At 34.6% G+C, this 72,089-nt stretch overlaps 1 protein-coding gene across 2 annotated transcripts; it reads right to left on the reverse strand.

Moving 5' to 3' along the window:
- Positions 1-4,301: 4,301 nt before the first annotated feature.
- On the reverse strand, positions 4,302-47,564 carry CASD1 (CAS1 domain containing 1). Of its 2 annotated transcripts, XM_079150540.1 has the most exons (18): positions 46,833-47,562; positions 40,215-40,311; positions 39,345-39,465; positions 32,746-32,790; positions 31,547-31,609; positions 28,056-28,100; positions 27,549-27,672; positions 26,187-26,401; positions 24,075-24,497; positions 22,799-22,888; positions 18,913-19,032; positions 17,780-17,936; positions 16,794-16,873; positions 14,442-14,543; positions 9,631-9,771; positions 9,093-9,170; positions 6,622-6,714; positions 4,302-5,737 (listed from the first exon to the last, which is right to left on the reverse strand). In XM_079150540.1, exons 1-18 carry the CDS (start codon positions 47,434-47,436, stop codon positions 5,471-5,473), a joined length of 2,865 nt encoding a protein of 954 aa, XP_079006666.1. In that variant the 5' UTR covers positions 47,437-47,562; the 3' UTR covers positions 4,302-5,470. The 2 variants fall into 2 exon arrangements, with proteins under 2 accessions (XP_079006666.1, XP_079006667.1); XM_079150541.1 differs by lacking the exons at positions 4,302-5,737; positions 6,622-6,714 and adding an exon at positions 6,773-7,783 and having other exon boundaries at positions 46,833-47,564.
- Between the last annotated feature and the right edge of the window lie 24,525 nt (positions 47,565-72,089).

Here is a 72,089-nt window from a genome sequence, read left to right on the forward strand (position 1 = left end):
GGAGACGGAAAATTAAAAATCAAACTAAGTGATAGGTATGTCAGACTATGGACATTAATCCAGGAAACAACAGTTGATGCTGTTTTGGAACAAAACAAATCACATGGGAGGTGATGAAAAGCAGCTGAATATGGATATACTGTGAAGGGGAAACTGAAGAGCCTTATTAGACTATGACATGGGGTGTGTGAAATAGACATTAAAGTGACCCTTTGATTTTTTATGTAAACAATGCAGTTGCTATTTGCTAAGATGGGGAAGATCGTGGGAGATTTTATCTGTCTGTGTGTGGCCAGTCATAGGAATGTTAGGGGTTTGGATTTAGACTTCTTGCATGAGATGTCCTATCGATATTCAGGATGGGCTAAAGTAGGCAGGTGGATGTGAGGCTGAATTTTAGGGAAGAGGTTCAGGTTGTATAAATTTGGTAATCATAAGCACAGAGATGATATTTAAAGTTACATGATTAGTTGGCATCACTTAAGGAGTGGGTATAGGTAGAAATCTGAGGACTGAGCTTACAGAAATGGGGATGGCATGGCAGCATGTGTTAAAGGCTGCTCATGGGTCAAGTAGGACAACAACTAGAAACGGTTGTTAAGATTTAGCAATACAGAGGTTCTCATTGTTCTTGAAAAGAGCATTGCTTTGGGGCAAAGAGGAATTTTGTTAAGATGGGAGAAATGAGTTCAGAACTTCTTAATTGATTGTCAGGGCTTCCTATATCTACTTTGTGCACAGCACCTTACTGTGCCTGTAAGATACCATCTTTACCCTGAAGTTGCAATCTTACTTAAGGAATGGAAGATACGACAAAATAATGGGACCAGATGATTAATGTTAAAATAATTTAAAAGAAGATAATTAAAGTATTTGGTTTCAGAGAGAAGATGAAGTTCGTTATGGTTTAGATGCGAGATCTCCCCTAAAAGCTCACGTGAGACAATGCAAGAAGGTTCAGAGAAGAAATGATTGCGTTACGACAGCCTTAACCCAATCGGTGAATTAATTACCTGATGGGATTACCTGAGTGGTAACTGGAGGCAAGTGGGGTGTGGCTAGAGGTGAGTCGCTGGAGGGTGTGACTTTGGGGTATATATTTGTATCTGGCAAATGGAGATCTGTCTGCTTCCTGATCATCACCTGAGCCAATTCCCTCTACCACACTCTTCTTTCATGATGTTCTGCCTCACCTGGAGTCCTCAGGAATGGAGATGGCTGTCTATGGATTGATACCTCTGAAATCGTGAGGCTCAAACAAACTTTTCTTCCTCTACAATTGTGCTGGTCAGATCTTTTAGTCACAGCAGCAAAAAAGCTAAGTTTAAATTCAGCATTTAAAAATGTTAGATTTAGGCAGATGAAAAGAATGGGAAGAAGGAAGGGAAAAGAGCAGCATGGTATATGGTGAGCAGAAATTTTTATTAAGAAGAATAGGTGATAATATGGAGAATGTTAGCCATTAGCTAAGAACTGTTTTTAATATTTTGTCAATGGAGATTAAAATAGTTACCAACCTCTTATAGCTCTAGAATTAAAAAAAAAAAAAAAAACCCAGTATTTTTGTGAGAACATTTTTTTTTAGCAATTTGAATTATTAGAAAATTCTTTCAAATGTGTTCTAAATAGTTACCACTAGATACCAGTGATATAAAAGCTAATACAAACAGCTGAATTTTAAAAAATTTTATTTTTCTTTACGCATGGGGATTTTGCACTGCAAAAGAATGAAACAACTTCTGGGTAACTAATACCATTTAAAATGTTGCTCTAGTTCATTTTTATTCTCTAGAATTATATTTTAAAATTATATTAGAAGTAGGATTTAAATAAATTATTTCTAATCTGCTGTTTTATAGCTTATGATACTCTCAACTTTTGAAAAAACCTTTTAAGAAAATTTTCTATTTCTATTCCTATAAGACACTAGAAGGAATTTTGTTAAAAGACAAATATTTAAGTGTTTCACAAAAAATGAATGTTGTTTTTTGTCAATCTTCAAAACTATACTAAATATGACCAGTATATATAATTTATGTAAATTATATATATAATTTATAATATAATTACAGTATATATAATTTACAATATAAATATATTGTAAATATAATATTTACAATATTTGGGATGATTGTTAATACCAATTCTTCAGATAATGAATCAAGTTTCTTTTCTTCCTTTATTTATTTATTTTTTTCAAAGAGAAGATATTATGTTGGAACATATGAAACTTTCTATTATGGGTTAGATCTTAGGTGTTCCCCAAAAGCTCCTGTGTGAAACAATGTATGAAAATTTAGGGGCGAAATGATTGGGTTATGAGAACGTTAATCTAATTGGTGAATTAATCCCAATAGGATCAACTGGATGGTAACTATAGGCAGGCAGGGTGTGGCTGGAGGAGGTGGGTCAATGGGGGCATGCCCATAGGCTTTATATTTTGTCAGCGGTGAGGGGAGTTCTTTCTCTGCTTCCTGGTGTGATGTCCTGAGTCACTTTTTTCTGCCACCCTCTTTCACCATGATGTTCTGCCTTACCTTGGGCCCAGAGCTATGAGGTCGACCATCTGTGGATTGAGATCTCTGAAACCATTAGACCCAAAATAAACTTTTCCTTCTCTAAATTGTTCTGTCAGGTCTTTTGGTGATGGCAACAAAAAAGATGACTAAAACACTCTCATTTTTGTAGGTAGAAAATGACAGCATATTAGCAATTTAATATTGTTCAGTATAGAAATTCTTAACTTGGTTGCTCCAAGATTTGCTAGATGGATAAAAGTACAAATTTAAGAAGGGCATTATCCTAGAAACTGCAAACATTCTTAGATACACTGACTTTCATTTAGTGTCTATGATATGAAGGCCCTGCCCTCTGTCCTATGGTATCCATCCATCCATCCATCCTTAGGGTTTATAATTTGGTTAAAAAAAATTTAAAACTGCAGATATGCTGAAGAGCTTCCTATGCTGACACCTGAGATAATATAGACTTTATGGAGAAAGAAATTCACCCATTTTAAGAATTTTATTTTTACTTTATCTTACAACAGACTAGTAAGATGTCAACATTATTTTAATATCAGCACCTAAAGCAAATAATATGATCTAACTCAGAGGTACAATAAATGACTTTAGGTGTAGGCTGACTTTTCAATGCTGTTAGCTCTCCACAAAATGGGAATATATAGCACAAGAGGGAAAGATCCAGGTAGAACTGAGTCAGGCAAGTTCCTTCTGGAGCCAGATGGCTGATTTCTGAATATTATTTCTATTACAGAAAGCCTAAGTTTAGAGAACTTTTGTGGTTTTATCTCAATTTTAGCATATCTAAATATTCTGTTAAACATCTTATTCTAAAAATCATATGACCAAGTAAAGAAACTGGTCAGTACATGAAGCAATGTAGGGAAAAAAATAAAGACATTTGCCATACACAGATGCTACCATTGTGCCCACTTCCACAATAACCTCTTACTCATAAAAACACATAAAAAATAATGGCTTTTAAGTATAAATATATTTTAATTATTAAATAGTTATAACTAAAAAATGAATTTTATATATTAAATAAGAACATGTGATGAAGAAATAGAGCTTACTTGTTAAGTTTTAGGCCTGAGTTTAAATAGGAGAGAAAAGCTTATATAATCACTTGGCAATTACTACTGAAAGATGTAAGTTACTGGTCATCTTTCTTTTTCAATTGTTTCATCAGGAAGAATCTTTTTCAGGTGATAAAACTTACAAGCTAAATTAAAATGCACTCTACTCATTGGCAAGCTACATGAGCAAGAATAATGTGATCACAGTACTTGGAAGTTTTGATTTATAACTGTACTATTCTCTACTTATAAGACTGCAGTCTAGGAGGCAGAGCAATGAATCATTACAATTGTCTATCTGGGAAATGTCAAAAGATTAAGTAAGGGCAGAAGAAGAGAAAAAGGAAAAAACATACATTTCTGTCCAAGAAATATTCCTCAATTAGTGGGAACCATATCAGCAGTACATAAACCCAGTGCTTACAGAAACGATAATTAAATTTAAAAATCTTCAAGTAAAACTACAAATCCCCCATGATGCTTAAACTTTCTGGGTAGAAGAGATATTATCCTCAAAAGCACTAACAACTAAATTATTCCTTATTCACTATAACTGAGTGATCTATCCCTGTACATTGAGTTTGAAAAAGCACACTGAAATTAAGGAAATGAATTAGAAACCTGAACCAATCATTAATGGATCCACCTTTTTAAAAAAATGAACATAAGTAGTTTAATTGATCCTTTGCCAATACAAAAATAAGCATCCACAGAATGTTTATTTACTGTTTAAATTACTCCATATTTTTACATACCGTGAACAGAAAATATATATTTTACCTCACACATAGTAAAAGCAAGTAAGTGCAATCTTTCAAACATTAAAAATCATAATCAAATCTGTACAACAGATAAATAAGCATATACCTCTAACAGCTTATAAAAAAAACAAACAAACAGAAACATTTATTGCCCAAGTCACCAGTTTACTTAAAATTCTACTATGGTCATACATCTCAATCATAACAACTTGAATCTTTACTACACTGCACATGTTTAGATTGATAAATATTTTTTTAAATGGGAGGGGATAACAGGAAATACCAAAATGGTTATAAAGAACTTTCCAAACATTGGAAATAATATACAAAAATTAATTAGGGAAGGGAAAACATTAAATGGATCCACAGGGTAACAAGGAAAAAAAAAATGGGTGAATGTTTGCACTGAAAGGAAAATTTGGCCTTTTTATAAAAAGAAACAATGACAACATCAACAATGTAGAACCCTGTCATGGAGCCTTAGAACAACTTTGAGAGACGAAGACTACAAAGATTTAGACTTGTATACCTGAAAACCACAGTCAGGACAAAAATCATGTCACCAAACATGAACAACCAGAACATGAATACATATAAATTAAAGGCATACTGTTCATCATTCCATGTCACTGCACATAAGAACACAACACTGCAAGTCATTCTGGAGTAAAAAGTTTTCAATGAAGTAGGAAGTTCCACACTGAAAACAGGCACAGACAATCTTATTACCACAAGTTTAGTAAATATCAAAACAGTGGTGTCACAGGCTAATTAAATTATCTATACTTTGTACTGGAAAGCTAATCATTTCCCTGACTTCATATGTTAACTTAAAATCATTTATAAATGGAAATATAGATCCAGTAGAAAAGACTTTTCACATGCAATCCTATGTCGCATTCTGGTTCATCAATTTTTTCTTAGTATTTCACATCAGATATGTACATTGCCAATATATACAACCACACTGTTCAACAGACATCACTACACTGTCCTTTTGCCACGTTTATATTTACAGAGACATTTATATTTCCAGATAGATCCTTTTCTTCTCCAGGCAGACACAAAGTAAGCCTGAAGAGTTTAAGTTTTTTGGGATTTTAGGAACCTAATGTCTTGATTTATCTTGGATGGACGATAAGATGAGTAGTCCACAAAAAAATGCAGCTATACATGCCAACCTTTTCAAGAGAGATGAGTTATCTTTAGGAATAATAATATGTGCAAGATCATTAGTGATCTGAGAAATTTCATGTGCCACACAAACGAAGATGAAAGTGCTGACAATGATGTTGAGCATAGGGTTTCCGGGTATGAGTACCAAAATACCCCTTGTGTCAGCTGCCAGCCATATGTGATACTGACAAATAAACAGCTAGGAGAAAAAAAAAATTAAAGTTAGACATGTACAGAGGTCCATGAATAAATCACAAGTTTTCTTAATTTAAATATTTGATAATACAATGACATTAGGTTTTTTAAAAATCACTTGAGTTTGTCTCAATATTGGCCCTGAAAAGTCCGCTGCCATTTACACTCCAGAACTTGTACCTCTATGTGGTCTTTCTCACAAGAGAAGATGACCAAAGATGGAAAAAAAAAAAAAAAAAAAAAAAAAAAGTATCTCATTACAATATAAATTCTACTATTTTAAAACATTCTGTTTCAAATAATAAAACTCAGACTATGCCCTGTGTACTTCGAGACCTACTGCTCAAGCTGATTTCATAGGTAATTTTATATTGTGCATCTTGCAAAAATTGTAATGAATTTGAATATTTTCCCACAATATCCAGTCATAAAAAAGGTGAATTTTATTATGCTACGCATCAATAATCTGAATTCCAGAAACATGTCTAATTATGGAGATGAACAATAAAATCAAAATTCTACCAGCTTGATTTCATTTATATCTGGGCAAGTATTTTTCTCTTCTGATCTCAGCATCTTGTTTGTGCTCAAAAGCTTAAGACATTATAAAGAATGTTTTGAAAGTCATCTTCACCTAGTCATTTTAAAACAAGGCTGTAAAAACATTCTAAAGTACTTGGCTATTTTTAAAAGTTCTGAGAGTTTTCCCATAATTTTATAAATAACATAGTTTTGGTTTAAAAAAGGGTCTGTAAGGTCTACCCACCCACATATATATAGGTATACATATACACAAACACACACACACGTACACACACACACACACACACACACACACACACAAAACACCTGGTTGTGAAAGATAAAGCAAAATATGAATGTACCAACCTCTAATGAAATTTTTCCAAACCAAGCAAAAAATGAACTGTAAACTGAACGGGCATATCCAGGGATATTCCTTATTAGGATGAAGGCTAAAATCTAAGGGAAAACCACAAAGGTAAATTTCATTAACATATGTATTGAAAAGTATTTTGCACAAACCTTTCCTTTAAGTAAAAACTTTGTTCTTTATGTTCTTAAATTTGATACATATACATATAACTTTGAAAGGCTGATGTAAATAAACGTTTAGTGAGAAAATATATATGAGGTATTTATTATAGCATACATTGTAAGTCCTTTAAAGAAACATTAGGTAATTAATAGTACAGGTATATGTAAGTGGTAAACAGAAATCATGAGAGACATAAGTAGAATCCTCAAACATAAAACTACTTAATAGTCTATTCTAATTAAAAATATTACATAAGTTGTAATATAAAATACTAGAAAGACTGATATATATATCTATATATATATATAGATATAAATCATTGGCCTGAGTGACAGAAAATGTGGAGATAGTCCTAAGCAAGTCTCTTTCTTTCTGTCTGTAATCTATTGTTTCCCAAGGTGTACTTCATTTCTTTAGTACATTCACGTCTTTCATTTTGTCACATTCTTAGGAATGTGATTGGGGGAAAAACTCAAAGAAACTCATGGAGAACAAAGGTGAGGTCTGGGAAATTATTCTTATTAGTTTGACACAAACAAAATTATAATGTTTAAAACTTGAACAGCATTTATCACTTGCTGGGTACTGTGCTAAGTATTTTGCATACATTATTTATGGTTAATCACCTATTATACAGGTAAGCCATTTCTGAAATTTCTATCCAGACTGATAGGCATACCCAAAAGGTATATATATCTTACATATACATCCTTACATAAATCACAATGTCCTATGATATACAAATACACACATACACACCCACACAAATACATACATCTCTTCACAGCTAAAAGTAAGAGTGAAATATGGTTAGGAAAAGAATGTAACCTAGAGTATTTGAAGCTACTTGGATGCTCTTGACTTTTACAATGTGGGACACATTTTCTTGAAAAGAAGTGGCAGTCAATAAAACTTGTCCTTGCTTCAATGTATGTTTTCAGTTCATTCTTTTAGTCTGCAATGGAGAAGTTAAGGCCCTCACAAAAATGGTAACTGTAGGAATACGTGGAGGATGGTGACTGAGAGGACAAGTGGTAAGTCTTAGGAGTGCTTCCATAGTGTCATTCTATGTGCTGCCACCCTCTTCCTTCGCTTTCCTTACGTTCTTCTGTATGGGTGCACTATAATGCTAATGTCCCCTCCCATCCTGTGAGTCACAGGGCTGATATCTGATATACAAAGCATTACTGGCAAGCACTACTACTGTCTACAGAACTCCTGAAAATGTTATATAAATATAGTATGAAGTTTAAAATTTCATTATCAATTGAATTTGGAAAACTCTATCACCTGCTTGGTGCCACTTAGTATACAAAAGTTTAAAAGAAACAAAATAGTCTTTGCATGGAAAAGAAGACCTACAGAAGATTCTCCAGAAATTCTCCCTGCTCCTCTAGGTTGGACTACTCATCTTTCAGACTTCAACTTGGGCACTATTTCCTTTAAGAACCCTGCTCTGATATCAAGATAAGTTAAGAAGAACTTCTAAATGTTTCAAAAGTAATCTGTACTTAATCATCCCCATAATAATTACAATGCACCTATGACTAGAGGTACTATACCTCTGCAAAATGTCAACCTGCTTTTAGTTGTCCCTACCTGTCAGTCCTTATTGCACACTTTTCTGGATCTTTGCTCTCTGAGTTCCAACTCCACTGCCCTTCTTTAAATTCCTTGAATGTACCATGCTCCCTTCCACTACCAGGCCCAAGTTTCTGCTTCCCACTGTGCCTTCATCCCTCCATTCTTAGTTTAATTTTCCCAGGAAAATCATCCTTGGCTCCTGAGCACCTTCCCTTCAACTCCAACTAGGTCACATACCCTTATGATGTTCTCTTATAGCATTATGTACTTCTGCTCATACTTAGGTGGTTATTATATGATTAAATATCTGTATGAGAAGAATATAGTCACCATGAAGATAAAAACCATGCCTGCTTTGGATACCACTACGTCCCTGGTATAATATCTAACATATAGTATTAAAAAATTGTTAAATAAATTTTAAAAAGTGTTACATATTAATTGATCCACATGTCTACTAGGGTACAATTTTCTTGAGGACAGAAGTTGTATATGAGAAGGGAATTAACATTTTCTAAGTGACGAATAATGAGTTAGATGGTTTTCAAATGTTTAATACAACAACAGATTTTAATATCTCTGTTATTACAGAGGAAGGCAGGGCTAGATTAAGTTACTTCCCTACATTTTCTGGAGTTTGAATTGGAATCTCTATCTCTAAAGACTATGTTGTTATAAAAAATTAAGAGGTAAATTTTCCCCATATCAAGATAATTACCTGTACCACAGAAACAGATGGGTGGAGCTCGTTGCACTCTGCTTTGTTTTTACAACTGCTAGCCCAGATGGAATAGGTCTACAACAAAAACGTACCCAAAAGTTCACAAAAACAGGTAAGCCTTGAACAGGAAATTCTCACAATTTTTAAATAGTTTTCTTCATGAAAACATTATAGTTCCAACTATCTGTAGGTGTATTCATTGATTTTCTAACTTTATTGTCCACACAAGAAAATGGGAAAGGGACTTATGCTTTTTTGGAAACAATGATTATAAAGCAGTGATGGCTCTTCACGTCAAATACCTTACAATATATTTTTTTCTCAAACTTATTATAACTTTTGAAACTCCTATTTCACTGAACTCTCAATTATTCTCTTTTTAGAATTTATGTAACACTTGGAAAATACAAGGTTAAAAAAAGAATTTAAAAATTATATATCTACCTATTAAAAACAACTGATTATGTTCCTATATCTTAATTTTCTATACTAGTTAAGATTTTGGTAAATGAGAAGACTACATCTTAAAACTTACCAAGAAAGAAACTACTGAAATAAACAATAGAATGTTTGAAATTTTGTTTGAAAAAAGAGGTTCACCCTTTCCTTCAGAAAGTACTTGACGCTTCTGTAAAGCCAAATAAATGAAAGCAAATAGCATTCCATGGAAGACTACCTGAAAAAGAAAATCTGTTTTTAATAGATACTTTTCAAAAACTAGTAAATATATTTGGTTAACGAGGACTATATTAATAACAGTAAGTAGGTTAAAAGCTTAAAAATTTGGAATTCTATCAAGAAGCTAAACTTCAAAAGTAAAACTTCAAACAATGAAATAAAGTCAATGATAATTAAGAAACCACCAGCAACATACAAGCAAACATGTCTAGCAAAACTATGACATAAGCTGGTTTGTTTTCAGCAGTCCCAGCATGCTACATGCGTGCTCTTCTACTGATGTATACCTATAGCCCTGAAAATTTAGAATAAGAAACTCTCCTAAAGACATAATAAAATTTAAATATACCCAACAATGATAAAATATTTTTTATTGATCCTTTTAGTCAAATAAAACAAAGAACAATACCATGACATCATACTTTTAAAAAGCAATATATGCACATAAGAATGAAAAAAAAATTGCTGGAGCAGAAAGCACATGAACTTTTTTTGTGTATGCCTCTCTTAAAGACATATATACATACACAAAGACTTAAGGTGAATTATTACTGCTTGGATCAAATATTTATGTACCCCCCCACACACCAAATTCAAATGTTGAAATACAATCCACAATGTCACTGCTTTGGAGGAGGAACCCTTGGGAAGTGATAAGGTCATGAGAATGGAGCCTTTATGGAAGAGATTAATGCCCTTATAAAAGAGATTCTATAGGGTCCTTTTGCCCTTTCCACATGTGAAGACATAGCAAGAAGAGAGCAGTGTATGGACCAGAAAGTAGGCCCTCAACAGACACCAAATCTGCCAGCACCTTATCTTGAACTTCCCAAGAGAAATAAATATTTTTGTTGTGTATGAGCCACTCAGTCTATAGTATGTGAAGGTAACCCAAATAGACTTAAGATAGGCATATCATGAAGTACTCTAATGAGACTTTAGCACAGATTTTTTTTTATTTATATGCAGTTTAGAAATGCAGTGAAGTAAAATGGAAAGTGCATAGGTATTGGAAATCAGGAATGTCACAGAATACACACTAAGAAAACATTTGTTAAAAGAAAAGTGATGAGTCAAAAATGTAAAAGAAATTGACAAAATAAATAGTTGGTTCTTTGAAAAAATAAACAAAATTGATAAATCTTTAGCCACACTAACAAAGAGAAGACGAGAGAAAACCCAAATCACTAAAATTCGGAATGAACAAGGAAATATCACAACAGACAGGATGGAAATACAAAACATAATTAGAAGCTATTTTGAAAATCTATACTCCAACAAAATAGAAAATTTCGAAGACATCAATAGGTTTCTAGAGACATATGAATTGCCTAAACTGAACGAGGAGGACATACACAATTTAAATAGACCAATTTCAAGTACTGAAATAGAAGAAGTCATCAAAAGCCTACCAACAAAGAAAAGTCCGGGACCAGATGGGTTCTCAGCCGAGTTCTACAAAACCTTTAAAGAAGAGCTCATTCCAATACTTCTCAAAGTATTCCATAAAATAGAAGAGGAGGGAACCCTCCCAAACTCATTCTATGAAGCCAATATCACACTGATACCTAAACCAGACAGAGACTCATCAAGGAAAGAAAATTTCAGACCAATATCCTTAATGAACATCGACGCAAAAATTCTCAACAAAATTTTAGCAAATTGCATACAAAAACATATTAAAAAGATAGTGCACCATGATCAAGTGGGTTTCATCCCAGGGATGCAAGGTTGGTTCAACATCAGGAAATCAATAAATGTCATTCACCATATCAATAGACTTAAAGTCAAGAATCACATGATTATTTCAATAGATGCAGAAAAAGCATTTGATAAAATACAGCACCCCTTCATGCTCAAAACACTAGAAAAAATAGGGATAGTGGGAACATTCCTTAACATTGTAAAGGCCATTTATGCTAAGCCCATGGCTAATATCATTCTAAATGGTGAAAAACTGAAAGCGTTCCCCCTAAAAACTGGAACAAGGCAGGGATGCCCTCTTTCACCACTTCTATTCAACATCGTTCTTGAGACTCTGGCCAGAGCAATTAGACAAACCAAAGAAATTAAAGGGATACGAATTGGAAAAGAAGAACTCAAACTATCCCTGTTCGCTGATGACATGATTATATATTTAGAGGAACCTGGAAATTCCACCAGAAAACTCTTAGAACTCATAAGTGAATTCAGTAAAGTAGCAGGTTACAAGATCAATGCTCATAAATCCAATGCATTTTTATACATAAGTGATGAATCTTCAGAAAGAGAAATTAGGAAAACTACCCCATTCACAATAGCCTCGAAAAAAATAAAATACTTGGGAATCAATCTCACAAAAGAGGTGAAAGACCTCTACAATGAGAACTATACAACACTAAAGAAAGAAATTAAAGAACACCTTAGAAGATGGAAAGATCTTCCATGTTCTTGGATAGGAAGAATTAATATTGTCAAAATGGCCATACTACCTAAAGTGCTATACAAATTCAATGCAATTCCAATTAAAATCCCAATGACGTACCTTACAGAAATAGAGCAAGCAATTATGAAATTCATCTGGAAGAATAAGAAACCCAGAATAGCTAAAGCAATCCTTAGCAGGAAGAGTGAAACGGGGTATTGCAATACCAGATCTTCAACTCTATTACAAAGCAACAGTAACCAAAACGGCATGGTATTGGTACCAAAATAGAAAGGTAGATCAATGGTACAGAATAGAGGACACGGACACAAACCCAAATAAATACAATTTTCTCATACTAGACAAAGGGGCCAAAAGTATGCAATGGAGAAAAGATAGCCTCTTCAACAAATGGTGCTGGGAGAATTGGAAATCCATATGCAACAGAATGAAACTAAACCCATATCTCTCACCATGCACGAAACTAAACTCAAAATGGATTAAGGACCTCGGAATCAGACCAGAGACCCTGCAGATTATAGAAGAAAAAGTAGGTCCAGATCTTCAACATGTCGGCTTAGGACCAGACTTCCTTAACAGGACTCCCATAGCACAAGAAATAAAAGCAAGAATCAATAACTGGGATAGAGTCAAACTAAAAAGCTTTCTCTCAACAAAGGAAACTATCAGCAATGCGAAGAAAGAGCCTACAGAGTGGGAGAATATCTTTGCCAATCATACTTCAGTTGCAGCACTAATTTCCAGAATCTATAAAGAACTCAAAACACTCTACTCCAAGAATTCAAATAATCCAGTCGACAAATGGGCTAAGGAAATGAACAGACACTTCACAGAAGAAGATCTACAAGTAATCAACAAACATATGGAAAAATATCCAACATCTCTAGTAATAAGAGAAATGCAAATCAAAACCACCCTAAGATTCCATCTCACCCCAATTAGAATGGCGATTATCAAGAATACGAGCAACAACAGGTGTTGGCGAGGATGTGGGGAGAAAGGTACACTCATACATTGCTGGTGGGGCTGCAAATTAGTGCAGCCACTCTGGAAAGCAGTGTGGAGATTCCTTAGAAAACTTGGAATGGACCCTCCATTTGACCCAGCTATCCCACTCCTTGGCCTATACCCAAAGGACTTAAAATCAGCATACTACGGAGATACAGCCACATCAATGTTCATAGCTGCTCAATTTACAATAGCCAGACTGTGGAACCAACCTAGATGCCCTTCAGTTGATGAGTGGATAAAGAAACTGTGGTACATATATACAATGGAATATTACTCAGCCATAAAGAATGATAAAATTATGGCATTTGCAGGCAAATGGATGAAATTGGAGAATATCATGCTAAGTGAGATAAGCCAATCTCAAAAAGCCAAAGGAAGAATGATATTGCTAATAAGTGGATGATGACACATAAGGTGGGGAGGGAAGGGTTAGTGTTAGGGTTAGAGTTAGGGTTAGGAAGGGGGGCAAGTATGGAGGAAGGAAGCACTGTATAGAGGGAAAAGAGGGGTGGGAGGGGTGGGGGGAAGGGAAAAAATAACAATGAATCAAACAACATTACTCTATGTAAATTTATGAATACACAAATGGTATGCCTTTACGCCATGTACAGAGAAACAACATGTATCCCATTTGTTTACAATAAAATAAAATAAATAAAGAAAAAAAATGTAAAAGAAAATAGGAGTGAAATATTTATTTAGTGTCTATTATTTTTCAATGCTGTACTACATTTTCTTCATTTTCTCAGCCCATTGAATCTTAACCATCTCTCAAGATTAAATTCATGGAATAATCCAACTCATTGTTTTTCTTCTTAGCATACTTCTACCACAAAACCCATACTGCATAGTTTAGTACCCAAGTATAAATACTAATAGTGGAATTTAAACTACATTAATTAAGGCTTAGAAGCTCAGTGGTACATCTTTCTCTAATATATACATCATGACTCTAACACCTAGGATGCGTACTGAAGCTTAGTAAATGTGTGTGTGTGTATGAATCACCTATAAGTTAAAATTATAACCAGACAAAGGTCACTTTATAGACAACAGTTTTACATTTTCCTGCTGATAAATACACCCATGCATGGGTGGGGGTAAACTGTTTTAACTTACCAAATCAATATGTTTCTTTAATCTAAAATTAATCAAAACTAGGTAGAAAATCTCCAAATCATTTTCTAACAGTATAATTTGAAAAGGCGAAATATCACAAAGTAAATACATACATAACGGTCTAACTGCCATCTGAACCACCATTCATATACATTCCCTTTCAGTTCAAAACACTTGGACAATGGCCAAAGAGAAAAGATCTTCTCAAATGCACCCTGAGAAAATAATAACAAAAAAAAAGTATTAAGCTAAAATGATATATGTCAATACTTGCTTTGTAAGTCTATTGTAAAATTTAGTTTCTGAAGTTAGGATCAATAGGGTTCATTCACAATTTTTAAATTCTATTCATGTGCAAATATAACTTCATTTGAAATTCATTTTAAAATAAATTTACCCATGGCTAATAAAAATGACTTAAAACTTTTCAACTGATTTTCATTTCACATAAAAGCTACTGACACTGCAAATTTAAAACCCTAGTAATTGGAAAATTATTGTATTCAAATTTTTCAATCTAGCATACAAAACAACTAATATTTACTAATCTAACAGAAAAATACAAAAAAAATTCAGCTAATATGTTATCAGCTAATATGTAATATGTTATGTTCCAAAGAATGATTGTTAAGGTTAAAATATAGTTTTTCTTCCTCTAAATGTCCTTAGAGATCTATAGTTTAACTACTGGAGTTAAAAGAGTGCTCTGAATTAGTTACCTTACCCAAAATGCCATTACTAGTCTTTGAAACAGTTTATATTTTTACTTTAGTCAAGTTAGTGAATAGTACCCTCTTAGTAATCTGACAGCCTGGAAAATCTGGGAATGAAGGGGCAGAAGTCTTGGGTACATTCCTGCACATTAATGAAGTCTTTCAAAAAAGAGAACAAAAACCTCAATTTCCAAGCTAAGGAATGACGACAAACTCTATTAAGGAAAGCTCCACTTTTATTCCTAATGCCAAAGCAAATGGCTTCAAAAAAGTTATTAAAAATCAAGGAAATACATGAAAATAATAATATATTTTAGATAATGCTGGATTCTTAGGTCCTAAGAACTTTATTACTTTTAAGAAAATGCAATAATCTTCACTTAAGCATAGAATTAAGATACGCACATAGCATATTAAAAATAGGTTGTATTAAAATCTACAGCTCAGAAAATTAAGGATGATTTTTAGAGTTGCAACCTGAAGTATACTGAAATATAGATATGTTATATAGATCTATATTAAATATAGATATATGTATTTTATAGATCATATATGTGCAGTGTATCTATGACAATATATGATGCATTTATAATCTAAACTTTTATTTCTAATTAAAAATTTACTTCTTATGTGATCAATAAAGTATTTATTGAGCATTCATTTTTTTAAAAAGACAGTGGGCTACAGTAGACTATGTACCTTTTTTTGTTGCCCAATGGTCAACACTGACCTAAAGCTGGGGAAACCTTTTTATAGCCTCTACTGAATCTCTGGTCAGCTTTCTTTTATTTCCCTTAGAAGTGCTCACAGAGTGTTGGGAATTTTAATGAATAAATATCAAGTAGTTGTTCCTGTTACCTATTTTTTTTTTAATATAATTGCCTGTTGTTTCCTTTTTATTTTATCTCCTATAAAAGATCCTGGGTGTCACACAGAATAGAAATGTTTTAAGTACTTTCAAGAAACAAAATAAGTACAAAATCCTCTCCTTCCACCCCCCCCCAAATATTTGCAGAATTACACATATATACAATATGTCTATAGTGCATTTATATCTGACATAAATAGTGTTGGAGGTGTGAGTAAACTGTAGAATATGTCAAAACTATAGACATTAGACATTCAAATTAAAATATTTTGTTATAAATATCATGCTGCCCAAATAGCATGCCTGTCTGATAGATTTAACCAGCAGTTAGCAGACTGTCACCCTGATGAAATAACAGAAAATCTCAAGCATCAGAATAGGGGGATATAAGGTCAGAGCTAGGAAGATGACCAAAAATTTTAGTAAATTAAACATATGACATATACAAACTCCTCTGCACCTAAGTTGGTTTTACTAACTGCCAAAATTTTACTTTATGCAGTTACAGAAAAATCAAGTAACAGTTTGATGCAATGAATAATGCACAAACTAAGTTACAAATTGTGTCAAGAGAATTTTGATTTCCACTTAGAGTAGTGTCTTATAAGAGGCATTCAATAAACGTTTGATTGATCAAAGTCAAGTAAAATGGATCTTGAACAATTGCCAGAGGAAGAGCTTTAAATTGCTCTTACAACAAAAACAGTGGTAACAAAAGTAGATAGGTCTCAAAAGAACTATACTGAGTAGTCAACTACAGAGTGACACTTTTATTACAGTCATTAAAAAATGAAGCTTAAAAAAAGCTGATTCTTCTCACATACTTTAATAGACTTGAACTTTAAAATAAATTACAAAATATAAACTGAAAAGACTGTACAAACCTGAGAATATGCCAAAAAACATATGCATAACAGTAAAAAGGCTAGTTTCAACAGCAAGCCAAAATGCCAGAAACAATTTCCTAAGAGAGAAAATATTTAATTTACTAAAAAATAGAAATTTATATTAGAAAGCATATTAAATATTCTTAATTTAACATTTTTATGCCCTGAATAGTTCTTAAAATTGTTTAAGGTTGCTTACAGGGATATGCAAAATATATCTAGATAGTATAAATGAGAGGTAGAGTAAAAGGAAAAAAAGGTGGAGGATTCTTGTGATGAATAAGGCTACAGCATATAACTGATACCCTGTGTACTTGCTGTTCATGTACCTCTTTCCTGAAAAGTTCTTCGTTATTAAAATGGAAGCCAATGGAAAAATATTTTTGATATACAACATTTGGTTGAAAGTTAGATATATTTGTAAAAATAAAAGTCTTTATTTTTCCAAAAAGAGGAAGATTTCATTTTAAAGACATAATCTTGAAAGAAAAAAAAAACACTAAGATAAATGACTATGGCCTTACTTTAACACGATCAATAAAGGGGTATGGAAAATCTGAAAATAACAACCCTTGCAGTACCTGGGCTACTTATATGTAAAATAGGTTGATAATAACTGTACAAATGGTTTAGCTTTCCCTTTTCTATTCCAGCTGGTTCTACTCTGGTTCTATACAAGGCAGTATGAAAACTGTTGTTTTAGTTAACATGTGAAATTGTTTTAAAAAATTTACATTTAAAAAGGGAACAAACATAACAAATGTAAATTAGTATTCTGGAGTATTACAGTACATAATATTATATTCTGCAGAAATTATATCCTACGTTTCTACATATTTTGGAAACAATTTTTAAATTTCAAAAAATATCAGAACTACACATAAACTATCTACAGTTCTCTTAATAAAAATAATAGCCTTTAGTGACTAAAGAGAAATTTAATACACTGAAAGAAATTAACATTAATAAGAAAGGATATTTACCGTTTGCTCTCTTTTGGATTATTTGTGGCCACAGTGCTAAAGTAACATATATGACCATGAACCATACAGTGACCAAGGGAACAAAGTAATAGAATTGATAAGGTCGATCCATTACTATACATAATACCACTACTAGGAAATTGAGACGAAATAAGACCTATTAAAAAGGAGAAGAAAATGGTTTTTATTCCAGGTATACGTGAAAAGCAAAGACAGATTTTCTCTGACAGAGTATAAAAGGTCAAATGACAGTACATTTTACTAATCCCTAAAGTTACATTTTTTTTTTATAATCATTGTAAAGAGCTGATGCATCATTATATTTACTACATCCCAGCAAAGTCCTAGCCTATGCTGTCTAGCTACAAGTGCCATCTTGTTAAACGTAGGGGGAAAAAACTGTAACCCTCCTTCCTTGGGTTACAGGTTATAAGCAGAGATTAAGATGACCTCAAGAAAAGGATGCCCATTTCACCTCTTGTTTGATGTTAATTTGTCCCATTTAGGATTAAAATTGAGTTTTGTTTTAAGTATAAAGAAATATTACTCAAATGAAAAAATGTCCTTGGGGCTTTTGTGATAGTCATTTCAGATACCTGTTTGAAATTACTCAAAGAACAAAATTTGAGCAGATTTAAATTAGTGCTATCCCACTTATTATGTGACTTTGGGTAATTATTTAATCTCTCTGAGCCTCAGTTTCCTCATTTTAAACATGAAGATGACTCAGGGTTGCAAGAGAGGATAAATAAAATAATGGCTAGAAACTACTTAGCATGAGGCAGAAAACAGAAATCCTCAGAGAGGAAAAAAAAAAAAAAGAATATAATAGTAATTCCAGGTAACTCTGTATATCTCTACAAAACTAAAGTAAATCAATAATGTTTTCCCTGGTGTATCAGTGGTTTTTTTTTAAATATTCATAAATATTCTCTAAATTACATTTTCCTTCTATCCATAATAAATTATTTACCTTAAATTACTAAATCTAGAATACAGAAATGCAACTTTGAAGTGCTATTTCATAAACCTAATTAATCATGTTCTTAAAATGACATATTTTTATTTCCCTAACAGTTAGGCACAAAAGCATGTTGAATTAAGGGGGGAAAAAAAAAAGAATGCATTCCTACCTGACATACTCTGTGGATTCCAAAGTCTCCTTTGATCCAAAAGTATGAGAAATGCCCATACCCTGTCTGAAACAGATATGCAGCAACCAGAACTCGAATATGCATGTACACAGGCAAAAACTGTTGACAAAAATAGATAAAATATGAGATGGAATAAAAACTACACCTTGAATTGTCATAATAAGTACATTTAATAAAGATAATAAAATGTCATTTTCATTTGGTATTAGGTCAATGAAAAGTTTATTCTCAAAAGTTTAGGGATTATAGGGAGAATTACAACAATGTAGATTTTGGAATCAGATAGATGTAGATCCAAAGCCTAGTTCTGTCACTTTTTAGCTGTATGATTATGAATTTTCTAATCTGCAGAATAGCTCAAAATCTTCAAAATATTATCATTTTAACATGTAAGAAGATATTTTACATTTTTTTTTTATATGAAGTTTTTGACCTTAGCATGAATTTATTATAATTAATCATACTGAATCTGGGACGTATTTCACATGTATAGCACATCTCAATTTTGACTAGCTACACTTCAAGCACTCAATATGGTAGAGCTACCACAATGGAGAATCAAACTCTAGAGCCATATGCCTGGGTTAAATCACTTACATCTGATGGCTCTATGAGTACTTGAAAACAAATGTCAAACACATGTTAACCAATTCCAGTGACTTCGACCATTCTCCCTAAAACAAGTTTTAAAATCCCTTTAAGACTGGGTCTGGGCTGGGATTGTGGCTCAGTGGTAGCGTGCTCACCTAGCATGTATGAAGTCCTGGTGGTTTGATTCTCAGCACCACATTAAAATAAAATAAAGGTATTGTGTCTACCTACAATCAAAAAAATTAAAAAAAAAAAAAGGAGTGATGGGGTGGGCTACTGCTTAAACAAAAAAGAGATTGGGGCTGGAACTGCAAAATTGGGCAGTATATACAACTAACTTAAACTGAATTAAATATTATCACAACAATTTTCTAGATTCCTACCAATGCTGGCCTATTATGAATTTCATGTAGTATTTTTCCCAACTTTTTAAGATACTTATGCCAACAGAAAATATCTAAGTATATAGAACATGTGACAGCACTCCTAATTATTTCACCATGTTATCTCCTAAGAAGAAAAGATAGCTTCTCACATGACTACATTATTGTGATCATATCCAAGAAATTTATATAAATATAATTTTATCTACTATATAATCTATACTTAATTTCTGATTATTATAGTAATATTCTTTATGGTTAATAAAATGTTCTGAAATATAGGACCCTCAAATCAAGGATCATTTGCATTTAGTTGTCATACCTCTTCAGTATCTTTTAATCCACACTATTTTTCTTTTTGTCTTTCATGAGTCCAATGTTACTTCTAACAAAATTTTAGTATTAAAAAATATATTATATATGGAATTCTAAATTCATTAGATTTAATAGGTTGACATCTGGTTCTATTCTTTTACTAGTACCGCCAGTATCCCCACACAAACTTCAGGTCTCCTCATGCAACTTTCAAGGAAAAACAAGCATCACCACACACACACACACACACACACACACAAGACAAGACATAATGGAACACAAAATCATCTACTGTATACACATACATACGTAAATATTTATACACAAATATATTTGTTTGTGTGTTGGGGGGGTTCTAGGGATTGAACTCAGGAGGGCTGTCTACCCCTGACCTATACCCCAAACCCTTTTTTCTTCATTTTAAGACAGGGTTTCACTAAGTTGCTGAGGCTTGTCTTGAACTTTCGATCCTCCAGGCTCAGCTTCCTGAGTCACTGGGAAGGCATGTGCCACTATGCCCTGATACACATTACATTTTTAAAGCATGTTTATACTAACAATTATAATGTGCCAGACCATCTGGTTAATTTAATAATTCTCTTAAAGTTTTGAGTTTCTCTTTTAGCATAAAAACAGTACAATTAGAAGTTTGACATATTTTACTCAAAATATTAAGATTAGGTAATGAAATAATGATGGCAGTTAAACAGTTTTTAGTGAGGTTAATGTCTCAACTATCCAAGAATCAAGTCCCAAAAATATCTATAGTAACAAGGTTTTGCTAATGTACAGATAAGTAATTTTTAACCACAAAATCTTATCTAACACAACATGGATATATTAATTAATCATTATAAATGATCTGTTAAAGAAAAGTATGTCCTTCTGGTCTTGTTTTTTTTTTTTTTAGTTGTATATTAGAATGTATTAGGATGTAGCCTAAGAAGATATATTAGAATGATTAAAAGAGAATCCAAATTGCCTTCATTCTTTTATGACTTAAATCCTTTCTGGAATCACTGAACTGAAGCACTTAATCTGCCATTAATTTTTTCCACCTAATTTTTTTTTTATAGTAGTATATCACCCTTTAATATGTCAGCAATTAATTATGTCTCTAAATGGCATTTTCAAACAAAACACTTTTTTCCACCCAAATTAATTCAGTCTTTATTCCTATGCCAGATATTTCTAGGATTCCATATTCATCACTACTTCATTCTTAGAGAACCTTTGGATTTATCCTATTAATTCTGAGCTGGGTTTACAAACTAAGTCTTACCATCTCCATCTTTCTTGGTCTTGGATCTTTTACTTTCCTGGCTCAACCACAGTTACTTAAATCTACTATCCCCCTTTCAGCTGGAGTAATCACAGAATTTTCACTGCTGCCACAAATATACATATCATAGCCAGATGATTTTAGTTAAAATTATATTTCATTCCTTTGCCTTCTACCCTTCAAAATAAAACATCCACAAAATCACCAACAGTTTTTGGAACTAATAGAGAAAATGAAGTATAATATTGTTTTCAAAATTTTAAAGTCATCTGAAAATACCCCAGTATAAATATGTTACCTTCTTAATTGCTGCTATTGAATTTTTAGAATGTTCTGGGCACTCCCCTCTTATCTCAATTTATTATTGATTCAAATAATGTGTACAGCACACAAATAATGTGTGCTTTATATAAACACACAAATATATAAAAGCACAAATAATGTGTGCTTTATATAAACAAATAAAGCAATAATACAGTTTAGTTGTTCCCAAATTGAGATTCTTAAATTTTTAAAACATTATTTTATAGAAGTCTATTAGCAGTGTGAAAAGAGGTTGTTAGACTCACCTTCAAAAGTGTGTTTTAACTGTAATTTAGCTGGAATGTTACAACCCAGAATGATCATCTTTATCTAACCCTACCATATCCAAGGTAGCCACAGATCATTAAAATATTAAGTCTTTTCAGACATCTAAGAATAGCAAAAGGATTTTGCCTAGGTACAGAAGGATCCTCCACAGCTCCAAGGAAGAAATGCTTAGAAAGTATGGTACACTCTACATGGTCTACAGTGGCAGTCCATCTGTATCGGGATGCTCTAAACTCTGAGGCAAGAGGGTTCTAAGTTTTTCAAACTTTAAAAATGTAAAAATAATTGATAAACTTCGTAAAATATAGTGAAGGATAAAATATAAATATAATAACCTAATTTGATTTACTTTGATAGTAACCTGCCTATTCTATAAATTGTGTTTCTTGAAAATTTTGCATTGGCTATTCAACAAGATGATATCAAATAATACCCTGAGATACCAGCTGCTTCTATTTCATTAAGGTCAAGTTAATACAAATCAAATATTGCTTTTCTTTTTAAATTCATTTGCTTTTAAACTAATGGATTCTCAGAGTCAGAAGAATAAGAAGACAGAAAGATTGAGAAATAAGAAGGGTCTCTAACCTATAGAGAAAATTAACAAAACAAGACAAAACAAACAAAAATCCCAGTGTCCCTGCAAAAATGTTAAAGTGACATTATTTCCTGTATTTTCTGAACTTAAATTTAAAATACTTACAGTACTTGCTCCAGAGATATGATAAATCAAAATCACAAGTTGCATCCAGCCCTTCCATTCATCTGTTTGTTCTCTATTTAATACTTTAGTCTGCATAAAGGAATCATAATCTGTTTTAAAATCTATCAGGAAGTAATTATTTGAACAGTATATATCAAGTATGCTAAAATTTTTCTTACAGTATATAAGCTAATACTTTTGTTAAAAGAATCTTGATTATGTGAGTGGGGGAGACAGTTACAAATTATCATTTTAAAAGATCTAATAAACTATTTTAAAATTGGAAAAAACTATAAACTAAAAAGGTTTTGATTATTTAAGCTGATTCTTGTGATCTTATATTAGATGACAGATGTATTTATAAATCTAAAAATGGCATTTAACAATTTTATCAAAATTTTAGAATTTCAGAGTTAAAAAAAGATCTTTCAGTTCTCTTACATTTTACTGACAGGTAAAGTTCTATTATTATAAATTATTTTCCGTATACACTCATTGGAGATGAAGTGATTAATCATCCTCATTTGAGCTTTTTTTTTTAATAATAGAATTAATTTAAGTAACTCATGCCTTGAAAAGAAATTACACAAATATTCTGAGGAATGACAGCAATTCTAAATTAGGAAATTCAGCATATTGGGAATAGTGGCCACATCACCTTGTAAGTTTTAATTTGTGTGTATATATATATATGTGTACACACATACACATGTATAGTATATATATGCATATAGGCATTTGTTAATACAATTTTTTAAATAAAAGAAAATAAACAGTAGATCCTGTGTAAGCCCTAGATGAGGCTTAAAGGCCATTACAAAATCAGGAGTGCTTCTACTTTCTCCATCCCCAAGCAGGCAAAATAACACTAAGCCCATGATTTCTTTTTCACAGGTCATACTTTTCCAACTTTTCAACAATCTTCACTCAACCCTTTGAACTTCCTCCAAATGATTTCAAAAAATCAAGTTAAGAATCCACTAATTAGGGAAAGGAAGGAAGAGAGGGAAAGGAGAGGTACTGAAGAATGAAAGTGGTCAAATTATGTCATGTGCATGTATAAATGTCATAAAGTGTTCCACTATTATGTATAATTATAATGTAGCAATAAAATAAATTAATTTAAAAAAAGAATCCACTAAGTAGAAGCACAAAATTCCTTTATCCTCATCTGTATACATGTTTGTATATTTTGGCACAATAAATGATATTATTTCTTAATCTAAATTTTGTAATGAGATAAGAAGGACAATATAAACTTAAAAATGATTCTTACCTCTTTAGTATTTTCATTGTAAAATACTCCCAAAACCAAGATGTAGATAATTGGAATAAAGAAAGATGAATGTGTGTAAAACTTGTTTTCCTTCATAAACAGATTTGCACGGTCGCACATATAGAAATAAGCCATAATCAGACCAAGTTTGCAGAAAGACTGCAAAAGTATTTCTAATGGAGATGCAGAGTTATTGATAATATTTTTCTTTTCCTCTCCACTTTCCAAATCGGTACATGGCTTATTCTTCCGATGAGCGTTACGATGAATTATATAAAATATTAAATATCCAATAATAGATAAGGTGAAAAAACAAGCAGCTAGTTTCTGTATGAGAGTAAGAGGAGGCTGAGGTTGACAACAGGACCCATCTACAGGCTTCAAAATCTTATTGCAGTACACGTTCATAAGAATCATTGCACTCTGTGAACAAATCAAGTTATTTGGTTATTATCTTGTCAGTGATATATTTCACATTTGATTTTTCTCCTGTGAATATTGCTGAGTTTTCAACACTGAAACCAAAATGGACTGTATGTTTTGTAACCATTTCCCACTCATGCAAATAATGGTATTCCACCAATCTGCAATGAGTAGCTCAGGGTGCTTCAAACTTCTGAGGCTATGACCCATGAGAAGAAATTCACTCTCTAATGTGACCCAGGAAATAAAACCTATTTTTATTACTCGGAATACACTCTGATATGGTACTATCCTTCAAGAAAAAAATATGGATTTCATGGCTGCCAATGGATCAAAACCTTTGGTTAAAAAAATACAATGTCAAGGACCAAAGAATTTTAATTGGCAGACTTTCAAAACAAAAGATACCAGAATACTTCAGCATTCCAATCTTTCAAGGTTAAAAAAAAAAAAAAGTAAAATAACTGATGTCACAAAATTAATTCTTAGCTAATTATTAATTCTTGACCTTTTAGTTTATAACTTGTAGACAATATAGGACTTTGTAGTTTTAAGAGTTCTAATGTTAAATAAAATGTGGAATCTTCAACATGGTTTAATTAGAATAAAAATTATTCTAGGTAAGCTATCAAGATTCTATTTGAAGATTCAAACTCCAGTTCTATGAAAACTTTAGTTTAGACATCTGTGAAACTCTATGAGATCAATTATTTAAGCTTAGCCATTCAAATACTCAATCAAGAAAAATGTCATCCTTTTAGCCCTGAGACTTCAGGAAGTTCTATGCCTGGTATTTTTGTAGATCCTAGCCTATAAATTCCATAACAAATTTCTTAAATCATCTTTGAAGGAGTCCACAATGTCCTTTAAAGTATGGAGAATTATGTATGTTTGCTCTCTACAGGAGAGAAACAGAACCACTGTTTTTTGCTAGATACCCAAAGGGCTTATATGACCTTCAAAAAGGTTAAACACCATTGCTTTACAAAAAAACAAACACAAAAACACGACTGTAAATAATTTGTTACTACTATGTGTGAAAATTTGTAATTATGCAGTTCTCTTTCACATTTAATGTAAATCCCTTTCCATCAGTCAACCTGAATTTGTTATTGTCTACTCTGTACGTTGAATAATGCTTAAAGTATAAGAGTTATAGGGAAATAAAGATTATTTTATATATCAAAAACTGTGCTCTTCGCTGAAGCTTAAGAGTTACAGTGAGAAAATAGAGCAGTGGTTTTCAAACATGAGTGGGCTAAGAACTTATATCCTTCTTAGATTTATATACTTTTTGTCGGAGGGTACCAGAGATTGAACTCAGGAACACGAGACCACTGAGCCACATTCCCAGTTCTATTTTGTATTTCATTTAGAAACAGGGTCTCACTAAGTTGCTTAGTGCCTCACTTTTGCTGAGGTTGGCTTTGAACTATCAATCTTTCGGTCTCAGTCTCAGTTTCATTTCCTTCCTTCCATAACTTCTTTTTCTTTTAGAGTATACTAAAATTCTCATTTATATGTTCAGTGAGATGAATCAATGCAAAATTATTTCCAGATGTACCTTTAATTAGAAAAACTATGAATGATTAAGATTGTAATAAAATATTTACAATCATGTTGTGAGACTTACGGCTATAACCAACTGATATTATCATCTCCATTACTGAAAAATATAAGAATTCTTACAGTTTCTCTGCTTGATTCAGGAAGATGTAAGCCATCCAAAGATTCCATGATGGTTTCTTGAGCAATTAATTTGGAAACACTGAACATCTTAACGTTTGACTTAGAATTTCTGGTGCTACTATTCAAAATACTGACTGCAGCTTCATTGTAGGCATCTATCTTCTCATTAGTGATCATTTTCCTATTTTCACTTAATAGATCTTCGTAAACTGGATCTGTATATGAAACACATTTTCTTTTTAAAACAAATTTTAAAAATCCCTACTGGTAGAAATTGTGATCATGCAAGTTAGTAGATCCATACACCATTTTTTGTTCTTAATGTCTAGTTGATAAGAGGCACCAAATAATTATTATTACATAGGTTGACCAAGGTTTGCAATAAATTCCCTATCTTACATTTAAATTTTGTGTCAGTCAATAGCTCCTGCAAATTGAAAAAGACATTTATTCCTTTCCAGGACACAGCTTTGAGGAAAAAGTATGTCTTGAGAGTTTAAATTTTTTTGATATTGGTAAGAGAAGTTAAAACTGGATTATGGAAGATTGCATAATAAAGAATAGCAGTTAATTATTTTTCTCTTGTCACCTAAACTTTATTCACACAATTCAAAAGTAATAATTGAGGACTGAGGTCTATTTTCTTGTCACTTATTATAAATAAATTAATTTATTTTCATTTTAGTAAGAGAAAAGCTATGAGTCTATGAGTAAATAGGAACTATGGAACAGATTATCATCACCCTTTCTTATTCTTTTCACCTTGACATTCAACTACGAAATAATCATAGGAGTTTCTGACAAACAAGATGAGTGGTTAAAATATCCAAAGCATCTCATATTGTGTTAGGCATTAAGTAATGGACATTCAATAAATTCCCGAAATGAGTTGACCTAATATCTACTTTCTCTTTAAGAATTTTATTGCCATGTATAAGGTAGGTGTGTGAATTTAAATATTCTGTCAGTTTGAAAGCATTTATTTCCAATGATTGTAATGTCAGAAAACACTTATTAATAGTTTTCTCTGAATTTTACTATAACAGTAAGTATATTTTGTAAAGAAGAACCAGAGGCAAACAATTTATTTCTTTTGGATTTATCTCTGTTACATTCTATAGCCATTCTGCCTATTGAGGTTCTTTGGAGAATATTTTTAACTTATTTATTTTTATTTATTATATTTATTAATCTGTTTCTTAAAGAAAGCAAGCAAATAACTCAAGTTTATTCTAATCTTGCAAACCTTATTTCAAAGTTTATTCTCATAAAGCAGTAATTTTGTTTCTTTAAGCAGGACATAATAAAACTCATGCCTTAAAATATATATAAAATGACAGTTTTTCATTACTCATTCCTTACCTTGTAAGACCCAATAAACATCACTAGTCTTTGCCAATTTTTCTAAAAGCGGTGCTATAGAGGTAATGTTCATTTTATATTGAGATAGTGCTTCATTGCTACCATTGTGAATCTTGATGGACCACTAAGAAGTAAAAATTAGCATTTTTTAGTATTTATCACAGAAAAATTAAAATACATAATTTACTTATTATAAGTCCCCATTTTATTTAATATTAGAATATAATTTGGTCAAATTATTTCATGAAATATATGAAAACAGTTCAAAAAGCCATTATAAAATTAACTTTCAATGTATAACATTTAAAAGGAATGAAATTATAGATATAAAATACTGAGATTTAACACCAAGCTTACTGTTTGCTCAGATCTTTCTATTAAAATTAATCTGATTTATTATAATACAAATAAGAAATTAAAAATAAATACAACCAAGAATTAACTTTTTCTTAGCATGACCTTAAGTCTGAAACAAAAATCATTATGTAGAATACAACAAGTACTTACTGTGGCAGCTCCTGCTACAATCACATGGGGTTTTGCAACAGAATCCTAAAGGAAGAAAAATCATTATAATTATGCTACATCCAGTACAGAGACTGAATACAAGTAACATCATTTACCTTTTCCCTTAAAATTTAAGTTCTTCTTCCTCCTAAATGCATTTTAAGTTTCTAGAATTTCTTTCTGAATTCTTGTTATAACAAGATATATATGGGATGCCAAAAATCTTACATGGCTGTATGGGTATATAGAACGGCATGACACTCTTATAGTTAATTCTTTGGTGTTCTTAGAAAAAACAAAAAAACTACTGAAATCTAATATGACCTAATATTATTCTGAACTCTGAATAAATTGCTTAGAGTAAAGCTCTAGGGTATTATGTCAGTCAATTAAAAGGTATTCATGGAAGCCTACAGGGTACACAGTATAAGTGTTAAATAAAATACAAGATCAGTGACCTAGGGAAACAATCTTTTGGGAAAGCTGAATCCAAAATGTATTTAGCAAAATAAACTGATCATTATTAAAGGTTATGTGCAAAAATAAAGGAGATATCTCTAGAAATGCTTAACAACTGTAAATTGTATTATTTATAATATGCAGTTATGCTATAAAATATATAGTGATATATATGGCACTTATGTTACTATATAGCACTATATATAACAATTATATAATACTTAGTAGTTTTACTATTTTCCCTTAAATTATCTCATTTTAATGTAGGTTCTTACTACCCTGTGAAGTAGGCACAAAGATATAAAACATACTTATGAAACAAGGATACAGACTCAGAATAATTACTAGAGTTATTGCTAGTACCTGCTAGAAACAGTCAGAACTTCACTTTTCCAACTCTTTTGAATTTATGCACTTTCCACCACATGAACAACCCAATATTACAATAATGTACACAAGAAACAAATTAAATAAGCAAGAAATTTAGTAAGATTTTTATGTGACCCATATAAAAAAATAAAATGATAGCTGTTACCTTCCCATTATCAAGATAAAAAATGTTCAGTATATTATTCTAAGAAAACAGAAAAATATAACAAAATGAACCATTTTTCTTTAGAGATAGGCCCATTTCCAGTCTAGCTTGCTTCATTTTACGCCATTACAGAATTTAATGAAAAATTTTTCTCATTGATGAGATTCATTAATTTTTGCTAATGAAGAAAAAAAAAACTTTATCCTCATCCCTGGGTAGTTTCCTTTCTCATTCTTTAGGAAGTAATCCCAAATCTTAAATTTCTCAGATAGGTTTTATCTGTCCTATTCTTCAGCATAAAGTCTAATTCTCAAACTTCATGAAGAAATAGAATTCATCCAATACATGAGCTCTTGCCTTCTTGACTCTACTCTTACAACTTCAACTACTAACAAAAGAGTAAAGAAATGCATCCTGTTCCCAACAGTTCATTCCTTACTGTGTCTAGATCCCTCCCTTTTCATTTCTAGAGTTATGATCCATGGATTATCTCCTCTAACTTTCAAAATATCAGTTTTGTCTTTTTCTTCCACTCTTCTTCCTTCCCTCAACCTAAAAATGTTCAATCATTTATCCTCAAAATGTTTCCTTTAATGCTGTCTATTCTCAGTCTTCTGCATCACATGCCTCACCCACAAATTACCTGAAAGAGTATTCTGTCCTTAGCATGTCAATTTCTTTCTCTCAGTCATCACCTCAGTTTACCAATTATGCCTCAATTTATCATGTTTTGAGTTGTACTTCACCATCCACTTAAACTGTCATTACAGCCTATGAACAAACTCTGGTATTGCCAAATCCTGGAGCTTCATTCTATCTTACCTAGTTTGGCACGTGACACTACAGACTATCCACCTTCTATTCCCTCCTCCCTGTATGTGATATCACAGTCATTTCTATTTTGCTTTTCTTTCTACCCCTTCTCAGAAGCTTTTTGATAATTCCATTCCCCACAAATTCTTCTCTTCAATGTCTAAATCCTCTACTTATGCAATTTATTCCAAACAACTTCAAGCATTACCTTAGTCTGAACCAAGACTTCCTAAGTCCATCTTAATAGCTCTGATTTATTAATGACTTTCATTCACCTAAAGCATTAAATCTAGATTGCCATTTTCTTCACAATTTAGCCTAAGTTTCTCCCACTTCTCCATTATATCTCACCATTCTTCTGTTTAAAACTTTCAATGGTTCTCTACTACCTTCAAAAAAGATTTGTCCCAATGTCCTTATTTTAATAACTTGAAGAATTTAGAATAAATAATAATCTAGTATCTGCCTACTTCATTGCTTATCAACTCTTCCCAAAATGAAGTACATAAAAAAAACACCAAAACCAAACATAAATAAATACTCTGTATGTTAGTTCTAGCCACACTAAAATTGCCAATGATTCCTTGAATAGGGTATATCCTATCTTACCTGTTTTCTGTCTTTGTATTTTGGAAACCTGAATAGATTTTTTCAAAGAAATAAAATTATATATGGTGGTTAGGTTCCCACGTGATCCTACAAAGCCTATTATTATATGATGTGCTTCAGTGCTAAATATTTACTGGGAAAAGGGAAACACAAACAAAAAACAAAAAATCAAAACAAACTAAAAACTCAAAGCCAAACCAAAAGAAAAAACTGTTGCAAACAAGTAAGCAAAATAAGGTCAACAAAACTGAATATTGTTTTATCCATACGAAAAGCAAATATATCTCTAGAAAAAAGTACAGGTTTAGTTAAAAGACTAAACAGGAGCTTTTTTTTTTTATTGTAAACAAATGGGATACATGTTTGTCTGTTTGTACATGGGTTAAAGGCATACCATTTGTATAATCATAAATTTACATATGGTAATGTTGTTTGATTCATTCTATTATTTTTCCCCTTCCCCCCCACCGCTCCCACCCTTCTTTTCCCTCTAAACAGTCCTTTCTTCCTTAAACAGGAGCTTTATGGAGACTACATAGGTTGTAAAGTGAATTTATGAGAACTTAGAGATTTTTTTGAGGTGTTAAGCACACTTGCCCTGATGTCCAATTTATCTTCAAAAATTATGAGCTAAAATATACTTGTCCTATCTGCTGGGTCTTCCCTTTAAAAGGGAAGAAAGTCTACACAACTAAAAAAGTTTTCTCAAATATCTGGATGTGAGTTTGAAGGACAGTGTGGAAAAATGCTCAAGAAAACATGTATTGTGCAGAAAAGATGACTCTGGTTTGAATTAGCTGAGCTATCTCAGTAACAGAAAAATTTCCATCTGGAAAATCTGGTGTAAGCATCATTGGCAGGTTGGAATGGTGATAACAGGGCAAAGATACAGGAGCTACACTTGCTGTTCTCAGTGAAGTGTCAGCATCAGTCTGGCACAGCTTAGTAGCTCTCAAGAAGGTGGGAGAAGTACAGGAGAGTGGGACAGGTGAGTAAAAGGAAGAAAAACAATGGTTGCTCATGGGTTTTTGAAATTTGGTTGCTCATAAAAAAGCCTATATTTGCAAATACAGACCTCAGTCCACACTTTGATACACTGTTTCATGGAACCATTAACTTCTGGATGCCACAGAAAATCCTAAAAGAAAAATATTAGAAGCAAAGAAAAAGTAAAAAATACTATTAATTCTACCATTCAAAAGAAACACTGAAAACATTCTCTTATAGAATGCTTAAAACATCTTAATCTACCTCAATTTAGCAAGAGTCTCAAGTTACATCTCCTCATATGCACTTTTGCCCTCTTCTACTCTCTAGACTTACACCAGAGAAGTTTTGAAGAAATTTAAATCTGATCTTGCCACATTCCTGCTTAAATATTCAGGGATTTTCAATTGCTCTGGTAAAATCCAAAAATCTTTAAAATTGCTAAGAAGGTAGAGAATGTGGCCTCCAACTGTCCCTTTTAACTTCTCTCCTGCTTCCTTTTCCTAGGTGTTACAGTTTGGATATAAAATGTCCCCTCCTGGCCAGGTACTAAAGGATTGGTCTTTAGCTAACAATGGATTGGATTGAAATCTCTGGAACCTACACCAAAATAAATCTTTCTTTTATCATCATTTCTTTTCCCAGTTATTATGTCATAGTGCCATAAGCGGACAAACACACTCTCTCAGTACCCTTTTGGTTCTCTTTCAGCTCCTTCAGTGCTCCCTCCATGTGCTCCTTTGTCTCTAGAGTTTTCCACATACTGCTACTTCTGCATGTAATGTTTTTAATGTTTGTGGACTCTTCTACAAAGTTTGACCAATCCTACTTATCCTCTAGGCCTTGTTAAAACATCACTTCCTCAAGGAGGAAAACTGCTTTCAATTCTTTGCTCTGTACATTCCTACTTCTCCACTTTTTCTTTTCTGCTATGCTTATCCCACCTGTATTTGCATGCAGGAAACTATAATGACCTACAAGCTCCACAGGTAAAGGACATTTACATATACTCTTTTCTCGACATTGATCCTGTATACAAATTACCATATAAGATTGTTTTCAAATTACCATATAAGATTATTTTCTTCTGGATAAAAATTTAATAAACAGTAAATGTTTATTACATGAAACAACTTACATGAACATTTATTCCAATTACTGTATCAATTCTCAAGAATACATTGAGATCTATTTAGCATGTACAAAGCACTAGTTGATCTATAAACAGACTCATCAATGAATATGGCTTCCACATTACATACTTAGCTTACTAGTACATGAACTTACCACTTTAACTGAAGCAATCTTGTCTTCAAAAGGAATGTTTTCATGCTATTTAAAAAGGAGAAACAGGGAAATTTTTTGTATAGGTTAAACTTGTGTAAATAATCTCCTTTTAGCTGCTTTTGTTGATTTATTTTTATATACCAATTCTCATTTATCTATATATTCAACTTGAAAGGACCAAAAAAAAAAAAAAAAAAAAAAAAGGAAAAGAAAAGAAACAATTTACATAGCATACCAAAATAGCAGGGGGCAGAGGCACAGATCAGTGGTGTAGCACATGTTTACCATGTGCAAGGCCCTAGGTTCAATCCCCAGTATCAAACAAACAAACAAAACCCCCAAAAACAAAACAAAATGAAACCAGTTGTTTACGTGTAATATTCAACATCTAAGATGTAGATAAAAGATAAAACTTGAGCCCAAAACAAGTAGATACATGAACATACCTATATAAATTATCTTTCTGCCAAACCTGTCATGATTTCTATTGAGTCCTAGTATTAATATCTGTAGCAGAGACAGACTGCTTTCCTACATTGCCTGAGATCCTGCCAGTTAGGCAAGGCCATGACTAGTTCTGACTAATGTAATATGACCAGATGTGATGTGGGTCATTTCCAGGCTGAATTTCCCAAAACAGAAGGTAATTCCTTATTTAGTTCTATGTATACTGCCTGGGCTGGCAAGAGGCTTTGCTCTACACAAGTCATTCGGGGATTCCTGCCACTGGAATTCTTATCATCTTCTAGTGTACTCTGGAACTAGCTCACTTGACTTCAGAACTGAGGAGGCTGAATGCTCCAGAGTGTACTAGTTGGTAAAAATTCAGAAATTCCTAAATGACTGTAGAACAAAGCCTCTTGCCAACCCATGAAGAACATGCAGCACTAGGTGAGGAAGTACCTTGCATTTTGTTCAGATTGCAGAGTGGTCTGTGGCTGAAGCAACATTTCAGCCTATTCTCACTGGCATATTAGTATGGGCCCTCACTGAACAGGAATGGACGTACATGACTCTACGTTATAGTAGCTTTTACTTTGAAAAATATTCACTGGTAGAAAAAATTAAAATTTGTAGACTGCAACTTCTTGTAACCAGGCATTCCACACAAAAGAATGGAAATCCTACCAGAGTTAAAAATTCTGGGGTGGGGTGAGAGTAGGGTGGTCAATAAGAAGCAAATTCTGTTTCTAAAAGCAAGGTTGAAATATTTTTATTAATTTAATCAGACAAATAATAGTTATATTTATTTTCTTTGTAAAATAAAGTTTGTTTTTATCAACTGACTTTTAAGATTCTTATTGATTCGTCTACAGCTTCATTTCCCCAAAGAAATCTTGGAACCATTAAGTTAATAAAAGGGTAAATATTTCTTGACAAAATAAATATGACATATCTGACCCAAACAATATCACATTCTTTGTTCCAATCCACTATCCCATCCACTATCTTTTAAAAAAACTTCCCTTCAGAGTAGTGTGTCAATTTTCCTCCTTTTACATAGCTTGATTAATTCAACTCAATCTCTTTCTTCCTTTCCTTTATTATTTTAACATAACATCTAAGATATTTTTTTAAAAAAATCACACACATGAAAGTCATAAAGTAAAGTAAAAAGCAAACACTCATGAATCCATGACATAAAACAGGGCATTACTAACACACCAACTTGCTTGTGTAGTACTCTCCCTATTTTAATTCCAGGCTTTGTCAAAAACACTCCACTATGTTGAATTCTGTGTTATACTTTGCTTGTTATATTGCTTTTATCATTATATATGCATCTCTAAACAATACATTGTTTAGTGCTGTTGTCTTTCCAACTTTTAATTTTGAAAAATTTTAAAGTTACAGCAAAATAATGAACACCTAAAACCCTTGGCCAATGGTTAACATTTCTTATGCCAGTTTCATTTCTCTCTATATACACACATAGTTATTCTCTTTTCCTGAACTATATGAAAATATATTGTAGACATCGTAACTCCACATTATTGGCATATAAATACATGATTAATTTTTCTATTGACTTTATTTATTGGTACTAGGGATTGAACCCGGGGCCCTGTGCATGCTAGGCAAATGTTCCACCACTGAACTACACATCCGGCCCGTGCAACTGATTTTCAACAGTTTTATTGAAGCATTACAGCTAATGTTTGTATGTTTATCTTATAATAAGCTACCTTAAAATCTTCATTACTTCTAGTAAATTTTCCATATATTCTTTGAATTTTTCTATGTAGATAATTGTTTCATATGGACTCCTGGATTTTATTCTTTCTAATGCTTATGTATTTATCTTTCTTCAGTTAGATCTTCTAATACAATATTGAATAGAAGCAGAAATAATGAACATCATTGTCTTTTCCTGATGTTAATGGAAGCATGTTCAACATGTTACATTAAAAACATTTACTGTAGGCTTACAGAATTTTTATCAGATTAAGTGTGAATATAAAATAAATTACATAAGAAAGAAAGAATAGTACCAATTTTCTGATACTATTGAAACATGCTTAATGGTATTATATGTGGTCAAAGTGTTTCTTGTGTGCTTTGAAAAAATACACTTTCATCTTAGAGTATATTCTACGAGTTATTAAGCCATAAACTTGTAAAATCAAACATGTTAATAGTCTACTAAATGTTTCTCTTAATTTTAAGGCTAATTTATTAGATGTTTGTCTTCCCAGTCATTACAAACTTTCTGTATCCCTGATAATGTTTTGCCATAAAGTCCATTTTGTCTTGTATTCATATGGCTTACCTTTCTTTAGCAGTTGGTCAATCTTTATTCATTTTTAATTAAAACCTTTCTATGTCCTTTGAAGTATGTTTTTAAGCAGCAGAAAGTTTTTAAATTTTTTTTCAAAAGCAAACTGAAATGTGTTTAGCTCAAAAGTTTAGCTCCTTGAATTTGTTATTATTAATTTTTGGAACTGGGGACTGAACCCAGGGACACTTAACCATTGAGCCACATCTCCAGCCCTATTTTGCATTTTATTTAGAGACAGGGTCTCACTGAGTTGCTTAGCACCTTGCTGTTGCTGATGCTGGCTTTGAATTTGTGATCCTCCTGCCTCAGCCTCCTGAGTCACTGGGATTATAGGCGTGTGCCACCATGTCCAACTCCTTGCATTTATTTTGATTCTACTTACCATCTTACTTTTTGATTTCTATTCCCCTACACACAGTTTGTTCATATACATATATTAAAAAATAGCTTTTTATATATACATATAAATGTGTTTTTATATCTACCCGTGTTTTACATGGGTATATATGTGTCTGCATCCATGTATAAATACATGTTTGACACTAGATTAATTTTTGTTTTGTTTTGTTTCTTCTTCTGGTTTGGAATTTACAACCTCATTCTATTATTCTAGTCTTTACCCTTGAAGTTTTGCTGCATATCTTTACCTTAAGTTTTAAAGAAAGATAATATATTAGTATAGAATACATTAGAGCACTTAATTGGACAGTTCTTTAGTTACCTTTTTACTAAGTGCAAAATACAATATTATTTTATACAGATAGGTTTAGACTTATAGTGTTCACTATTTTCTACAATCATTGATTTTCATATTTCAGATAATTTTTTCTGAATATTTCCCTTTTTATGTAAGTTTGTCCTTCAGAAACTCCTTTTAGTATAAATCTGGTAGTAAATCCTCATAGTTTTTGGATATCTGAAAATGCCCTATATTTCAAGAACAATAAAGAAATTTTTATCCTAGGTATACAATTCTAAGTTGAAACTTAATGCTATAGCTTGGATCTAAAATGACTTCTGAAGGCCCATGCATTGAAGGCGAGGCCCCTGGTTTGGCACTATTGGGAAGTGCTGAAAACTTTAAGAGTTGAGGCCTAGTGAGAGGTCTTTAAGTCTCTGAGGGCATGCCCTGAAAAGGGATCATAGTACTCTATTCTTCCACTTCCTGGTCATAAGGTGAGCAGTTTTGTTTCACCATACACTTCCACCATGATGTGCTGTCTCGCCACAAGCCCAAAGCAAATGGGACCAATCCATCATGGACTGCAATCTTCAAACTTATGTGACAGAAAAATAATAACACATTTTCCTCTGAAGTTCAAAGATATTATTCTATTGGCCTCTAGCTTCCAATATCACTACTGAGAAATATGCTGGTTCAAAGTTTAGTGTTTTACATAAGGGGAATTATAGCTATTGGCACCTATCTTCAGGGCTACTCGATCCTCTACTACTTGCCTACCATCATTGCTCATCTCTGGTTTTGCCTCATACTTTGCTTCTTTTGAGGAGTATTTCCCATTTTCTCAAAGTCTAGAAATACATCTATAATATATATTTTTTTTAATTTAGGCTCTAGTTGGTTTGAAATAGAAGTGGCCCCCAGAGTATCTAGGCTGTGCTATGGCTGGAAGCAACATAAAAAGGGGTTTCTTTACTGCAAGACTTCTCAGGTTTTTAATATCCTAACCTAAATTAAATCATCTAAGATGGAGATATGAGATCCAGCTCTGCCCAAATTTGTTTGATCAGGATTTCTCACAGATCTAGTCTTAAGGAAAACATAATTTGAAAAACATTGCTATCAAGTCTTTTTAAAAAATTTTTACCTCAATACAAAAAGAAACCAAATTAAAGTAAATTATCTGTAATACTTCTATTCCACTAAAACATACCCATCCTCAGGCTTAAAAAAGAAAAAAATTAATGCACTTTTACAATACACCATACTATGCTATGGAACAAGAAACAAATTTAAAACAAAAAAACAAAAATAAACAAAAAACAATTATGATGATAGAAAATCTCTACCCTTGAGGTATGCAGAGACAAGAGAATATGTAACCTATAATTTGGCAAATGCTCTATTAGCAGTTTGAATGAAATATTTTCATAACTGTCCCTTTAAGACTGAGACACACTGTCTTTACTCATTTCTTTTTTAAAAGCATACAGATCAAAATGTATCTTTTTTTGTTAACTTTGGGATAATGAGGCATCTCTAGAAAATAAAAACTGGAAACCTAAGTGTTATTATTAGGAGTCCAAAACAATGTACCATACTGTATCTACTTTGGCCAGAAGCTAGATAGCTTTATAGCTATCAACTATTGTCTAATGCATTACTCTAATTTTTGAAAAGTCACATGATTCTGAGCCCAGATTTATTAAAGACTATGAAATCAGAAATTTACTTTCTAAAAATTTACAGCAGTTTTTACTTTAAATTGTGATAATTCCCATGTCCTTAAATTGCTCTAACTCTTCTGTATATTTTTTCTGTGTATAAATAATAATAAAAGATACATTTGTAGATAACAAAAACAAAAGGTTTATTGTTTCCCATTATTCTTATAAGAAATAAGTTCCTAAGGACTCAGGAACCACTTTCATCATCATTATGGTATAGTTACTTGCTGTGGAGCCCTTAATTTTTCAGCTCCTTACCACAGGGCAAGTTGATGTAGAGGCAGATTTTCATCATCAATTCATGAACTATTACTCTTACAATTATGAATTTTTTTGTATTCCACTTTTTGCCCCCTGCCATTCCCCACATCTAATATTATGCTATCTTTAAAGCCAGAGACAAGAAGATGGATCACTTAAAAGTGTATAAAAAGGAGAATATGATAAGTAAACCAAAAACTAATTAACTAATCAAATGTGGAAAGATATTAATCCTTGTTAGTTTTCAAAGAAAGATATATTTTTATTCTTATTTTGCTAAGATTGGAGAATAAACCTAGGTCCTTACATATGCTAGGTAAGTGCTTTACCACTGAGCTACATCCCCTGCTAAAATATATTTTTAAAACAAGAAATTTTCCATCAAAATAGCAGAAATTTATCACACTGTTGTTTAATTGGTAGCATGATCACCCACTGTCTCAAAGGTTGCAGAAAACTGTGTGCCAACATATGATGCTAATTAGATGACAAAGTGAAGCAATTTAGCAATACAATTAATAATATTTGAATTTATATTCTTTAATACAATATTTTGCACTGTAGAAATTCTATTCTAAGGAAATTTTAGAAGGCAAAATTTTCAAAGAGGTAGACATGTCATTTTCAATTGAAAAAAACAGAAAACTAAAAAAAAAAAAGATGATATAAAATCACATTATATCCTCTCAATAATATGTGGCCATTAAGAAGATACTTAAGTTGATTATATAATAATATGGTATTATGATAAGTGGTGGGGGGGAAAGCAATACATAAAACTGTGCATGCTAAAAGACTACAAATATATTAAAACAGAGAGACTGAAAAGAAATATGGTGAGATATTAACAGGAAGACAAGGGATATTTCTCTTCTAAGAAATTTTTAGAAATTTTTCCATGGTAAGGATTTATTATTCCTGAAAACTAAATGTTTAAAGTAATAAAAAGCTGGCAATACCTTAGGCTCTACTTATTTTCCTTATATTCCTCATTTGCAGCAAATCATCCCTCTTTTTCCCTCAATTTTCCCCAAATAAAAGTAAAACATTGAGTTTTTAATGTTAATATGCAAACCCACGTTTATTCTATAATTATTCAATTAGTTAACGTCTAAAATGATACCTGTGAGAAGGGAATAAAAACTTTTACCTTATTTCCTTCTTCTTTGAACTGAGGGTTAATTATTTTTACAAAAGAATAAAACAATTGACGAATTCTGGAATCTCCAATAAATGCAATATGTTTATCTACAAGGCAATTCTTTGCTTCACTGAAATTAAAGAAAACATTAATTAAAATATGTATCAACATATTGGCATTTCGAATCACATGGTTTATGACAAAAGCTGTACAGGACTGTTACACATTCAGTCATGTTGCTTTAGAAGTATGTGGCCAGGTTTAACTTACCAATCCATGTACTTACTATGAACTAATTCATTAAGTATTTAAGAAGTACTCTAGCTATATTAAGCGTCTTATATTCATTATCTCAGAATAAGGTAGATATCCAAAGTGAAGAGCAGCAATGGTCCTTTGCTCAAGCATTAAGACTCAGACTTGGTCAACTTTTACATGAGTAAAGCAGCTTGACTCAAACCCTTTCACAAAAGCTTTAGGACAAAACCTTTATCTGGAATGAAATTTTACCCTCAATCAGGAAGTCTCTACCCCATACAGAGAAGAAAAAATGGTACTCTATACTTAACCACCATCCCTCCAATAGATATTAGGACCTATGCAAGGAAGCAGTGATGTAGGTCTGTAATTGCAGCCACTATAGAGGCTGAGACAGGAGGATTACCCAGCCTGGGCAATTTGGTGAAACCCAATCTCAAAAAAAAAAAATAAGAAAAAGGGCTGAGGATACAGATCAGTGGTAAAATGCTTGCCTAGCATACATGGGGCCTTGAGTTTAATCAGGGCCCAATGACAGACACAGACACACACACACACACACACACACACACACACAAAGACTCATGATAAAGAAAGAAAACCAACAAAATAAAATCTAACCTGATTTTATATTTATGCATCATACAACTGTGAGGTTGCCAAACTTTTTCTCCAAGAAATCTGCCACTTGAGAGAAGGTATTCACATGAATCATTGCCTATAACAGTAAAATACAAGTGTTACAAACATTAGCTAATTTTTTATGTATTTGGGTTTTCTTGATACCATTTAGGTTCCTTGAGATCAGATAGTACACAGTTTTCTATGCTTATCTATATTTTCCAGATGCATATAAATCATTCATGAAAAGCATGACAAATATTAATACATTAATATTCAAGAGGATGAGTCACTTTGGTTTACACTTTACCCTGTAAGAGACTCCTAACTCCTAAATGCTATGATCACTGCTCTGGTAGAGGCTTGTACTTCAAGTTTTCTTTCTAGGAACATCATTCCAGCCTCAAACTAGCCATATACTGTTTATCCCTCCTACTTCAGAGAGAAAAGTTTAAGGGACAAAAGAGAAGACTTCATAAATGACTTCCTATTAAGCTATGATAATGCATAATGTGCATGAGCATATCTGGAAACCTGGTTTTAAACAGAAAGAGTTCATAGCTAGAAAACCCCTCTGCCCTCTACGAACTGGGATAAAGTCTTTCTACATCCTTCAGTGGTTTTACCATACCTTAGTCAAATCCACATGACCAAAGAGGTGAAAAATGGATATGGAGGCACTAAGCTCAGATATGTCAAATGGAAAAAGGAAAAATGAGATGTTTAGATTAACTGTGAGGTCATAGTTAAATGCATATTTAATTTAATCTCTGAGATAATTCCTTATTAACAGTCAAAAGCAAGCTAAATTTCTTTTATAATTACTTTGGGTCAGGCTAAGGAGTCTGATAAAAGAAACGCTACAGAATAAAATGGTATTGACACACTCAGGAAGGAGACAGGGGAGACTCAAAGATATTTAAAGCAGAACAACACATCTCTTTTCTCAATCCCGTTATTCATTTATTTGGCCAAAATACAAAGAAAAGGTAATACAAATCTAAGACAGGTATGCAAAAATACTGAAGGTGTTGTTGCTTCAGTGTCCTAAATTCCAAATACAACAGGAAGGAAGAGTGAATATTGTATTGTGTTGTTGGTGGAAAACTGTATAAAGAAAGGAGGTAGTCAATGATTAAGTTTTGTAGTTATATATGTAGTCTGAGCAGGTTCTTTTTTTATTTCAAAGATTTTTAATAAGAGGTCTCTAAATGAAGTTCTTAATTCTTTCCAATTATTAAAAACTAATTGTAGTTCTAAAAAAACAAAATTAAGCTAAATAAATAACTAGGAATGAGTAAAGAAAAGGACTGTAGGAACACACAATTAAGTTATTTTCCTAAGAACAGCACTACTGCATCATTCTTTTATAATGGCCATATAGTAGAAGTCTATTTAAAATCTAGTAAATGTTTAAAATCAGGATAATTAAAAAATTATAACTTTTCAACCTCTTTTGACACATTTATTAAACCAAGTTAATAGCACATCTATTTTTAAAACAAGTATGAGTTGCAAAAACTAGGCAATAATTCATGGCATTTTTCTTCCTTTTCTTTCTCTTTTCTCTTGCTCTCTGTTATTTGATTTTTGTTTCTTAATAAAAGCCTATATAGAAACACTCATTGATCAATGCTGTGTCGGGATTATGCTGTTATGCATTCATGGGTTACCAATATGATTCTGTGGAGATGGAAGTGCCATCCCAACATCTTAAAATAACCACAAGAAAATGTGTTTAAAATGCAAAGTTCTTTATCAGTACTACTGGTTTCTCAAGAGTTCAGCTAGCAGAGAACAACAACTCTAATCTGAGGAATCCATATTAGAAAAATTCTGTACCAAAACAGATTTTAAGATGTCACTAACCAAAAGGCACTAGACACTGATGTTTCAGAGATCACTGATCCTTCAAGGGAAGAAAATCTTAATTTATTAGTAAATGCTAGTTAAGGATCATTGTTCTTAATATATATCATAATGCTAAGGATTTTTTCAAGCCTTTCATCTGAAATTAATAGAATCTATCAGAAGACAGAGATGACACCAATTATTCAACAAAGATAATCTAATATAAAGAATTGTTAGAAAAGTAAAAGAACTGCTTACTAGACAGTGTAAAGGTTTTTTTTATATTTGTCAACAAAATAAAAAATACTAGTAATAAGTACTATTGTAATCTGATTAAAAAGAAACCTGATATAGAAAAGCCCATAAAATTCTTTACTCTAAAACAAATTCTTTTTGATTAGGAAGGAAATATTTTTCAGATTAAATCACTAAATATAAATCTAGATGCCATAATAATGTATCCACATTTTACTGTACACGTATATGTAAATATCTGCTGGCACATATTATCCTTTTCAAATTTACTGAAAGCAAAACAAAAACACAAGTCTTTGTTTTCAATTGTCTAGTATAATTCTGACAGTTCCTTTAATACACCCATCATGAAATGAAAGTTGCCAAGTGCTCAGATAAATCAAGCCAGGAACACAATAAAAAAAAGGAACTAACGGGACAGCTATTTCCAATACTAAGGTGAGTGGATATTTTCCTCTTTATTCTTAAGTATAAGCATTCTAGTTTGTCAATTTATAACTTCAGATTTTCATGGATGATTTTTCTGTGATATACTTAGGAGCAAACAAACTAAACAAGCAAGCAAAAAACAACAAAAAACAAACAAACTGAAAACCAAATGTAACAACTAAAGAACACATCCAAGTTCCTAAATGATTCACAATTTACATTTTCTTTGAAAAGACTACCTCTGGACTCAGTGCCTTTAGACTGAATTTATCTTACTAAAGCTGTGTTTCCTATTGCCAACCAGGACAATTCCAGGCCATAAAGTTTACAATATGGTCTGTAAAATATCTTGTTTGCCTAAAATTCAGCAAGTTATATTTTATTTTGTGTTGAAAAACATTTAACTTTCTTTCAAAATGCTTGGAGTGATTCATTACAAGTAATGTCATATAGATTAGTATCTTTCTAGCAGTCAAAGAAATAAGACTGAAAGACATAGAGTTGCTTTCTTGCTTTTATTTCCTAAAGGTTTCAACTTCCTTTTCTCTAAAAACATTCAATAATACTTAACATTGGCATTTAAATCGCTTAGTGACAGAATGAAATTCAATTCAACAAATTAAGACATTTGAAGTAAGTTAACTTCATCAATTTAGGAAATTAAAATTTATCCAGATTGGAATTATCCTGAAGGTCACAGATACTGGCCTCTTGTCACAGAAATCAAGTTTTTAATCTGTAATCATACTATTAATAGACACTTCGTGATTCAGGAATGTAAGAGATTGAATACAATTGATAAAAATATAGTTAAGGGTAATTTTAAAAATATTCCAGTATTATATATGGAAGTATTATTAATAATGAAAAACGCTCTACTTTCTAAAATTGAGATTAGAACACAAAATTCAATAAATGCTACAAACAAACCAATGCAAGAAGAAAATAGAAGGAAATAAAGACTTTGAAAATTATTTATTCAATAATTATTTATGGAGTTCCTACTGTGTGTTAGGCTCAGATGATTTAAAGATGAAGATACCCTTGGAAGCTCATAGTTTGCGTGGAAGAGACAGATACCAATTATTACAATACAACCTGATAAATAGGTGTAAGGTGTTGTGGCAGAACTGAATTTCTAATCCCTACTTCTGTGGTGGTGACATCTTAACCAGCCCTTCAAGGAAAAACCTATACTTTCTTTGAGAGGAAGAGGGGGCACTGCAAGCAGAAAAAAATCACTTGTCTGTGAGAAGTCTAGAAGGGAAAAACATGCTCAGACTGTGAGCTTGAAGTTTAGGAAGAATAAGGGAAAAACACCTGTAGCAAAAGTAGTCCTGGGTCATATTTTGAAGTTTCACACATACAACTTTAGAAAATTACTTCTTGGCTGAAAAAAGAATAGGGAAACTTTTGGGTTTTTTTATTATAACACCGAATTAGTATTTCCAAATTATTTACCCCATGCCTCCTAGAAGATGCCTTCTCACTTCATCTTCCACATGTCCCCATGTCTAAGAAGCTCTGAGAAAGGCACACTATAAGAAAATGGCTAAAGGCAGACTAACAGGACCCTAAATCCTAACTCAGTCACTGACTAGATGTGTATCCTTAGGCAATTTATTCAGTCTCCAGTCTCATCTTTAAAATGTTTAAAATACTACTGAATTCACTGAGTCTAAGACCACTGATTATAAGATTATAAGTGATGTCACTATTTTGTCATAGAAAAAAATGTTACAAATTAGTATTTGACATGCAAAGTCTTAAAGACTCATCCTGGTTACAGAGATTTTAAAGGAAAGGGGATGAAATATGGTAACTGTATCTATTCACAGAATTTTGTTGGTTGTACAGACAAAATCAGTTAAAACATGTAAAACTTTAGTAAACAGAGCCTGGCATTTAATAAGTGTTATGTGTTAGTATATAGTGTTTGCCAAGTTTTATTTTCTGTAGTGTAGCTCTTACTTTCTTTAGCTTGTAAAACAAGAAATATGAAATGTGTATTCAAACTCTACTCACTCCACCTTGCCAGAGCACACTCCTACCTGACACACAAGCTCCTGACACATAGCTTCACCCCATCCCTTTCATCTCATATATAAGGCCCTTTTTATTTTAAAGATTTATGATGTGATTTAAGTATATGTTTATTTTTGGGCAAAGGGCATTGTAACTGACATAGTTTGACACTGCCAAAGCATGAGGATGGCTAAAATGTTCCTGGTAAGATGTTTATTTTTCCCAAACACTCTCTGGCTCAAGTTTCTTGACATTCAGTCTGGGCAAGTACACACACCAGGTGTACTGCTTCACACTCAAGGCGCTCAAGTACCTACGGAAACTGATGACTGGCTTCTGGAGGAGGCTTTACAAACAACCCCAGATTGCTACACTGACTCATAAGGTCCCATCTGACATTCTATTCTCCCTGCTGATGACAGATCTTGATGAGATCCATAATCTAAATATAAAAATCAGTATTTCAAGCTTATCAAAAAGATAAAAAGCAGAGTCAAAAAAGGAGGATTAGATGTTTACCTTTAGGACAAAACAGCATTACAGTTATAGTATCTATCTCTAACATCACATAAACAAAATTAAGTTAGATCACTGCCATCTCATACCAAACTAGCATAAGATGATTAATAGTAGATAATATAAATATTCTCCCCAAATTGTCACAAATCAGTGCATTAACACTGCCAGCTATATTTGCCTATGAAAGTGTTGGGTTTCTATCACCATGGCCTGCCAGGTCATATGGCAGTGAATCTGTAGGTAGGTGGAGGAGAGAGGTCAAAAGGATAGAAAGAATCCATCTTTTTTTAAACTTAACAGTATATTTATATTATAAGGTGTCTATCCATATGATACTAAAGTATAAAATTCTTAATATTCAAGAGTTGGAGGAAACAACAAAAGCAGAAAAACTGATCAAAATGCCCTAGGTGCTGAAAGATCTCTTGGGATCAGATGACATCTCAGATTCTAGGACCCTTTTTACTGGATATTTTGCCAAAGTAGGTGTGAAGTTAAATGGGCACAGCGATAATGTGCACCTGTCCATTACACATTAGATCTTGACTAATTAATCTCAGTCACCAAGAACTGTCCAGATAATAGCTTTGATAGTACTAGGAGCCAAAAATAAAAGATCCTATCACTATTAATTTTCCTCCACCTGTCAGCCTCTCTCCTAGTGGCATTTTTACAGAGGAAGAAAAAAATCAATCAGCAAGGACAAGTAAATATCCTTGATTACTGAAAGATAATTCATTCTAAAATAAGGTCATATTTCCTTTCTGCCTTTACACCAATTTCAAAACTCATATGGAAAACCAGCTTTCAAACTGCTCACAACTCTGCTTTCACTGCCCACCTCTACTACCGTCAACTCATAACTTCTTTTCAAAACTTTGTCCCACAAAAATCCGCAACCCAAACCCTTTAAACGTGTGTGAATCACAAAGACTGGGTGGCACCTCCTCCATTTGGGCACAGGCATGTTTAGGCAGGGGTGGCCCTTTTGGCAAAGGAAAATGGGGCAGCCCTTGCCGCTGTCCAACAGTTGGGCCTGGCTGTTACTGGGCAGAAGCCGGATTAAACAAAGGTCAAAGCGTCCGACTCCTGAGACGCAGATCTGCGACCCGGCTTCTAGAAGAGGTGCCCTTGCAGGGCGGCCTCGGCCTTCGCTCGCCAGGGCAGTCCCCGGGCCTCGTGTCCGACCTCCTGCACGCGACCTGGCCTGGCACCATCCCCAAAACCAGCTTGCGCCAGAGCCGGACCCCTGCGGCCGCTCGGGCCAGTGGGGGCTTGAGTCCCTGACCCCTGCGCGGGCGGCTGGGGGCCCAGAGCCAGGAGCCCTCGGCCTGGCGGCCGACACCCGGGCCCGCGCAGTCGTCCTGGGGCGCTGGCCCGCCGCTGGGGACACCTGGGGCACGTGGGGGCACCGCCTCCCCCGCGGGCCGGGCCGGCGGGAGGCCGCGTGAGCGTGGGCGTGTGTTGGGCGAGGGGGCGGCCTCCGTAGCCGCGTCGCCGCCTCCCCCCGCCGGCCGGGCAGGGGGAGGGCCCGCTCACCTCGGTAGCGGCGGGAGGCGAGGTGGCATGCCGCGAGCAGCAGCACGGCCACCAGCGCCAGCACCTTGGCGCTCCTCACGCTGAAGTAGTGGTTGATCTCCCGCTTGCCCAGGTTGTAGGCCAGAGCCGCCATCTTGGTTCCTCCATGACAACCGTGCGCGGCGGAGCGGGGAAGGGGCGCCGCACAGGGGCAGCACTGGGGCTGCCGCCGCCGCAGCCAGGCAAGGAGCCGCCGCCAGCCCCCGCGGCCGCCACCTGCGCCTCCTGCCTGGGAGCCTGACCCCGGGGCCGCGGCGCCCTCGGCCTCCGCCTGCCCCTCCTCGGCCGCGGCCGCCTCGGCGGCCTCCCCCCAGCCCCGCCGCCGCTGCTCCGCCGTGCCGGTTCCCCAGGCGCCCTGGACGCCTGTCTCCTCCCCTTCCTCCTCCTCCTCTTTAGCCTCCTGCCTTAATAGCGGCTGCGCCTGCGAGGGGGGTCCGGATGCCCGGTGCTCTGGGGTCAATGGCCCCATCCGGCCTTCTGGGGTCACCGGGTCACGGGCGGCGGCGGGCGGCGGCGGCTGCAGAGACATGGGGCTGCTGGGCGAGGGGACCAGGGGTTCCAGCATGGCCCGGATGCGAGCCCCTGGCAGTCTCCTGGTTGATGGCCGCTACCTGAGCCCAGGTTGGGGCAATACAGCTATAGTTCCGGGAGAAAAGTACACATCGCCCCACTCCTTCTTTCCCTATCACACCCTTTTCTGAACTTTCTACTACCTGAACCCGCCCAGTGTCGTGGGGGCTTAATGTGAGGCTTTCCCCGACCTGTCCGGCCAGTCTGGCTGCTCCCAGGTGCTGGCCAGGTGTTGGGGTTGCTGGTAGTCCTAGCACCCAACCCACGGAGTAAGACCGGTCTTAATAGTGTCTTGATCCGTTTCTCTTGAAACTTTTTTTTTCCTTTCAATGTCCTGATTGCCCAGTTCCAGTAGACATACATCGACTGCACCAAAGTACATAGTGGAAGGTACAGAATGAGCCTAACGTGTCAGTGAGAAAAGAGTTGGATTCTCACTTGTATTTACACAATGGTTGACTAGGATATGAAAAGGAAAAACAAAGTGTGCGTATGACAATCATCCCTACTCTAAAAGTTGGGCTGAGCAGGCCAACTTTAATAATAATAAAGGATCACTCCATTTCCTTTGTAAATCATTTGTTGTCCCAAACAAGTGTGTGTGTGTGTATTTATATACTTGGTATTTTTTGTGATGCCTTTCAGATAGGAATGATTATTTACATTGCCGTCGTTCTTGCCTTGCTTGGAATGAGTCATTGGTTAGTTGGAGGTGTTGTCGAGCTTTCTTTACAACTTTCCCATTTAGCCATTCCTGAACTTATAGGCCCCTTGCAAAATTATAGGATGTAAGATATGAAGGAACTGTAGAGATCTTGTCTAGTCATTCCCATTCTCTTCATCCAAGGAGTCTTATTATTATATTTTCAGCCATGGGCCTCATATCTTGAAAGATTTTGTCACTTAAATGAAATCACATACATCACTGTCATGGATGTAATGCTAATAAGAAATAAAGTTAAATAAGTGTACAAACACTTAGGCACTGTTCCCTGAAAATGGTCGCTTAATTTTGGCTGTCATTCTTCTGATCTGAGGTTGATCACATGCTGGCAGAATTAAATCAGATATTGTAAAAACCAGATAAATAACTCTGCTAACAATATATGGTCTGCCAATCACATCCTAGGCATTTCTATGATGTCATCAACAGCAAATTAGAATTTCTGATCAGACTTCAATAACCAGTGTTAGCCCACAGGGTTGATTTAATGCCTGCCAAAAGTAAAGAAACTTGACATTTTATTTAATTGCGATTTCCAGAAGGCTTTCTGAAATATTGTAAATAGCTTGTGAACCTCTTTTATTCCGTTTCCTCTAGTTTAAAGCTAATCCCTCTACCTCTGCTCTGAATTTCTTCCTCCAGCCCTCCTTTCCTGGGGATGTTGGTGCCTCCATCGTGTAAATCACCCTCTCGGTGTGCCCTCTAAATGCTCCCTCTCTCCTGGCTATTTGCCTTCCACTGGTAAGTTTCTTTTTTTAGTGAAAAACATCCATGGGTTCTATGTTCCTGTTTACCTCTCCATCTCTTTTCTCCTCTGACAATCACCTTGAAAGAGAAGTGTTGACTTGCAGCTTTCACTTAATCAATTTCCATTCTATCCTCAGCATACTTCACTTTTCTTCACCAAGATTGTGTGGAAAGACCTCTGTTAAATGTAAAGGACACTTCTATTCCTTATCTTCCTGACTTTGCTGACCATTCTACTTTACTTGGTATTCATCCATCAAGTTATCCATCTTCCTCTCTAGACCCTTTCTTGGTTGGTCCTTTAAATAATGGTATTAACCAGGGGTCTGTTAGCCCATGTCTGGCTGTTCTTAAGCAATCCTTGAATTTCTTATCCATCATTTTGTGTCCGTGGAATCATGCCCGTGGAATCAGTTACTTTCCATACGCACAGGTGCTCATGCACACACATTCGATTTTTCAGTCCATCTTTGTTTATCTCCAGATTGTAGAACTATCTGTCTGCTGAATCTTTCTATCCCTCAGGAATTCAATGTTTATCATTTCCAATGCAAACTCCTCATGGTCCTTCTTCTTTCATCTACTTTAAACCCATATGCCTCACCTTTTCACCATCAACCAAATTGTCCCAGAAAGTGTTTGCCCCATCCTTGCTCTCCTGTAAGTAGCTCTAAGATGCATTGCTTCCTCTCTATCTCCTTACTGTTGCCTTGGTTAAGGTATACTTTCTTGTCTGCATTTGTTTAACTCATCTTCCTCATGTCTGGCTCAAAAATTCAATGCTGCTCTCATTCTGCTCTCCCTCTGGTAAGAGGGAACTTTCTTAAACTCAAATCTGATATATCATTTCCTGCTGAAAACTACTTAGTGGCTCCATACTTATTTGCCTCAGCCCAAGCTATCCAGAATGTTCACTGCTGCTTAGCAGGTTACTTCACCTCTTAATAGTCTAAAAGAAAACAAGAGTTTGGGGTGGGTAGGGGTGCATAGGAGAGGAGAGTCATGGGATAGGAACTCTTTCAACTGTGTATTACTTTAAAACAAACTACCATATTTTATCCCTTCCTTCTGACTCGATGAAAAGTATCTTCACCTTTCCCCACAATGTCACTTTCATCTCTGCCCATGATTGTTTGAATCTCATTTGAGAACCTGACCTCATGTTTTCCTTCCTTATTTTTACCTCTAGTTTATCCCTTTTCACTGTTTACAAAATTCTTCCTACTTTAAATCACTTCCCTTACTCTATTGCACAATCTCTTATCTCCCTTAACATCAAACTTCTAGAAGGAACTTCTAGTGCGGTCACTGCCCCCATCTTTTGTCTGTTTATTGCTGCTTTAAACATATGAAAATGTCAGCCACATCCTAAATTACCAAAGCCAATGTCTTTATCTTTCTTGACATTGTTAATATATTTGCTTTCTTAAACTCTTCTCTTTTGATTCTCATGATCCTACACCCCTCTGACTCTCCTCTTACCCTTCCTATATATCTCCAAGAAGATTCCTCTTGCTTTTTCAAACCCCTGGTATTAAAGCACTTTTCAGGTTTTACTTGTTTGCTTGTTCCTCTTGTTAGGGAACCTAAATTACAAGTTATTTTCCCATAGCACATATCACACCTGATTCAGGCATGTAGCCTAGACTTCTCTCCTATACTATAGGCTTTTTCCACATACCTCAGGTATAGCATCCTGATTCGGTGTATTGGAAACAAGTTTTATTTTCCTTCCAAATCCATCCTTCCTGTCAGGTTTACTGTTTAGTTCACCAGAACCACTATCCTTCAAGTCATTCCTTTGACTCATCTTCTTCTTCCTCTGTTTTGTCTGAAGTATAGGTTCTCAGAGGAAGGAGGAAGGATGTTCACCATAAAAGAAATTGGATAGTTAAAGTATAAAGAATTCTAAATAGTTAGTTGCTAATTAAAATATGCCTTCACTAGTACTTTTTTCTTTTTGTGGCGCTGGAGATTGAACCCAGGGCCTTGTGCATGTGAAGCAAGCAACTCTACCAATTGAGCTACATCTCCAGCCCCCTTGTTGGTAATTCATATAAGGACTTGCCTTTGGTACCCTGACTTCATCTGTATGTAGAGTCATGTCAAGTTCACAGTGAGAGAAATCCTTAGGGGAGAGAGGGAATTTGTATTGGTGAGGAGCTTGACAATAGCACACTTATTTGTTTACTATCGGCAAATTGGGCCTGTAAGCTCTTCAAATAGATTAACAGATTATATTATCTACTACTGCTTGAACTCATAAGATGGAAAGTAACTTTAAAAATCCTTCTTAGGGAACTGTAGTGTAGATGACGCTAATCATACAAAGACTAGCAGATAAGAAAACAGAGAATGGAATCTTCTACGAATAGTAGCTCTTTATCAGTTATATTACAGGGTTAAAAAAATCTTTGTGTCTATGTGTATTTATGATACATATGACATATATGATGACCACTTAAATCTATAAGACATTAGAAAAAAATTATCAAAATTATTTGAAATAATTTACATGCACTCATGGTTAAGGATGAACCACACTGTAAGTACACAGGGCTTTGAGATGAAAATTACTACTGATATGACAGCATCAAAATTAACAAGATTTTTAGCAATTAAGCATCTAAAACATAAAGAAATTAAATACTCTTTTTTGAGAGCAAAAAAAATGAGCACATATGTGATTATTTCAAACTATATGCATCATATTAGTCATCAGTATATCAGTTCACAATTTATAAATAAATATGCGTAAATTGGAGGGGTACATGCTCAAATTTTTAACTGATATGAGTGTATCACCCGAAAACCCTGGATTCTCTTAGTCACCATGTCCTCTTCACTCTACCTTCCCCCAAACTCACTCTTTCTGCCTAGAATACTCTGGTTTAGGCTTCAATCTGACCAAGGCAACAGGCTTCTTAGCCCTCCTTGTTTCTAATTTCTCACTTTTCAATCTCTTTTTTTCCAATTGCCGTTAGAATTATTTGTCTAAGACATATTTGATCTTGTCACTTGCCTGCTTAAAAATTGTGGTGGTTGTCTACTGGAACAAAAATGAATTTTCAACTTCTCTGTATGTTTAAGATTGTCAGTTATGTGACCTAAATCTCCCTTTTTCCTCTTAGCTCTCATTTTATCCAATTATGAGAAACAACAAGCCAGGAAGATTACATATCTGTGGCTTTTCTCTCACTACTCCCTTAGCTTACAATACTTTCCCCACATCTCATATTCTATTCATTCTACTTATTTAAAATCTTTCTTTTAAAGATTTGCTAGTTTGCCTCTTTCATTAATTTGTGTCTATAGCTCCTTATGGGGGTATAAATGGTTTCTTCTTCTGATTTCTCATGGCACTTTTTCCTTCCTGTGCTTAAGAACACATTCAGCATAGGCCCCTATCCAGTCACAAGAGAGAGCTTCCTCACCTGTGTGTATTATATGTATTGGGAAGTTATCAGATCTGTCTTTTGGGAGACATTCAAAATAGATCTATTAAAAATAGATTATATAATCTATTCAGTTACGTCCTCTTCCTCATTCCCTTCTCTCCAGATTTTATGTATTGGCTTACCGGGATTTAGTCCTTTTGTACTATTTGGAGAGAATACTTGTGAAAGACTTAGAAATGAGTGGGAATAGTATGGTTGTCTTCAATGGAAAAGTGGGCCTTGTTCAGATTATCAGATTGTGTGGTATCTCTGTACCTTTTATTACCTTTGAATTATTTAACATTTTAAGTTATCCCAAAATTACAATAATGCAAGTGATTCTTGTCCATAAAATACAAAGTTATCTCACTTGGAATTCAGCTGATTATTGCCCTATGGATATTGAACAGATTTAAAATTTTATGTCTGTTAAGCAAGTTTGTTTTACAATTCCTGCAGACCCATACATGTGGTGTTTGAAATTTCCTTTGAACCAGTTATAACAACTTATAAGTTCTCTTATGAATTAATGGATTTCAGAAAAGTTTTCATAAACTTTTTTGACACAATATTAATTTTATATCTGTATGAAAATCATGATTGTACATCTTCTTTTAAATATTATCTTTAATAATGCATGGATAGGCCTTGAATTAGTAAATAATTCTTAATTTTAGAGAAAAGGTCATTTTATGAACAACACTAGAAAACAGATACCTTTCATCTTAGAATTGTTATGATTATGGTAGAAAAGTATTTTCAAAACTGAATTTTTATAGCCAGACTATGGAACCAACCTAGATGCCCTTCAATTGATGAATGGATAAAGAAACTGTGGTATATATATACAATGGAATATTACTCAGCTATAAAGAATAATAAAATTATGGCATTTGCAGGCAAATGGAGGAAATTGGAGAATATCATGTTAAGTGAGATAAGCCAATCTAAAAAATCCAAAAGACGAATGATCTCACTGATAAGCAGATGATGACACGTAATGGGGGGTGGGAAGGGGGCAAGAATGGAGGAAGGACAGACTGTATAGAGGGAAAAGAGAGGTGGGAGGGGTGGGGGGGAAGGAAAAAAATAACGGAATGAATCAAACATCATTACTCTATGTAAATGTATGAATATGCAAATGGTATGCTGTTACTCCATATACAAATAGAAACATGTATCCTATTTGTTTACAATAAAATAAATTAAAAAAAAAAACTGAATTTTGCTGTCTAAATGAGAGAACAACTTCCTCTAGAAAATTGAAGAAGGCTTGTTTTTATTAAAATGAACTTGAATATTGATCAACCTTTAGATCAAAATTGAGTGTGCCCAAACAAAACAAAAACCAAATGTACAATTGGTTTTTATTCAACTACTATAAAAAACCAATACAAAAGAATAACATCAGAATCCTAAAGAATTTTTAAAATTATTTTCTGGTTTTAGTATTACTTTTTTTTTAATTTGGACATTTTTACCTTCAAAAAAAAGATAAAAAATCTCAATGATTATTTGAAGTTGTATAAATAAAAACTTCCTCCATTATGTAACAAAATTTTTCCATATAAGGAACATCCTGAATTCACCCAGTATTCACAGCCTATGTCTTTAGATTGCAAGTGCTTGAGAATTTCTGGTCCTTTCTACCTAAATTCTCCTCTAAGTGTATTTTGTCCCCAGTCTCTACCCCCTTTTAGCCTCTCTTCTCTTGTGTTCTTTCTGCTAACAGTACTTTGGAGAGAACTCCTAGCCTCAGTTTGTTGTGATGACTTGGGAAAAGATGGAAGCAAGCAGAGGAAATGAGAAAAAAGTAGACAGATTAGAAACAAATTTTAGAAGTAAAATTTATTTACTAATGAATTGCATGTGAGGCAGGGGATAAGTGGGAGGAGAATCAAGGGTGAGTTCTGTTTCTGGATTGAGAAACTGGTACGTACAAGTGCACACTTCCTGACATAGGAAAGAAGGGAGTAGGAACAAGTTTAGGAGAGGTTATCGCAATATTTCTTCATTTTATTCTTATCTACATTAAAGTATCCTTAGAGGTTAAAACACACACATACAAATACAATATATAGTAAATGCTCATGTCTGAAACTCTGACTTCCCCTAGCATCTTTAAGACCTTTCCCTGAAGGACAGAAATTCAAAAGGTACATCTCCATTCCCAGCTTGCACGCTTTTTTCAGGTGCAATTCACATTTTCCATCAATGAGTTCTAAAAAACTGGGGAGAAAGGAATGGTAGTGTGATAATTACTTTGCCTGGAGTCTTCCTCAAAGGCTAAGACAAATTCTCCTTCCTGTGGAACAGTTGGTTTAGATTAGCTGGAAATTCACAGTTCATTGCTTTTTAAAAGCCACCTTTCCCTTAGGGAAGGTGAATATGAATATCTCCCATTGTTTCTAAGGTGAAGGATGTTAACCATTGATCAGATCAGAGTGGGGCAATTTGAAAGGGAAAAGAAAATTCTAAATGACCTGCCTGGTCTCACAGTCTCTGGCCCAAATGGTTCTGACATTTTCATTAAGCAGATTAAGGAAAACAGTGGAGGTTAATTAACTTAGAGATGTCACAGCCGAAATAGCTAAAAGTGCTCCAGGCCCCAGGTAAGTCTAATACTGTTAGCTTCATCTTGGCCTCCACTTTACAGTACATCACCTTTGAATGTCTGTAAACAAATTAGGATTGCTTTTTGTGTAAGGCTGTGTAGCTCACAGGGATGTGTGAAAATGTATTAGGTAGCGTCTGTAAAGCACTTTAAATGATTTATTCTTTAGCCACTTTTTCCTAAGGGATACTTTGTCTCACACACTTCTAATTGCCATCCAGCTAGATGATAAAGAACAATCTTCAACTAAACACTTAGTGGGTTGCAAGAGATGACTCATAGATCTTTTTACTCTATGCACACAGAACATATACTTAGATTTCTCATCACGAAATTCTGCCTTTCTAACTAGCAAATTCCTTTGTGACATTTAGATATCATTTTCAGTTTGCAGGAGTGGCAGGTATAACTTTGTGGTCGTTAGAGAAAAGTTTTTACTACGGGGGTAGAATAATGTAGTAAAAAGAGCGTAGGTTTTGAGAGAACATTTGGGATTTGACACCTGGCTCTACCATTTACACAGTTAAATAATGGTGGCACATCATTTTACCTGTTGAACTTCAACTTTCTTACTTGTAAATGAACATAATAACATCTATCACTCAAGGTTGTTTTCATGACTAAATGAGTAATGTATAGTTCTTGACATTTTAGATGATCTCAATAAAAAACTCTTTCCTTCTTCAACTCCATTGTTGGCTCATGAGTTCATGAGCAGTGCTCTTAAATCTGCCCTCCACCAGTCTATATCTACAAATAAACACATATGTTTTAGATACTGAATGTTTAATTGACAGAAAATAGCCAAGTGCAGATGCATTCCATTGCATAATTAAACTTTCATTGAAACTGTAAAAAAAAAAAAAAGTATGGCATTAAAGAACCCATCTTTTGACAATCCACCTTTTCACCTTATTTCTAAGTTTTAAATGCTTTTGCTTAACAGTCACTTGTTTTTATAAAAACCTCTGGAGATTATTCTTGATACCGCTTTCTGTTTCTCTCTCTCATACACGCACATGTGGGCGCATGAGCGCGCGCGCGCACGCACACACACACACACACACACACACACAAAACACAAACACACACTAGTTTCATTACGTTTTGGTCTGATTGTTTACATAGTTTAGCAAGAGGCTTTAATTAATATGTGTTTCCTTCAGCATTCTGTATTGATCAACTACAGAGGCTGAACAATTGAATTCTTCAGAGTAATTTCATTAAGGAATATTGGATTTGATAATTTAAATGTTTCTATTATTTTTCCTTCATCCAAGACTAGGAAACAAAGGCCAGTAAAATTCATCTTGCAAGATCTTACTCTCATTACTTAGAGATTCTGGCAAATTCCTTTCTACTTGACATCTCCAAATGCATGGAGATTCCTGGTTGGCCAGCGAGTGATGTCACTTATCACCTGTGAAGTTTTAATAATAAAACAGTTCTGTTTTCTTGGGTGACATTGGTAATACCTATAATGGGGTCTTTCCAAATCTGTTGAAATGTCATTTATTCTCAAGTGTGACTCTAGGTATGACTTTGTGTGACTGTCAAAACTGAAGATGGTAAAATTCTTCATTGGGATTCATTATATAATTCTTCAAAGAAGAATTTGATACCTGGTAAAAAGGAAGACAGCTTCTTTTTGACCCTATGTAAGTAACTTTATTTCATTGAAAGTTGTGAAGACTCAGGAAAGATATTTTGTTCTAAATTCTAAAGGGAGTATTGAAAACTTGAAGCAATTTTTAAAATGTTTCATTTGGTACTAAAGGCTAGAGAGAGAAATGTCTGGGTCGGGTGGTGCATGCCTATAATTCCAGGTACTCTGGAGGCTGAGGCAGGAGAATTGCAAGTTTGAGGCCAGACTGGCAACCTAGTGAGACCCAATCTAAGGGGAACAAACAAACAAACAAACACAAAGGCCAGGGATATAGCTTAGTGGTTAGAGGTAGAGTGTCCATCTGTGACACCCCCCAGTGAAAGAAAGAACTTTCTTCACACATCAGAAAGTAAACAATTATCAAATGAATACCAACATTATAACTATATCCAATATTGCTCATCAATTCATTTAAGAGTACTTACTTCTTACTCTGCTGTGTCTTGAGTCACTGGGCTGCTTCTGTGAAGTCATCTGCATTTGTTCTAATAGGAGTCTTGGAACTCCCCACTAGGTCTCCTATACGTCTGACAACAGTACTAGCAATATTTTCATGTTGCAAAACTGTTATGAACTTATTCATTGAAATTTAAATAATTAAATGTATCAAATGAAGTCCTTTCTTTGAAATTTTGAGATTGTCTCTTTTTAAAGACAAAAATCTTAACCCAGGATCTCTTAAACAAGCACCAGAAGGTAATAGAAATTTTCTCAGTGAGACTAATGATTATGGTGGGTATGCAACAATATTAGATAGAAGGCAGGGAAATTCTCTTTTGAGGTGCAATAGGTAGTTTTTAAATAGGAACTTGATCAGTGTCTTCCTGGGAGTAATGGGTAGCACTTCAGAAACAAACAGAGTATTTTATCTATAAAATTTATTCTTTAATTTGGCCATTCTCTTGATCAATTTATACAGTATGTTAAATTCTTTTTTTAAAAATGTTAAGAACAGCAATTATTTGGGGCATAACTTCTATCATAAGACAAAACAAACTTTTATGACTTTATAGGGAATTTCTGGGAAATTTTAAGGATAGTTTTATGTGTAAAGAAAAATCCTGAAAATTTTATTTCTCTGAATCTGGGATATGATGGTGGGAAAGTGAAATGAAAAGAGTATATCTGATCTGTTAAGATAGGATCTAGTGTGCCTGAGAAACTAAATTTGGTACATATTAATCAAAGTGACAAGACAATATTTTAAATAACAAGAATGTGACACAAAAGAAAGAAGCTCTTTCATACTTGAGAAACTTTTTTGTTGCTTGATAATCAGAGACTCGACAAAGTCGGTATAAAACACTGAAAACTATTTTGCTGGGATATGGAATTTCTGTCATGTAGACAGATCACATAAAATGTGAAAGAGAAACCTTTTACTACCTCATTCTGGTTTGGATCTGGAATACCACCCCCCCAACCCCAGAAAGCTCATATGTTGAAATCATGATCCCCAGTATGACAAGTTTCCAGGGTGGGGCTTTAATCATAAAGTATATAACGTCATCATGAGGATTATAACCTCATCACTGGATGGATCCATTTGATAGATGTTTAATTTGAATGGACTAGTGGGAGGTAAGTAGGTGTGTGGTGGCAGGACTATTTCTGTCCCTTCCTGTCTCTTTCTGTTTCTTTGCTTCCCAGTTGCCATAGGCTGAGCAACTTTCTTCCATCATGCTCTTTCACCACAATGTTCTGACTCACCTCAGGCCCAGAGCAATGGACTTGGTCAACCATGAATTGAGACTTCAGAAACCATGAGCCAACATAAATCTTTACTTCTCTAAGTTGTTCTTGTCAAGGCAAAGCTGGCTAACACATATCCTTTGGTAAGAGAAGACCAAATATTAGCTTATGATGATTAACTGTTATCTTAATATATAGAAAACCAAATTCTAGCTTTACATTATTGTAATAGCAGAAAAGAATTCATGAGCTCCCTGCCCTCTTTTTAAAAATTATTTTATAAACAAACCCATCAAAATGGAGTGCACTTTGTCAAAATTTGAATACATTGCGTTCTTTTAAAACTCTTATCTGTAGTTGAGGCAAATAATTTTTTTTTTGTATATCTATGACTTTCTATATTTGCCTTTCATGATCTTTTCTTGAATTCTAGAAGACCAGACCTTATACTGGAAGATAAAAGTATTCTCCTTTCCTTAAAAACAAAAATACTTTTCATGATCTTGCATTCCTAGTCATACTTTTCAGTAACAATTGCTTTACTGTAACCTTTAATTTTTTTATGAGTTTTAACTTTCAGCCAAATTAGCTAAATTTTATTTCAAGGGGAAAACTGGGAGTATAAGAAGCACCTATCATACAGTTTAAAAAATTAGCAAAAGTCACGACTGTATTCATAATCCCTTAGAGTCACACACACATCCATCTTTTAAACTTTTTAACTTAGCAAAGTAAGCATACTCATTAACTTACCAACGGATATATTCACTGTAAGATACAAAGTATATATTGAAAACTGGGGGACCAAATTTCAGTATTCTACTATGCTTAAAAACTATCAAGGTGTTCAGGGTTATCCATTAAATAAGAATAGTAGGAGGCTCATTCAAATTTAAAAGAAACTGTTGCTGGGACCACTAATTCTCATAATAATTATTTCCATGTTTTCAAAATTTCCTATCTTACCCCTCTCCTATAGAAAAAAATTATAAAGTTTTCTGAGTAATGTTAAGCAGATGAATAATCACCTTCCTGTAATTTCCCCCATACTGTGATTTTCCCCTTTTATACGTTAATAAATTAGTGTGCCTTTTCTCCTAAATAAAAAAAAAAAAAAAAAAAAACCCCAAACAATAAATAGTTCAATTTTTCAGAGATAAGGATCTTGGTTAAGTTGACAAACTACAACTTTTTCTATTATCGGTATAAGTACAACAATTTAAGAAGTTAGACTACTTTATTTGTACAGTTTAATGGTTGGTACTGAGAACTGATGTCCCAGATATTAATTTTTCTTTCTTTGTGGAGAAAGATTTAACTTAACTATTTTTTGTAAGAAAGTCTTGTTCAAAGCCTCTTTGGGATCAGTTGACTTCAAGTAGAATTAGTTTCAGTCTGTGGGGGGTTTCCACATCCCTCATGGATGAGGGCAAGAGTTTCTGTCAGAGGACAACAGTGCTGGTGATCAATTAATTACTAATAAACTTATCTAATCAATAAACACAAGACCATTACTCTTTTCAAATAGAAGAGAGTGTGGTGGATCAGGCCATAGCAGATCTGGCCTCCAAAGAGATGGAGAAGCCCACCTTCCCTTTATTTATAGTCGCATAGGTAAAGGGGCCCAAACTGTGAGGGGCTTCTTCTGTGAGGAACAGGATGGGTGGAGTTAGGGAAGTCATTTGCTTAGAGAATTAGCATATTCTCAGGAGTGAGCCACTTTGTACAGGGCCATCTACTCCCTGGTGGTCTGAAAGAGTCTCTCAGGACTGCCAGTTCCTGGGAGTCAGAACTCTGTATCCCATGGCTCAGCCAAACCTGAATCTGCTAAACATGGATGGCTCCCCACATCAGTCCTTGAGTTTCATTTAGATGTCAATTATATGAGGACCAAAAACTTTGGAAATTTGTAAAGTATGGCAAAATATTCCTCAAAAAGATGAAGTCATCGCGGGAAAAATAGTTGTTTTCCATGTTCATGCCAAAGAGAAGTGGGTTAATGTAATCTGGATATTTACTGGCATGAGATTCTAATGCAGAAGTCAAAACTAAACAATATAGAGTTAGCTGAGTGCAGTCAGGGTAAGTGATTATGGAACAGTCTGTGCTTTGTGGGAAAAAAAAAAAAAAACTTCTGAAAGAAGAAGAAGAAAATAAAAAAGTCTTGTGCAGGAATCTAAAGCTCTAAACCAATAAATAACTTCACAGTTTACTTTAGGACATTCCCCAAAAGCAATTTATTGATATAGCTTGTTCATCTGGTCAAACAGCTCTCCTATGTAGATAACTGATTGCTCACCTAGACAAATAATTAGCTTATTTAAACAAAAATTGCCTATCAAGATTCATGTGAAGAAGCTGGCTTTCTTTGCCAGATGCAATGGCACAAGCAGTTCAGGAGGCTGAGGCAGAAAGATGGCAAATTCAAGGCCCTGAGCAACTCAGTGAGACCCTGTCTCAAAATAAAATATAAAAAAGGCTGGGGATGTGGTTCAGTGCTCAAGTGCCCCTGGGTTCAATACCTGGTACCAAAAAACAGAACCAAAACCAAACACAACAATGAAAAACTGAACAGCCTCATATCTCCTGATCCTCAACTATCATGTCATCATGCACTGTCCCTCTGCGAAGTTTCCTGTTTTACAAACCTGCCTCAACCACATAAGCCCAGATCTATAAACCTTATAAACATTCTCCTCCGACTCTCCCATTTTGAGGCAATATGAGGAACTCTCAAGGTGCTGGTCTTTTAACTATAGTATACCTAATAAACTTAACTTTGATTAATTAAACAGAAACTGTGAGTTAATAAATATTAACTGTATTAAGCTGAGAAGTATGCAGTAATATTCTATGGCAATGGGAAACCAGTTCAACCACACAGATAAACCTGGGAGAGTCTTATAGTTGTTTTCACCCAAAAGTTGTCAAACAAGCCTAATCTGTTAAAAAGTCACCTACATGATGTGAATTTGTGTTTTCATCCAAACTTGCTCTAACCTTAAGGTTTCCATAAGAATTTTGAGGCCTAGTGTTAGGTGTTCAATTTTCTTTATTTCCTGGAAAATTTGTGAGTACTATTTATACAAATACTTGTTTTTCTCTATGCACCAATTAGATGGCAGTACTTTAGATGTGAGAGTCTTTATAATGTATTTATATACACCAGAGGTGTTAAAATGTCAAACTCGTACAAAGAGAGGTAAAGGTTTTTCACAATTAAAGACACTGACAACTTTCCGTTTTTGTCCTACAACCCCATGTAGCAGCAAACATGGTACCCTAAAACATCACTAGGGCAGATTTCAAAGCAATGTTTTTACTTTCAGGGAAGGTAAAGTGTTTTCATGACAGTTGTGTTCACATATTGTCAAAAAGACAGACAAATGAAAAAAGGCTAATAAACCAGATTTTTCACTATTTCTCATCCAATAGAAACTAATCCCCATCATATCCAATTGAGGGACATCATCAGATGATTATATCACAAAACCAGATTTCCAAATGGAACAGCAGTATTTGGAAATATGGCTTTGTACCATCAGACTTAGACACACAGTGAGATGCTTTCTATACTATGAAATCAAGACTATTCCAGTGTTCTGATGTACCCACTTGTCCCTCCATCCAGCTGTGGGGTTAGAGAAAACATAAACATTTGAATATTCTTGGCCAAGAGCAAGAAATAAGAAACAAAACTCTCGAGGTCTGTTCAGAACCATAATTTAGGCAGTTTTAGTATTAAAGTTTACATGGGGAGTAGTATCGCCAAAGGGGCACATCACTGATGACCTTGAATGTTAAGAAATGACAGTATGTCACTGTTGAATATGTTAAAATAGAATTCAGGTCAAGTCATGGCTGGGAGTATAGCTCAGTGGTAGAGCACATGCTAAGCATGGGCAAGGACTGGTTTCCAACACCATCCCACCCCCCAAAGAGGTAAAATCACAATTTTCATATTAATATAAAAATAAACATATATTAAAGATATTATTTAACTTTAGAGGAAATGGGTGGAATGTGTAAGCTCAAGGGAGAACTTTTTTAAAAATTACAAATCAGGAATATTTAAATAAATGTGCAAATAAAAGTAAAACTGGGAAGAAATTTAATTGACTCTCCATCAGATAGAATTAACTCATTGGTAGGCAGTGAGCATTGTTATTATTTATATCTTACAGAGTTGTAAAATAGCTCAAGGGCAATGAAGGCCAAGAATTAGGTTCCTGAAGGGGTAAAAATAAAACATATTTCTTTACACTAAAGTGCAATTCTTTCCCTATAGTGGGCTGGATTGTCTGATGATGGGCAAGTAGTGGGACAGATTTGGGGACTACTTTAGGGAAGAAACCACAGATATTGGTAGTTTTTTGGTTGTAGTGAGTGGGAAATAGGATTTAAAGATCACCCACTATAAGTGTGTCTGTTGCCAGTGTTTAATGGATTATTTCATGTGTGCTAGGATAAATGACTTACACTGTGTTTGGGGTCAATAATGGAAAAAGTGAAGAAATTTAAAGAAGGGATCATTTTGGAAACTCAAATTCTGTGACATTGAAATGGAGCCTCTTGGGTGGAGGTTGTCATCCACTGCATTATTATAAGTCCCACCCTCTTACAGCCCCTTCCGCTAATAATGGAATCTCAGTGAAAATAGTGTGCCTGCTCTTCCTAGCTGCTCCTTGACTTTCCCCCTCAGAACTGGCTGAGAGTAGACCTCCTTTTGATGTACTTAGTCAGAAATCATTTATGAACCCAGAGGAGATATTTAGAAGGAAGTTTAGGAAAGTCCTAAAGTGAACCAAAGGAGACATTTCTCAGTGCCTTCCTTCCTTGTTGTAAAATTGACAGGTAAATATTCTGAGTTAAAAAGAAAGATGAGAGGAGGAATTGTGGGAAAATTACCCTTTCTCTGAAAGTTTGGCTGAAAAGATAATTATGTGACCAGGGATTCCTTTCATATTAAAGATATAAACAACATCAGAGTCTTCCTTTATAGTGAAATTACTGTTTGCTTAGCTTAAGGTCATTTGAAGTTATGTTTTATATCGAAGATCACTCTAGTCAATTTGGTGTTCTCATTTTTCAACATTTCATCTTAAATTAATATAATCTCCTCTGTTTGTATATGGATATGAGGTACTACATTTTTTGTTACAGTTTAAGAAGGAAGGAAGACAAAAGGAAGGGAGGAAAAGAGAAGAATGATTCAGAAAGAAAGCAGGAGGAGAGAAGGAGGAGGATGAGGAGGAGAAGAAATAGGAGGAGGGGCAGGTATAAAAAAAGAACTGAAGACAATTAAAGCAAAGAGAAAAGAAGGAAAGAAAGGAGCAACAACAAATCTGACTCTAGTTCCAGTTTGGTCACTAGTGTGTTACAGAAGTGTCAAGCTGATCATTACTGCCGTCCTGGAAGACTGCCCCTTTTCTTCTTTTGGACACTGAGTAGCAATGGAATCCTCAGCCTACAAACTTCCTTAAGCTCGTTGAACTGAGAATAGACATTCCCTCAGGGCTTATGATTACTTTGCTGGTTTTCTCCAACTTCAGGCCAGCTCCCCCTTCTTTGACTGCAATCATTATTTCTTAGAGGGTTCTAGAGAGAAAGAAAGAGAACCCATCTGAAGTGAGAGTAGTTCACATTTGCTTTTCCTCTACTTGATGGAGTTGGGGAGATAGCTCATAAAAAAGTCAAGTGAGCATTTTTTTGACCCCCAAAACCAAATAAGGGAGTTCAAGAGAGCCACCCATAGACTGGGGGTTTGTGCAACAAATGCGAGACTGCTGCTTGTTTTCTCCTGGGTTATTTGCTTATGCAGGTACTTGTGGATCTGCCTCAATGCCACAACAACAAACGGAAAAAAAAAAAAAAAAAATCTGAAACAAATGGTGGAGTAGAGAGAGACAGAGGCCTGTTCTTATACTTTTGCATGGCAAGGATGTGAGGCTTTCCCAGTTCAAATGGACTCTATAAACTGTAGATGAACTTGACTGACCCTTTGGCTCACTTACTTAGTGAGTAAGAACTTTGTGGAGAGCTTCCAATCACTGCTGGTGGGTTAGAAGAGGCAAACCAGAGCAGTCAGTCTGTGTCCAAGATCCTTCAGGGTTCTCTGAAGAACCAGCAGTTAGAGGTTTACTGCAGGGAGCATCAGAGCTTGGGTGGTTTTACCCAGGGACCAAAAGAGAGCCACTGACAGGCAGCCAGTTTTATAAGATCTGGACTTTTTTTATGCTTCTTTTTTTCAGACGTTTTACTTGAAAGGAATGGGGAAGAACTGTGAAGAAGGATATGAAGAAAAATCATCCTGAGAAAGAGAATGAGACTGAGGTTTAAAAATGAACTAGACTGCATTTTTAATAACTGAAAGTCACCCAACAGCTTTGAGAGCTGCCTGAGAGATTGGTAAGAGGCAGGAAAACCAAAGTGCACAGTGCAAGACTGAAGGCAGTGTTTGGAAAAGTGTAAAACTGTTTCATGTTTGTTCCTCCATTGAGATCTAGCCATAAATAAACTTATTGCAAATAAGTGGGCTATGCTTAGTGTAAATGCTGTGAAGCAGGTAATGAGTAGAATGTGACTATGAAGTTGGAAGTGGGTGGAAGGCTAATTCAGTTGTGGTGGTCTGGGAGTGCCTCTTTGGGTTGAGAGCTTCCATGATAGGTTAGTCAGTTTTACATCACCAGGACCAAAGTACCCAACAACTTAGAGGGAGAGGTGTTTATTTTGGCTCACAGTTTCAGCAGTCTCAGTCCATGAAACTGACTCCATTGCTCTGGACCCGAGTGAGGCAGAACATCATGGCGGAAGGGCATGGCAGAGGAAAGCTGCTCACCTCATGGTAGCTGGGGAGCAGAGAGAGAGAGAGAGAGAGAGAGAGAGAGAGAGAGAGAGAGAGAGAGAGAGGGGCCACGGGACAAGATACAATCTCAAAGGATATGCCTCCTCCAATCATGCCCCTCTTGCCTACATTTACCACCCAGTACAGTGATCCTTTTAAATTATTAATCCACCAAATGGATGAATCCACTGATTAGGTTATAGCTCTCATAATCTAATTATTTCACCTCTGAACATTCCTACCTTAACATAGGAATTTTGGGAGACTTCTCATACCCAAAGCATCATGAGAAAGAGTCACTCCTTCCAAGAGTGGCAAGAGTTGAAAATGGGGCAAAAGCATAAAATGTCTCAAGGGTAACACTGAGAAGGAGGCCCTGTGTGGGTGGACTTATTAATCTAATAAGTATTAATCTTATTAACCTAAAGGCTCTGGATTTATTAACCTAATTTTATTTAATGAATTACATGTATCATATACTTCTAAATAATTCTGATCTCACAGGAAAGAAACTCCTGAGACATCTCACATTTGTTTCCTTGTGATTTCTTTGGTATTACTGTACCTAAATAGTTATGGAAAATTCATTTATACTATTCTAATTTTCCTCTCAGGCACCTCTTTGAACCCAAGAGCTTGTCCATCAAGTGTGTGCACATACTTAAGTAGTTACAATTGACATCTAGGGTCTGAACAAAATATCAGTTTGTTCATAGAGTGAAATAATATGCCCAAGTGTTGCTATAAATAGTTCATCTTTGTCATGCCAAGAGTAAGGTACTAATTGGCTAGCATATGGAAAAGAATGAAAACATGACAGCTAAAAGTTCTGCTCTTTGGTACTTATGACTTAAAATCCTGGACAGGAAACCTTTCCTCCTTAGACTTAACTTTAAACTCCAAGGATGGAAATCTCTGCCATCTGCATCGCGCCTCATTAGGGGACAGTTCTATAACCTCTTTAAAGAATGCGCAGACTGCAAGAGACGTGTGCTTAGCTCTTTTGTAGCAATGTTCTTGGATTCTCCTCTAATATGAATTACAGACCTCTCAGCACAATCCTTAAACTTCTACCTGCTACACTTATGCAAATAGTCACTCTGTATCCAACATGATACCTTTTAGTTAATCCTGGAACATTAGGTATTGCAGCTGTCTCATGGAAGAAACTGAGAAAAAATTCTCTGTTCAGTATGGAAATAACTCTATAAAGCTCATGATAAATGAAGGCTTATGAATAGTATATCAGTTATTGCAGTCATCATTATAGCAGTATATTTCCTTAGGTTCTTATGGGAAATTACTTTCTTTGGCACATTCTTGGGAATTATTTCCTGTGTTCCATTAGCTCCACAGGATGACATCCTAAAATGACGGATGCAATTCCATTGTTTTGCGAGAGTGCTCTGTAACTGCTCTTAGGGCTCCTTGTTTGAATGCATATTATATTCTTTTTGAATATTATCTGAGAATATGATTCATAGTTTAGTCTTAATTTTTTTTTTAATCACTTAATGAACAAGAAGAAAACTTGTTCTGGTAGAAAGTAATAAGCAGCAGAACAGGTAATCCTTGTTCTAGTCCTGATTCCACTGTTATGTGGCCTATAGCAAATTACTAGCTTCAGCATCCACTTCTTCATTTGTAACTTATTTTGAGATTTCCCTTTGATTTGTGCTTTCTAGTATACTGAGATTTTCAGTATTTATTAAATATTAATTAGATAATTTAAAGTCTTGTTGGTGGGACAACATTTAAATGTAAAAATTAGGGAAAATATATGAGCAATGGCTGCCATATTTGACGTATTAGTAAGAAATATTAGTTGCAAGCAACAGAAGCCCAATAATATTTAAGCAAAAATGGAGGTTGTTTTGAAAAGTGTCAGGTGCTCTCAAAATCATTTGAAGGCCAGATGGGGGGCCAGGCTTGGGGCTAGGGAATATTCCAGGGAACTGTGAAGAGAAGAGAAGCAGGAACACAGGCAAGCATGACTGGAATGATCTTGTCAGGACTCTGTGCTATGTGGACAGTGCTCTGTATGTCAACCATTCATTTTACTCTTGCCTTGCTTGCTCAGATTTCCTGTGTGGAACAGGAGCATACATGGGCTGAGGTTAGATCACCTGCCCACCCTTTCACTATGCTTACAGATAGGAATCTGGCAAGGCAGACACCTCCAATTATTCTTCCACCGGGATCATTTACAAACAGGGGAAATTATTCCTGAAAAGGGAGTCAGAGAATGATTAAGAAGTACATATTAAGTCATGGGGACTAGAGAAGAAAATTCACTTTGGAATAATGGAGAGATTTTTATGAAAGAGGCAGGGTAAGTAGAAATTGGAATGAGGCCAATGAAAGGAGATTAAAAATGCTACAGCAAAGAAAGAAACATCCAAACCTAGGAACCTATATCTAAACCATCTAAATTCAATCCATGGGACTTTCAATATTGTTCCAAATCAGGCACATTGCATTTTTAGTTCTCAGAAGGGCTTTATGGTCAGTCATGTGAAAGAGAACATTAACTCTTGGCACAGTCTATTCACTAAACCTAACAACTTTTTTTTCTTCTCATCACAGATCACTCTCGTTTTTTTCCTCCAAAGTCATTCTGAAAATGAACAGGCACATTCCCAGGATACTGAAGAATTTGTGGCTCCTCAGTCTTCCCACCCATTCAGAAGATACAGTATCCCTAACATTACAGAAACAGTAAGCAGAGCAATACATCTTAAGAGGAGCTAATATAAGATGTGAAATAGTTCACTTTTGTTAAGGATATCCCTTATTTATGAAACATTTTTTCTTCTCCTTTTACTAGGATTTTATTGATGGATTTGAATAGAGTGGCTTATGCAGGATATTGCTGATAGTTTCTAGCAATCACAGCATCGTTCTTTCTTTTTTACAGTACTGCATGGTATGTGTGGCAACAGCAATCCCTTGCTTAATTGGTTTCAAAGGCTATTAGTGACCAGTAGGACTGAAAAGATTTCTGTGGTTGTGTTTCAGTTAAATTTTAATCCTCCTTCACCCATCATATGGTTAAAACTGAGGCCATTGATGAAATTTAATTTTTCACAGGAAAACATGCCTTAGCTTTTTTTATGAGAGCAACTTGAGGGAAAAAAAAAAAAAAAAAATGACCCTACTTGTCTTTGTCACAATTTCAAACAAACACATAAAACTACTTCAAATGTAACACTTTCATGAATATAAACTTGGAGATTTCTGAGCATGCATATTAGGGAGTCAATAAATATCTCTTGATTTAATTCAAAATACATCTGGAAACTGATCGAGAAGTGCCTCTCATTCTGGTTGTCATGAAATTACGTTACTATTGTTTGTGATAGTCCTGCAAAGTAGAGCTCTCATTAACTCTCAGAAACAGCAGGAAAAGTAAACAATCCTCCAGATGACATGAGTAAACATGAACGAAGTATATTTACAGTATCCTGGCTTGCTGATGAATTTGTAAATCTACCTGTTTCCAGACATTCAAGACAGAGAAAAGTTTCCCAGGGGGGAAAAAATCTTGTATTTTCTTATCAAAACTGGCAAAATTCAGTATACAGTGAATTGCAAAAAGCCTATAAGACTGGAATATTTTTAAAAATTGTTATCTTTTACATATTAACTTGATGTGCTTGGTATCAAGGGAGGGTGATGGTTATTGACTTTCTCAACTTTAGTTTTTCTTACTAAAAATGACAATTGACATAAGGTGGGCTGAGAAAACCACAAAAGTGCAATTTTCTCCCAATTAAATGTGAAGAATATGTTCTGTGTTTGGTAAATTCCTGCGCATAAGGCCGACTAGGATGCCAACAATTAATGGGGTGCCTTGGTTAACACTGTTGCTCAGAAGCAATGGAAATGTGAAGACAGACCCCTGACTGAGTGGTGTGTTGTCAGGGCCAGGCCAGCAGCTGGCTTTCAAGACACCTCATAGAGCCACGCCAGGGAGTTTTGCTTTGGTGAATTTATCCCAGCAAATGATCTGGCCCTGAACTTGTCGAGGCTTGAAACCATGAAGTTTTTGTCAACTCAAAAGAATAGATGTGTTTCTCAGTAACAGATTCACATAAATAAAGCTCTTGAAGTTGATGTCTAAAATTGAGTGCCAATTTATTAATTTTTAATGGAAAATACAATTGTCCCACTAACTACAAAACCGTAGTCTATGACCAGACTATTCTGTGTCAGTCATTGAACATAAGACATCAAATTATAACCCGAAGCTCACTTAATGAACATGAAATCAGAACAAAGGAAATTGGTTAAATAAACATTCTTTAACTGTTAATGCATCTCAAGATACAGTTGATTATACTAGCCTGAGAGCTTTTCTTCTCGTGTTTAGATCTCTTATTAGGCACTGTGCTCAGTTTAACCATTTAAAGTCCATCTTCTGTCATATCCCAGTCTTGGGGAAAACCGGAATCCTTCATGTACTGGTTAAAGGAGAATTTCACTTTTAACTCTTTTTCTAGCCAGGCATAATTTATAAAATAAAGTATAAATTATGCTTATAAGAACAGTTTTTAAAATGTGTGTACAAGCAGCAATGGAAGTTCCATGTATTCATAGGAGGTAGAGAGTTTAATAAAGATGAGTAATACTGAATATACAAAAGAATGATTTGACTCTTATCCACTGTTAAAGGAAAGGATTGTCCAATTGCTTACTGGGAGAGACATCACACATGAAGGTCTTAACTCAGTCTGGTCCCAAGGGATTATTAGATGGTAAGATGATTTTATCATGCCTCTTTTGAGTCAAATGAAATATCCACGCCATGTAATTCTCCTTGGATTCCAGACCTCTGCATGCCTTAGTAGCAGCAAAAGAGGAATTTCAAATTGTGTAAACTATGGTAGAACTACTATGGAGATGAACTTAAACTCTGCTGTGACTTATGTCTTGTTGATCTCTAAACTGTTGATGAAGTCGTATTAAATAGGCAGTTTTAAATATCTTATGGCATACTAATTTTAATTTTCCCTTACACATTCAGTAAAGACTAGTATGTGGCAAAGACCAATGCAGAAAATAGAGGAAAGAACTTGAAGATAGCCCATTATCCATTTCCACATTCTCCATCCCAAGATGCATTCCTAGACCCTTATGGAGCAGCATCCTCTGAAGAGTCTAGGCATTTTTGACCATGATTGATGCTTGGGTACTCAGGTGCCACTTTGAGGGTTGATCTAGAGCAGACCTAAATCCAAACTGTCAGAGAAAAATAATTTCCGTTCCCTCCATTTCACAAAGCACATTAAAAAAAAAAAAATGTTGTCCCCTGACTCCACTGATTCCCAGTCTAAAGTACGGTTGTTGGTTGCATTACCTAAAGATGTTCAAGGAAACAGTTGATTGAAGAGGAGCCTCTGTTGGAGGGGAAGCAGAAATGTTCTATTTGGAAAATGCATGATTTGGATAAGGGAGAAGAGCATGGGTGATGGGTTTTTTTCCTTTTATTTATTTTTATTTTTACAGAATAGAAATGGGTGTTGTTTTGGAGAGGCAAGAAAGGAACCAGTGGTTTCCCATAGGTAGTGGGAGGAGCACATACTTCCAAGTCACAGAGCGGGTGTTTGAATCCTGTCTTACAACTTACAGTAGAGTGAGGGTGGACAAGCTATCCCCATAATTGCTTCATGGAGGCTTCTGTGCTTTAGTCTCATCGGTATGAGAGAAGAATGTGACCAAGTCACAGAATTTATGATAACATCAAATGGAGATCATACAAACTGTTACCTTGGTGTCTCACCCATTGTGTTGTTCCAGTGCTAGTTTCCTCCTTCTTAACTTGCCATGTTTAATTGTAACCAGGTGAAAAAGAGGATTTCTGGTATAATAACCTATTCTTCCCAGTTGATTGAAAGTTTCTCTTACCTTAATGTGATTGCCCTGGTAAAATCCAGAAAAGAGCTCTTTCCCGCCTTGTCTGCAGACATCCCTTCAGGCAATCTCTTTCCCTGATTCACTTAGTGTACTTACCCTTGCTGTGATCACCCATATGAGAGGGAGATTGGTTCAATTCTGCAAGGAGGAGAATATTTCACTCTCCCACAGCGGCAGTAATAGCCCTTCTGCCCTTGGGGAGAGAGATAATAGGGGCTACTGAGTTATTTGAAAGTTTCATCTGTGTAGTTTTGTCCTTTTCTACTTTTATCCATTTGATCTTAAGCTACCTCATTAAAAAAAAATTAAATACTTCTTGATGGTATCCAAGGCTGGGATATGGAGATAGCTCACTTATTGTTATATTCTCATTTGTTTTTCAGATGGATACAGTTTAACTTAGCTTTTCCACTGTTTTAGAATTAAGTCACTTCTTACACCCTTTGATTCTGAGACTTCTTTGCTCTGGATACCATACATACAATATTACAATGAACTCACATTTTCACTGAGGAGGATCAAATCTAATCTCACATAACTTGTTTTTCAAATGTAAAAGCCAAAGCTGTGATTACCTGGGGGCCCAGGGCATGAAATGAGAACAGGAAAACAAGAGTATAAAAATAAGTTAGATTGTTTTCCAATAGAAATATAGACATATAATTAAAATGATTTTCAACCTTCTAGACACAGCCTAGATTTGACTATATCTGGGATGGATGGCAAGGGAAACGATGAATACCTTTTTTCTTTGAGTGACAGTGAAAATATCTAATTAAAAAACATTTTTAACTGTAATGCCCATTCTACTACAAAGTCAATCACCTAAACAGAAGGTATTTGGACAGAATGTGATTACTACATACTTACAAAGGAAACTAATTTGGAAAATGTTGATCAAGAAGAGGTAATGATTTGCCGCAGTTACTACAGAGACCTCGAAAGAAGCCATTATACGTTTGTAGTTGATTTTGATATACAGAAAATTCTGGTAAAGCTTTTCAAGTT

The sequence above is a fragment of the Sciurus vulgaris genome (genome assembly GCF_902686455.1).
Source record: "Sciurus vulgaris genome assembly, chromosome: 8".
NCBI classification, from domain to species: Eukaryota; Metazoa; Chordata; class Mammalia; order Rodentia; family Sciuridae; genus Sciurus; species Sciurus vulgaris.

Bases quoted from the DNA above. Each gene is read 5' to 3' on its own strand.
- CASD1 (XM_079150540.1), bottom strand. From the start codon at position 47,436: ATGCTGGAACCCCTGGTCCCCTCGCCCAGCAGCCCCATGTCTCTGCAG. The intron at 9,772-14,441 runs GTATGTATTTAC...TTTCTTTTTCAG, and splicing joins GATGGCAGTTAGACCGTTAT to GTAGTCTTCCATGGAATGCT. The intron at 9,171-9,630 runs GTAAGTTTTAAG...TTTTTGTTGTAG, and splicing joins TTTCAGTAGTTTCTTTCTTG to ACCTATTCCATCTGGGCTAG.